The sequence below is a fragment of the Thermobia domestica genome, chromosome 14, assembly GCF_964235325.1.
Source record: "Thermobia domestica chromosome 14, izTheDome1.hap1.1, whole genome shotgun sequence".
Taxonomy (NCBI): Eukaryota; Metazoa; Arthropoda; class Insecta; order Zygentoma; family Lepismatidae; genus Thermobia; species Thermobia domestica.
Genome location: NC_137467.1, coordinates 109,182,589 through 109,254,677, shown reverse-complemented (window position 1 = coordinate 109,254,677; position 72,089 = coordinate 109,182,589).

Sequence of the window (72,089 nt, the reverse complement as noted above, 5' to 3'; positions counted from 1 at the left end):
TAGAGATGAGTACACTTCGTAATCCTCAACTGCTGGTGATTAATCGGGTACATTTTGTGGAGTAGCTTTCTGCTCTTGAGAAGATACCTTTGAGTTGATGGACAGTACACGCAGGCTCTATTCACGTCAGTGAGATTAGTTAGTGTTGAATTTAATATATAAGATTACAGACATTCTTCTTGTATATCATTCCGTCTCAGATATGAAAGGTGTCAGAAAAGTAATACAGTTGGTGCACTAATCTGCTACGGATTGGAAGCGTACCAGAACCATACTCACCGGTGAGAAAACGTTTAGAAGATCGAGAAATTCAAATCCTCCAACAAGATTCTACTGACTGCCATATTGGACACTCTTGTTAAGGTAAAAGTGTCCGATATGGCAGTCTGTAGTGCAAGATGAACCGTGCGAGTCAGAAAGACTTTAAGGTTCTATAGCCTGAAGATTAGTGTGATAGATAGGTAGCGTTATGAATATAGCATCTTGATGAAGTGAGTCAAGGTTGCAAAAGACGCCTCGAATTTCTTCATAAACGTAAGTTTAATTTTCAGGCTAAGCGAAAGTTAATAGCAGTATCTATTACTTTCTTTGGCACCGAGACGAGCAAGTACTCGAACACTATTACTCAGGGAGAAAATTCAGGGCTTCTTTTCCAAGATGTGGAAACCGAGCCTAGGAAGCTTTATATCTTTCAGGTTTAACTGATAATCTCCCAATGTAACCTAAGTACAAAAAAAATTCTGTCAATTGATAATTTTCTTGATGTCTGTGTTCTACACCTGTTCTACAAGGCCTGTATAACTACTTTGTATCCCGAATCAGTGCTTTAAACCGCTAGCTTTATAAATTCATCGGCAGGTCTTCTCTCACAGGCCAAGAGAAGCTGGCCTGGGTCTACAAGGTAATCACGTACCTAAGTACCTAAAAAACTCCTATTGGAGTTCCTGGCGAATAACCTGCATATGAATCCTTCACAACCTTAAGACCATAAGTGTAATATATCTGTTACGGAAAATTGTTAAGCTTCGTGGCCTTCTGACTGAAAAGCCGGTTGGTACAGTCGCAAAGGAACAAGGTGCTGAGCAGTAAGCATTGATTGTCCTTATATCGTTTAAAACCTAGGGCAATAAAATGAAACCAACAGGAATCGACTTGTAGTAGAGCTTTCATTTTTACGCCCTTCTTGGATAAAAATGTACATGGAGTTTTTGCATGTACCACATATCGAATCATCGTTCTATGTTAAGAGTTAAACTTTGCTTCTTTTTAGCAGATTGGAAAGCTAAACGGTAGTAACACAATTTTTAGTGTCCTTGTAGATGGCAGAATCCTTGGAGTCAATCATCTGCTGTAGAACATCTTAACATAAAAAGAATCAAAAAATAAACAATTGTTATAAACGTACAATGAATGGTACTGTAGTACGCGAATGGGATATCTAAAGGAATTGGTTTAGCTCGTTAAATTAGATTTGTCCTCCTACTTTTTTATTTTCTCTTCGGGTACCAAAGCCGCTCGTGTTAAAGGATTCCAAAATATGTAAACTAAACAATAAACCACCTTCATGTTTTATACCTTGTCTTTGTACCTTCTTTTAAAGATACATCATGATCGTCTTCATGTACATTTTGTTAGGTCTATAAGGCGGGGACGTTATTACAAAATAATAATCATAACTGATTGGATCAACAATTAAGCCATAATCAATGACATATTGATTTTCAACAGCTGTTGTTCGCCATCATCTATATCAGATTGTCTTCTGATCTGTCATTTGTACACGAAGTCCCTTAGTAAAATGGAGATAACCTTAAATATTTCATATCTGGTCTTTTATACTGACATGTGGCTCGTTCACAATCCTATCTTGCAGTCACTTGTTATGTACAGGTTAGTAACTTTAGCCGGCTGGAGCTGATGGCAGCTGTGTGAGTCCTGGGATTAGCATATCGTCTTTGATACATACACCTCATTTGATTGGGTTCATGCTTAGACCATTTCGTTACTGGAGTTGGAGGTACTTCCGAATAGAATACTGAACAGCTGCCGTGTTAGTAGGGGGAAAGTGGCCATATTGAACCTTTGTAACTACTCCCTTGTTATACCTGATATGGCTTATACCAGGGAGGACATTTTTTCATCTCCATACAGGCGAATAAGAAATATGTAACCTTTACCATTTTGTCAGGATTGAGTTTTGGTTGGTTGAAAACTCAAACTAACTTGCACAAAATGGTCTTGTTCTTTTTGAAGGATCTTGAAGGCTGCCAAATATTCACTGGTGAGTATAGCTGAGGTTGTGTTACAGCCTTTTGCATCCTGAAAAAAGTGAAAGCAATCTTTTAATGACGCTAAAGTTTCATTAAATTTAATAATTTCGTAGCATCTCCTTTCAGTTCTGCTTGTATGTGGGTATAAGAGAATCAGCAACTGCTCATGAAGTTTTCTACCAAGATCCTTAAAAGATGTGAATCAGAACCATCAACAGCTACAGATTTCCCCTTTGTTGTTTCTTCAATTATTCTTGTCCATATAAAGCTACGTTTACTCCTTCGAAAACTTCTTGCATCATTTGAAGCCGTCTAGTATTGATCTGCATGTTTCTCAAGAACTGTGATTGATTTGTTGTGGCTTCAGTGGCAAATTCAAACTGGATTGTTGCAGATTTTTCCCGAAAGCTCTTTTATGTCTTTTTGCACTTTCCATTTTTAATTTTAATTTATATTGTACTTGTAATTTGTTTGAGAATAGGAAATAGAGACGCGAGACGCGAGTGAATACCTGATTAAATCTTCCGAGTAAGACAGCATTGACACACTAAGAACATGAGTGTATAGCATTAGAGGGAAAGTAGATGTCACAATGAAGATATGTGATTCCATATTCTTATCAAGACAATGCTACCGTGATATAAGATTACTTTTTCATTCAAAAAGATATATGTGGAGTATCATTCATTTGTACGTTTATTACAATTCTTTATTGTTTTTTTCCTTATATGTTAAGAAGTTCAACAGCAGGTGATTGACTCCGAGGATTGTGCCATCTGCAACGACACTTAAAATTGTGTAACTGCCGTTTAGTTTACGTCTCTCTTAAAAAGAAGTTAAGTATAACACGATGTTTGGATATTCCGTACATGTAAAGACTCCCTGTACATTTTTATCCAGACCGGGACGTAAGTATGAAACCTCTACTACACGTCTATCGCACTTGGTTTCGACTTATTGCCCTAGGTTTTATACGACATAAGGATAATCAATGCTTACTGCTCAGCAGCTTGTTCCTTTGGGACTGCACCAACCTACTTTTTTGACAGAAGCCCAAAAAGCTTAACAATTTTCTATAACAGTTATACCAGACTTATGGTCGTAAGATTGTAAACGATTCAAATGCAGGTTATTGGCCGGAAAATCTAATGCAGATCCTTAGGTAATTAGGTACGTGATTACCTTGTAGAACCAGGCCCGCTTCTCTTAGCCTGAGAGACAAGTCCGGCAGATCAATTGCTAATGCTAGCGGTGTAAGTCACTGATTCGCGATACAAAGATGTTATACAGATCTGGTAGAACAGGTGTATAACATATTCAGCAAGAAAGTAATCAATTGACAGATTTTTTTTTTTTACTTAGGGTACATTGGGAGATTTTCAGTTAACTCACCTGAATGATATAAAACTTCCTATGCTTGCTTTGCACATCTTGTACCAGAAGCCCTGAAAATCGCCTTGGGAATTGTGTGCGATAACTTACTCGCCCCGCTGCCCAATAAAAGTAAAAGAGACTGCGATAATTTTCTATTAGCCAGAAAGTTAAACTGGAGTTTTTAAATAATTTCGAGGCATCTTTTGCAAGCTTGACTCATTTCATCAAGGTTTTATATTTATAATTACCGTTTAGTTTTCGAATGTCCTAAAAACAAGCAAAGTTTAACTCTCTTAATGACGAACGAGGTTTCGATATGTGGTACATGCAAAGACCTCATGTACACTTTTATGGAATGAAACCTCTACAATACGTCGATCCTAGTAGGTCTCAACTTATTTCCCTAGGTTTTATAGGCTATAAGGACAATCAAAGCTTACTTCTCAGCACCTTGATCCTTTGCGGCTGTACCAATCTGCTTATAAGACGGAAGGTCACAAAGCTTAACAATATACCGTAACAGTTATATTACACCTGTCGTCGTAAGCTTTTAAAGGATATTGGCCTGAAACTCTAATAGGAGCTCTTTAGGTAATTACGAACGTGATTACATTGTAGACCCAGGCCCGCTTCCCTTGGCATGTGAGACAAGTCCGGCCGATGAATTTGTAAAGCTGATGAACTGATAAACTTATAAGCACTAAAGTCCTGTAGAACTTCTGTTATCGTAACGGTATTTGGGAAAGTAGAATTAATTTTGCTAACGTTGTGTCAGACATTTAGTTAATCCCGAGAAAATTTCGTGCCCTTAATTAAGCACTGTTCGATAATCATATCTCTTGGAACTTTGCTCACGAAAGCCTCTTTTCTTGCGAATTGTGAATGTTCCTTGAGTTGTTAATTTCTGGTATACTCTGATACCGTATTTGCCTCCAGGGCTTCCCTCTGTTGAATATAGTGATGTGCAAATTTTTCATAGAAAAGATGAGCAGCTGCGTGATAAAACGTAAGCGTTAATTTAATTGCCTTCAAATGAAGGTTGTAGTCCCCTGTTTAATCTAGTCCCTTTGGATGAAATGCGATACGATTATGACCTTCTCTATATACTGCAGCCAAAGTTAACGGTTCGGAAAATGCCACCGTGCAGCACCGCAGTAATAATCCTTTTTCCCTTGTGCGATGGTGTCATTATAAGGTATCATTTTAATAATACGATGCATTAATATCAATGTATGTATATTTATTTGTTATAATGTTTCTTTTCAGCTATCATCTTATTTGAAGGGAAAAGAAAATAATGTTCGATATTCGAGACCCATTTCGTAATATCGAAATGCCGTTCGATAAAAGAGGTTCCTTTAAGAAAAAGTGTTCTTTTGTATCGAACATTATTGTAATTTGAAGGGCTATTGGTGATTTAAATATTAATTTAATTAAGTTGTTGATTTCTTTTGCGCTGAATACCGAGTTTTACTCTGAATTGTATGCCATCCACCTTGTATCTGATAGTTCATGGGTTCAAACAGTTATAAAAGTATTTAGATTTACAGTTTTTAGTAATGTTTCGTCAAAGAGAGCCTATCTATCGAGGTCTTACGTGGTGCTGATTGCATTATTTCACACTTCTGACCCGGGATCTTCTTCTCAATGTATAGACTAGTAAGCCAGTTGAAGTTAATCATAAATAATTGTTTACATTTTTGTTGAGTATCCTTAAGTACTGCTCAGGATTTGACAATGGGCAAAATTAACAAACCCAACAAGGAAGGTGTCCTCAAAATCAGAATCAAATATGTCAGAAAATGAAACCATTCCATTATTCGTTATCTGCCTTGACAAGCTGTTCAGCAGGTTAGATCCGGTATGATGTCCCAAAGGCAGACATCGAGATCCTTCCATGTTCTTATCACAACTTTAAACGATAAATTATCTGGGCGTCAGAAGACAGATTGCTCTTGGCCGGAAGCCGTTCCTGAGCCCACAAGAAGAAGAGGGAATTTCTGAATGGGTAATGAACATGGCAAAGAGAGGATTTCCGTTTAAGAAAAGTAATTTACTGGACACTGTTCAGAAAATTGTAGTCTTTTGGAAGAAGCACATCGTTCAAGCATGGAAGACCAGGAAAAATTTGGTTCAGGTGTTTTATGGGAAGACTTCCTTGTCTGTCTCAGAAGAAGGTTGAAACTACTAGCAAGGGCTGGGCTGCTGTTTTGGAAGAGCGAATGCGCGACTGCTTTGCTGAACTTTAGAGCTATCTTGAATCTGATGGATTAAGTGAATAATGGAAGACGCAAGAAGGATCCACAACACAGACTAAATAAACTTTCTGTTCCACGTGGTTTCAGGAAAGTATCTTAATGTGAGAGAAGTACAGCGTCAAATTACAGCAACAGGAAAATGAGACAAAACTGATTTGAAAACAATAGACAACACACTTCAACTCCTCACGTAAAATACGAAGTGATAATATTTGCAGTATGGCGATGGCAGAGGTATTATGTAAACCAAGTGCATTCTTATGCGATGCAATCGATTCAAGCAAATTACAATTGAGAGGTTTCAGGACTTTTAACTGAAAAAAGTGAGATCTTCGTGAAAGCCTATCTAAAATGGTTCTCACACTAAGACAACAATATAGTCCATACTACGAAGAAACAAAAGATCTCAACAAATTTAGTACCCTAAAATTTTTTTCTCTTCTCTACTTATTATAATAATACTATTATAGATTTTGGGTTTAGCGTCATTTCACCAGTGAGGCTATATCAGAAGTAAACCTGAAAATTAACGTAACACCGGAGAAATGAACTCCCACAGGTCTCCAACAACAAAGAAAAAATTATAATAATATGCGGACACATTTAAGTATTAAGACAAAGAAAGGAATTGTCGTAAAATATCTGTCATTTATAATTTTAAAATGATTCAATGATGTAGCAGACTCTTGGTGATCGTTAGTTACAAAAAATATTTAAGAATACAATGAAATAATGGACTTGTAAATTTTCAGATATTTACAACTGAAAAGGAGTCTATTAAGTAGGGCGTTAATAGTTTTCGTAACTGTAACTGAGCTCTTGCTAAACAGTGAGTCCATTTAGTAATGCTAAAGGGATGTTTGGAATGTGAAGCAGCAACTGGCTGATCGTTGGTTTCCTTCATATATGAGTGAGATCAAAGATTGGAATTGTCGCAAACTGTCAGGTATTTACAATTGATTAGTGAGTACATACAGTAGGACGAAAGCAGTAATCGCAGATAAAGAGGACTGTTGGTTATCGTTTGTTTTTGAAATGTTAGACAGAATGAGAGAACGGAACAGATTCAAACTTAGAAATTTACATTCGAGTAAATGAAGTAGGGCGAAAGGTATGTCTTGCAAATATAGCAGACCCTTGACCTTAATTATATACTAAACAGACTTCAATTGTCGTTAATTCTTAGATATTTACATTTGGTTAGTGAGTCCATTCAGTAACATGAAAGGAGTGCTTAGAACATCAAGCAGTTACTTGTTGTTTAATACTTGCCGATGGATATAACAATGAAATGAAAAAAAGAAAAAGAATTACAATAAATTTTCACACATTTACATTTGAAAAGTAAGGTGTTACTTTAGGGTGCACAGTGCTTCATCACGAGCAAAAACCTGGCCGAAACCTATGATTGGTGTACAAAATGCTTCTAAAGTCCCAAATATGCGAGAATTGTGTATTTATAGTACTAAGAATTTACGAACACGTTTATCGTTTGGTTGCACTACCCTTATCTGAAGGAAAGAGTTAGTAGAAAACTTTTGTAAACACTCATAAAGTACTGCGTATTGATATGCATTACGTCAGTATGTTCACACAAACAAAACTGCGCCACAGTCACACTAAAAAAATTTATTACACTCACACACACAAATGAAAAAGAGCAAAGATTTGCTATCAATATTGCTAAATGCAGATGCGATACCTTATTTCGGCTGCTAGACGCCAAGTTGATTTCTTCATATCCAAGCTGCGATGTCTTCAACAACAATAATTCTTCGTGTGACAAGCATCGTCTTTTCTTAACGGTAGCCACGTGCCTAATACTCGAAAGAAAAGAATGAGAAGTAATAAGAAGCATACGCAGCATATTCTGATTTGTAATAATGCAAGAACTTGGGCGAGTGATCCCTAAATATTCGTAACTCTTCATTCCGTGTTTCTTTAGAAAGCTTAAAATTGCATTCTGTATCGCAGCCGATCCATCAACAAGAATTTCATGGACACTAGCAGACATATAGAAACAAAGTTTAAAGAAGAACGAAGAGTTTGTCTGTCTCCACTGCATAACTGTGAAAAGCGTTGGGATCAACAAGCCCAGAGTTAATTACAGATAGTGTTAATTACAGATACCAAAAACGTGTAATCAGTTGTTCAGAAAACTCTGTTACTTGAAAAAGTTTGGTGCGAGTCCGCACTCTAAATAGTTCATTTCTTCGAGAGATTTTACTATTTCATACTGAATAGCCGCACTATTTGAAATGTAAATATGTGATAATTGACAATTGTCTTGAACTAACGATAAGCAAAACTCTGCTCCTACTACCAAGTCTTTTGAACTCCCTAAATAGAGTTACTTTTAAGGTACAAATATCTAACAATGTACGAATATTTCATTCATCCACTTTATTCTTAAAAAACTATCAGCAAGAGTCTGCTTCTGCCGGTGGCCAACAATGACGATCAGCGACTTAGTACCCAAGTGCTGTAGAAACACTCTGGAAGTGTCGGTAGAGTACAACAGATGTAGCAGGGTTAATCAATGTGCCCAGATGCCCAGAAATGCACACATACTAAGTGAAGGTATGTTCAAAGTGTTGGAAATTTAAGCAGTACTGTCCACAACATGAAAGCCACTGGCAATTCACCAATAATATAATTCTACAATTCGGTGCAATATGATTTGCACATTTGCATATCAATGAGGATGCAACAACTGAGGCCAAGATGAAATTGTGCAAAGGGACTCATTAAGAAAGTAAATAAACTCAAGAATGTCAGTGATAAGATCGCATTATAGATATTGAGATGTGCTCAATATGTGTCTTGATATCAACATGTAACAAATGGACAAATGTCATAATATCCAACCACTGCTGAGGCACCGTCCCACATGCGAAAACTCAAGACAGTAGTCAACAAAACAACTGTAACAGTAGTGTTGGAACACTATATATCTGGAAAATAAAACGATATAAGATATAAAAAGAAACGTTTGAAAGCTGTGATGGTTTACAATTGTTCAGTAGCAGTAACAAAAGAAACATATAATCATGTCGGGAGTCTGCACAAGAGCGCTTCCCAGACAAACTGTGTACTCCTCAAGGAAATGAATACAGAGAAAATGAGGCTGCCTTAAAGCCTCAGGGTTACAGCGCCCTCTTTCGCTCGCGTCTTCGCAGTTTCCAATCTTACTGGGAGCCCACGGACTCAGATGACGACCTGGGTAGTTATTATTCTATTTTTCGCACAAAAAACGATGTCCCAGATGAAATGGGACATGTTGACATTTGTCCATTAGCTACATGTCGATATCAACACGTATATTGGCCACATCTCAATATGTATCATGCGATCCCACTAGTGACATCATTTAGTTTACCAAGCTTCTTAGTGAATCCCCTTTTACGATTTCATCTTAGAATCAGTTGTAGCATCCTTATTGCTAGCGTTCACACCTTATTGCATCGGTTTGTGCGAATATTATTAGCGAATTGGCAATGGCTTTCATGTTGTTAAAGCTAATCCTTACATTTCCGACGCTTTGAAGTTAAGTGTACTGTGAATGAGTGCATTTCCAGGCGCTGTTAGTTTAGTGTTTCCACACATGTGAATCACCCTGATTCACCTGTTGTGCTTTACCGACACTCAAAAAGTCCTTCTGAAGCATTTGAGTACAAACTCGCTGCACTTGATACTAAGAACGTCACACTTGGCCATTTTGTATTTGTTGCGCGCAACAACTTAATGCAAACGGATTATTTTTACCCGGTAGACACCCTATCAATTCGTCCATTTAGACCAATATTTATTTTCGAGATTATCTGGGACTCTCTACGTTCCTTTGGAAAACCCCTTGCGCGTGCATGCTAGGATTGCGAAACATGGAAAATTCAATACAGCAGATAAGACTTCAATGAATTATTTAGCCGCCCTATTTACGTTGGATAGTTTCCGAACTATTGGCGCCCGAAAGTCATTTTCCCACGCTCTCGGCACCTTGCATAACGGAAACTATATCCGACAGGCGAAAGTTCATAAGAACATTTTTTCTCTTCTCAGTGGTAGGGCTCAACTACCAAGAGCTGTAACCCTTATTTTGCAACACCCGATGTATGTTGCCAACTAACGATCACAAGGGTATACTTCAGATTTTAAACACACCTTTCGCCATACTCAATACACCCAAATTTCAATTGTAAATATATGACGATTTAGTGCATTTACGTTCTTATATTGTATTGTTAAATATGATGGCTGGTATCGCTCAGCAAGGGTTTGCTTCATTTTTCACACTTTATTTTCGGCATAACGAATGAACTGATCTTTCACTTTTAAATATGAGACAATTTACGACAATTTCGCTTTTTGATATTATTCTTAAATATGTCATAACCAAGGATTACCACGAATCAGCTTCAGCTTACAAACACTCCAAATATCTGACAAATTTTGACAATTGTGTAGTTTTTTCCCTTTTAAGTTTGTCAGTGACTAACTTTCAATAAGACTCTGATTTATTCTCCAAACACTTCATTCATATACTGACCGACATACTAACCAATAGTATATATCTGTAAATTTAAAACAATTCTGTTCTATTATTTTATTCTTAAATATGTAAACTCAGGTGCAGCGAGAATCCTCTTAATCTTTGAAACACTTATTTCGCACTTCTAAATAGACTTTACAAATTTAAATAAATCACGACACGACAATTGCGTACTTTGATTTTAAACTTAAATATGTCAATAATCAACGATCAGCAAGAGATTTCTTTTGCTTGTAAAAATTCCTTTCTAACAATTATAGAATCGAATAACTATTCAATTGAAAATGTCTGATAATTTTCGGCAATTGTATCCTTTCATTTCATTTTTCAAAGTATCGGCAACTTACGTTCAGCGTCATCATTGAGTCAATCTTTTCGCACTACTGAATAGAATCACTTTTCAGTTATAAGAGTTAAAAAGTAACAAATACTTTACTTTTAATTTATTTTTATAAGGTCAATAAGTAATGATCTACGAGAGCCTAATTCATCGTCCGAGCAAACCTTCCAGCCTAATAATTAGAAACACTTTTCAATTGTAAATATCTGACAATTTACGGCAATTGCGTTTATTATATTTCTAGCCATGTCGGAAAAAAGGGTCATCATCGGTTTATTTATTATTCCAAACACTCCTTTCGCCCTACTAAATGGACTAGCTTTGAATCGTAAATATATAATAATTTATCACAATTCCGTGTATTTCATATCATTCTTATCGTCAAGATTGTAATTCAATTTCCACAGTACTCTTTCTCGACTAAAGAGACTCGGTTTTCATTTGTAAAAATCATTGTTTGCATTGTTTCATTCCATTCTTCAACTCCATTGTTTGATTTTATTGTGAGATTGTTCAGTAACTAATTATCATCAAAAATGTGCTTTATATACAAAAAGACACCTATCGCCATAGCAAAAAAACACACGTTTCGATTGTAATTATCTGACAATTTTTTAGTGGTGAGTTCTTTCATTTTATTTTTAAAGAAGTGTGTAACCCACGATCAACACGAGTATAGTTACTTCAGCATTCAAAAAACCCTTTCGCCCTATTAGAATCACTCATCATTGTAACTAACGATCAACAAGAACTTGCTTCATGCTGTAAACACTCCTTTCGCTTTACTGAATTGACACAGTAGCTAATTGTAGATGTAAGACAATTATCAAATTTCTGCTCTATCATTTTAAACTTATATATGTAATTAACTACCGATAAAAGAGAGCATCCTTCCTCTAGCAAACTATCCATTCACCCTGCTAAATACACTCATTTTGAAAGGTAAATATCTCATAAAGTAAGATAAATCCGTTCTCTTTTTTTAAACTTAAATATATCAGTAACTAAGGACCAACAAAAGTCTGCTCCGCATACTACGAATACTCCTTTCGTTGTAGCGCAATTGCAGTAAATCCTCAAATATTTACAACTGAAATTCGAGTGTATTAAGTAATGCGGAAGGAGTGTTTAAAATCTGAAGTATACCCTTCTGATCGTTGGTTGGCAACATACATCTGGTGTTGCAAAATATTGGTTACAGTTCTTGGTAGTTGAGTCCTACCACTGAGTAAAGAAAAAATGTTCTTATGAACTTTCGCCTTTCGCACATAGTTTCCGTTCTGCAAGGTGCCGAAAGCGTGGGAAAATGACTTTGGGGCGCCAATAGTTCGGAAACTGTTCAACGTAAAAAGAGCGGGTAAAAGATTAATTGAAGTCTCATCTGCTGTATTGAATTTTCCTTGTTTCGCAGTCCTAACTTGCACGCGCAATGGGTTCTGGAAAGGAACGTAGAGAGTCCCGGATAATCTCGCAAACGAAAATTGGTCTAAATGGACATGAATTGATAGGGTGTCTACCAGGTAAAAATAATCCGTTAGCATTAAGTTGTTATAGGTAACAAATAAAAAATGACGGACACCTTCAAACTCGTTATGTGTGGTTGCATAATCGCCACGTACGGATGCTGGCCAAGTGTGATTATACCGTTTCTAATCGCTAGTTACTGACATATTTAAGGGCATATGAAAGAGCATTTAAGGGTAATATGAAAGAGCAGTCGCAAATACTGTTATATAATATAGAAGAATGAGTATTAAATAGAACAGGAGGAGCGTTAGGAAGACTTAGCACACTCTTGCTGTTCACTAGTTATCGTTAGTTATTGACAAATTTAAGAATGAAATGAAGTTACTAATTGTCGTAAATTGTCTGTTTTTTACAAGTGAAAGGCGAGTCTAACCATTAGGGCGTAAGAAGTGATTGCAACTTATGTAGACCCTTACTCATCGTTAGTTGACGGCATATATCATGATAAAATGTCATAATGATATTGTCGTAAATATCCAGAGTCGATTCAGTAGGCCGAAAGGAGTATTTCGAAGCTGAAGCAGATTCGATGTGTTCGTTTGTTGAAAACATTGAAGACATCCATAATGTAATATTGAGGAACGAAATATTTAACTGTCTGATATTCACGAGTGAAAAGCTAGACCATTCGATACGACAAAAAAAGTGTTTGGAAAATGAATCTTTCTCTCCCTGAACATTTGCCACGTATAAGAAAGAAATGAAATAATGAAGTTGAAGTAAATTGTTAGATAATCATAATGGAATACTTATTTTACTCAGTGCTAAAAAAAAAACGATACGGAGTTTCATTATCTTTAGTTACTGACATACTTATCTAAAAAGTGAAAGAACGGAATTGTCTTAAATTGTCTGTTATTTACAAGCAAAATTTATTCCATTCACAAGAGGGAAAGGAGAGTTGGAAGATGTAGGAGACTCTTGCTGATCGTTAGTTATAGGCATATTTAAGAAGATAAAGAACGCAATTGTAGTAAAATGTTTAGAATTTACCGTTGAAAAGTTAGTCTAATCTTCAGAGCAAAAGTAATGTTTACAAGCTAACGTTGAATCTTGCTGATCGTTGCTTCAAGACTTACTTAAGAAGAAAATGGAATAACGGAACAATCTTGAATTGGTGGTTATTTACAATTAAAAATGAGCCCGTTGAGTAGGGCGAACGGTGGGTTTTAGTATATAAAGCCTTCTCTTGGGAATATTTAGAATAAAATGAAATTATTAAAAGATTTTACCAATTCAAAACAAGTCTATTCAATAGGGCGAAAGGAGTTTTTTGAGGATCGAGTACACGGTTCTGATCGTCAGTTGCTGACATTTTTAAGAACAAAATGTAATAAATGAATTGTGAAATATTAGATATTTATAATTTAAAAGATATACTATTTATCTTGGTATGAGTTCGGATGATGAAATTTACTGCCATTATCGTTAGTTGCTGAAATATATCAGTATAAAGAGAGAGTACGGAATTGATGCAAATTTTGAAATATTTACAATTGGTAAGCGAAACAGTACTTTAGGCCGAAAGGAGTTTTCGATAACTAATGCAGACCCCTGCTAATCGGTAGTTTTCCACAGATATGAATTAAATGATATAATGGAAATATAAATTCCCAGAAATTTGCAATTAAAATTTGGTTCTGCAGTTCAAAACAAGAGTTTCTATGATAAAACACAGTTTCATTATGTTAGTTGCTGTCATATTTAACTGAAAATATAGAGAGAGGATTTGTCGTATATTCGCTGTCAATTATAATTTAAAAGTGATTCCATTCACAGGGGCAAAAAAAGAATTCGAAATATGTATGGTTAGTTGCTGACATGTTCAAGGATAAAATGGAAGAATGCAATTGTAGTAAATTGTCAGTAAGTTACAACGAAAGGGAGTCTATTCTGTCGAGCGAAAGGGGTGTTAGGAACATGAAATCGGCTCTTGATAATCGTTACTTGGCGATATATATAGAACAATAAGAAAAAATGGATTTGACGTAAATTGTCAAATATTTACTTTTGAAATCGCGTGTATGCAGTAAACCGAAAAGGGTATTTGGAAGCTGGATCCAGGAGTGATTTGAAGCAGCTTGAAACTCTTGCTAATCTGTATTTGCCGTCATTTTTTAAAAGAAAATGTATTTTGAGTGTTGTGGTAATTGGTCAGGTAATTACAATGAAATCGCTTCTATACAGTAGGCAAAAGCAGAGTTTGGAAGATTAACTAGACTCTTGCTTGTTAGTTAATCGTATCAATAAAAAACGAATGAGAAAATGTCAGTATCTTTAGTTAGTGACATATTTTTCACTAGAATGATAGAACTTATTGAGTAAATTATCAGCTATTTACAATTGAAATGTAAGTAATGTTTGGAAGCAGGAGCAGATTCGTTTTGATCGTAGGCGAAAATATATTTAAGTATAAAATTTAACAACGAAATTGTCGTAATTTGTCTGATACTTAGAAGTGAAAAATTAGTCCATTCGGTAGAGCGAAAGTTGTTTGGAAGAATAAAGAAACTTTTGGATATCGTTATAAGCCGACATATTCAAGAAGAAAAAGATATAACAGAATTGTTAGATATTTAAAAATGAAAAGATGTTTGATTGACCAGGGTGAAAAAAGATTTCGGATGATAAAACGGACTTTATTATTCTTAGTTACTGACATATTGAAGTTTAAAGTGAACAAACTGAATTTCGTAAATTGTCTGTAATTTACCATTTAAAATTGTTTGCATTCACAAGGGGGAAAGGAGAGTTGGAAGACGTTTCAAATACTTGCTGATTGTATGTTTCGTATATTAAAACGATAAAGAATGAACAAAATTCTAGGAAATTGTTTTCAAATTTGGAATTACAAAACAGTCTTATGAAGCTGAAGAACACTAGTGGGGGTTGTTGCTTGAAGACATATTTAAGAATACTTCTTAACTTTACGGTCATAGACGTGGGACGTAAAATTTAAGTTAATATTAAGAAAAAAATGATTGGAATTGCCGTAATTTGTAATATATTTACCAATGGTAAATTAATGCATTCAGTAGGGCGAAAGAAGTGTTTGGAAAACTGAGCACTCACTTGTTGATCATTAAATACCGACCGACATTTTTGTGAATGAATTGAAAGTAGAACATTGCTAAATGTAAATAGAAAGGGGTGAAGGGAGCGTTTCAAAGATTAAGCAAACACTTCCCGCTTGTTACTTAATGGCGTATTTAAGTACTAGATGAAAGAACGAAGTTGACAAAAGTCTGATATTTTGATAGGAAAAATGATACAATTCAATAAGGCGAAACGAGTGTCTCCAAGATGAACTAGACTCTTGTTGATCACTTGTTGCTTATTTATTTAAGAATAAAATGAAGGAATGGGTTTTGTAATATCAGATATTTACAAATGAAACGAGTGTTTTCAGTAGGGCCAAAGGAGTGTTTGAAAGGTGAAATAGCCTCTTTCAGACCGATAGTGCCAACTTATTGAGAATACAGTGAAAGGATAGAATTGTAGCAAATTATCAGATATATGCAATTAAAAGTGTGTTCAATCAGTACACCGAAAGAAGTATTAGAAACATTAAGCAGACTAGTGATCAGCAACTAGTGATCAACAAGGGTCTAGTTCATCTTTCAGACAATCGTTTCGCCTTATTCAATTGTATCATTTTTACTATCAAAATATCAGACTTTTGTCAATTTTTTCTATCATCTACTACTTAAATACGCCATTAAGTAACAAGCAGAAAGTGTCTGTTTTATCTTTGAAACGCTCCCTTCACCCCTCTGCATTACATTTATTCACAAATATGTCAGTGCTTAATGATCAACAAGTGAGTGGTTAATCTTCAACTTTTTTCGCCCTACTGAATGCATTAATTTACAAATGGTAAATATATTACAAATTATGACAATTCCAATATTTTTCTTAAATATTAAGTTTTACGTCCCACGGGTATGCCCGTAGAGTAAAGAAGTATTCTCAAATATCTCTTCAAGCAACAACCCCCACTACTGTTCTTTAGCTTCATAAGACTGTTTTGTAATGATGAATAGACTCGCTTATAGTTCTGTATATGTGAAAATTAACGACATTCCGTCTTTTCATTTTATTCTTAAACAGGTTTGAAACAAACGATTAGCATGAGTCTGTCGATTTTCCAATCCCTTCTGTCGCTTCACGGAATAAACTCCCTTAGTAATTCCAAATTTGAAAACAGTTTCCTACAATTGTGTTCATTGTTTATCGTTTTAATATACGAAACAAACAATCAGCAACATCTTCCAAATCTCCCTTCGTCCTTGTTAATGCTAACACTTTTAAATGGTAAATTACAGGCAATTATAGAAATTCAGTTTGTTCACTTTAAACTCCAATATGACAGAACTAAAAATAATAAAGTCCGTTTTATCATGCGAAATCGTTCACCCTGGTGAATCAAACAACTTTTCATTGTTAAATACCTAACAATTTTGTTATATCTTCTTCTTCTTGAATATGTCAACAAATAACGATATCCAAAACTTTCTTTCATCTTCCAAGCACTTGCTGCTGCTTCGATACATTCCTTTCGCCCTAGTGCCTTAGACTCGTGTTGAATAAAATAAATGATATATTACATTTCCATTATTTGATTAAAATCTAAAGTATGTTAGTAACTAACTATTATCAAGAGTTCACCTGATATACTATAACGCACTATTCTGTTATTTAATATACTTCCTTCTCGATTGTAAATATCTGACAATTTACGAGTGTTCATTTCTTTCGTTTGTTTGTTCAATATCTGAGTAGCTGATATACTAATTGCTTCTGTTTCCGTACATTCCTTTTGCCCTATATATCAATCACTTTTCAATTATGAGATCTGACAAATTACAATTCCGTTATTAAATTTTAACCTTAAATAATTCGTTAGCTAACAATCAACAGAGCTGGGTCCAGCTTCCAAATACCCTTTTCGGTCTACTGCATACACGCGATTTCAAAAGTAAATATCTGACAATTTCAAATCCATTTGTTCTTTTTGTTCTACATATATCGCCAAGTAACGATTATCAAGATCTTATTTCATGTTCCTAACACCCCTTTCGCTCGACAGAATAGACTCCCTTTCGTTGTAAGTTACTGACAATTTACTACAATTCCATTTTTCTATTTTATCCTTGAACATGTGAGCAAGTAACCATACATTTTTCCAATCCTTTTTTTGCCCTTGTAAATGGAATCACTTTTAAATTATAATTGACGTTGAATATATGACAAAACCGTTCTTTATCATTTAAGTTAAATGTGAGAGTAACTAACATAATGAAACTGCGTTTTATCATCCTAACTCTTGTTTTGAACTACAGAACCACATTTTAATTGGAAATTCCTAAAAAACAGAACTAAAAGCGAGTCTATTCATCATTACAAAACAGTCTTATGAAGCTAAAGAGCAATATAGGAGGTTGTTGCTTGAAGACATATTTAAGAATACTTCTTTACCTTACGGGCATACCCGTGGGACGTAAAACTTAATATTTAAGAAAAATATGATGATTGGAATTGTGGTAATTTGTAATATATTTATCATTGGTTAATTAATGCATTCAGTAGGGCGAAAAAAGTGGAAGATTAACTACTCACTTGTTGGTCATTAAACACTGAAATATTTGTGAATACATGTAATGCAAAGGGGTGTAGGGAGCTTTTCAAAGATAAAGCAGACACTTCCTGCTTGTTACTTAATGGTGTATTTAAGTACTAGACGAAAGAACGAAGTTGACAACAGTCTGATATTTTGATAGTAAAAATGATACAGCTCAATAAGGCGAAACGAGTGTCTGCAAGATGAACTAGACCCTTGTTGATCACTAGTTGCTGATCACTAGTCTGCTTAATGTTTCTAATACTTCTTTCGGTGTACTGATTGAACACACTTTTAATTGCATATATCTGATAATTTGCTACAATTCTGTCCTTTCACTATATTCTCAATAAGTTGGCACTATCGGTCTGAAAGAGGCTATTTCACCTTTCAAACACTCCTTTGTCCCTACTGAAGAGACTCACGTTTCATTTGTAAATATCTGATATTACAAAACTTCCATTCCTTCATTTTATTCTTAAATAAGTAAGCAACAAGTGATCAACAAAAGTCTAGTTCATCTTGGAGACACTCGTTTCGCCTTATTGAATTGTATCATTTTTCCTATCAAAATATCAGACTCTTGTCAACTTCGTTTTTTCATCTAGTACTTAAATACGCCATTAAGTAACAAGCGGGAAGTGTTTGCTTAATCTTTGAAACGCTCCCTTCACCCCTTTCTATGTACATTTAGCAATGTTCGACTTTCAATTCATTCACAAAAATGTCGGTCGGTATTTAATGATCAACAAGTGAGTGCTCAGTTTTCCAAACACTTCTTTCGCCCTACTGAATGCATTAATTTACCATTGGTAAATATATTACAAATTACGGCAATTCCAATCATTATTTTTTTCTTAAATATTAACTTAAATTTTACGTCCCACGTCTATGACCGTAAAGTTAAGAAGTATTCTTAAATATGTCTTCAAGCAACAACCCCCACTAGTGTTCTTCAGCTTCATAAGACTGTTTTGTAATTCCAAATTTGAAAACAATTTCCTAGAATTTTGTTCATTCTTTATCGTTTTAATATACGAAACATACAATCAGCAAGTATTTGACACATCTTCCAACTCTCCCTTCGCCCTTGTGAATGCAAACAATTTTAAATCGTAAATTACAGACAATTTACGAAATTCAGTTTGTTCACTTTAAACTTCAATATGTCAGTAACTAAGAATAAAAAAGTCCGTTTTATCATCCGAAATCTTTTTTCACCCTGGTCAATCAAACATCTTTTCATTTTCAAATATCTAACAATTCTGTTATATCTTTTTCTTCTTGAATATGTCGGCATATAACGATATCCAAAAGTTTCCTTATTCTTCCAAACACCTTTCGCTCTATCGAATGGACTAATTTTTCACTTCTAAGTATCAGACAATTTACGACAATTTCGTTGCTAAATTTTATACTTAAATATATCTTCACCTAGGATCAAAACGAATCTGCTCCTGCTTCCAAACATTACTTACATTTCAATTGTAAATAGCTGATAATTTACTCAAATCAGTTCTATCATTCTAGTGAAAAATATGTCACTAACTAAAGATACTGACATTTTCTCATTCGTTTTTTATTGATATGATTAACTAGCAAGCAAGAGTCTAGTTAACCTTCAACCTCTGCTTTTGCCTACTGTATAGAAGCGATTTCATTGTAATTACCTGACCAATTACCACAACACTCAAAATACATTTTCTTTTAAAAAATGACGGCAAATACAGATTAGCAAGAGTTTCAAGCTGCTTCAAATCACTCCTGGATCCAGCTTCCAAATACCCTTTTCGGTTTACTGCATACACGCGATTTCAAAAGTAAATATTTGACAATTTACGTCAAATCCATTTTTTCTTATTGTTCTATATATATCGCCAAGTAACGATTATCAAGAGCCGATTTCATGTTCCTAACACCCCTTTCGCTCGACAGAATAGACTCCCTTTCGTTGTAACTTACTGACAATTTACTACAATTGCATTCTTCCATTTTATCCTTGAACATGTCAGCAACTAACCATACATATTTCGAATTCTTTTTTTGCCCTTGTGAATGGAATCACTTTTAAATTATAATTGACAGCGAATATACGACAAATCCGTTCTCTATATTTTCAGGTAAATATGACAGCAACTAACATAATGAAACTGTGTTTTATCATAGAAACTCTTGTTTTGAACTACAGAACCACATTTTAATTGCAAATTTCTGGGAATTTATATTTCCATTATATCATTTAATTCATATCTGTGGAAAACTACCGATTAGCAGGGGTCTGCATTAGTTATCGAAAACTCCTTTCGGCCTAAAGTACTGTTTCGCTTACCAATTGTAAATATTTCAAAATTTGCATCAATTCCGTACTCTCTCTATATACTGATATATTTCAGCAACTAACGATAATGGCAGTAAACTTCATCACCCGAACTCATACCAAGATAAATAGTATATCTTTTATATTATAAATATCTAATATTTCACAATTCATTTATTACATTTTGTTCTTAAAAATGTCAGCAACTGACGATCAGAACCGTGTACTCGATCCTCAAAAAACTCCTTTCCCCCTATTGAATAGACTTGTTTTGAATTGGTAAAATCCTATAATAATTTCATTTTATTCTAAATATTCACAAGAGAAGGCTTTATATACTAAAACCCACCGTTCGCCCTACTCAACGGGCTCATTTTTAATTGTAAATAACCGCCAATTCAAGATTGTTCCGTTATTTCATTTTCTTGTTAAGTAAGTCTTGAAGCAACGATCAGCAAGATTCTACGTTAGCTTGTAAACATTACTTTTGCTCTGAAGATTAGACTAACTTTTCAACGGTAAATTCTAAACATTTTACTACAATTGCGTTCTTTATCTTCTTAAATATGCCTATAACTAACGATCAGCAAGAGTCTCCTACATCTTCCAACTCTCCTTTCCCTCTTGTGAATGGAATAAATTTTGCTTGTAAATAACAGACAATTTAAGACAATTCCGTTCTTTCACTTTTTAGATAAGTATGTCAGTAACTAAAGATAATGAAACTCCGTATCGTTTTTTTAGCACTGAGTAAAATAAGTATTCCATTATGATTATCTAACAATTTACTTCAACTTCATTATTTCATTTCTTTCTTATACATGGCAAACGATCAGGGAGAGAAAGATTCATTTTCCAAACACTTTTTTTTGTCGTATCGAATGGTCTAGCTTTTCACTCGTGAATATCAGACAATTAAATATTTCGTTCCTTAATATTACATTATGGATGTCTTCAATGTCTTCAACAAACGAACACAACGAATCTGCTTTAGCTTCGAAATACTCCTTTCGGCCTACTGAATCGTCTCTGGATATTTACGACAATACCATTATGACATTTTATCAATATATATATCGTCAACTAACGATGAGTAAGGGTCTACGTAAGTTGCAATCACTTCTTACGCCCTAATGGTTAGACTCGCCTTTCACTTGTAAAAAACAGACAATTTACGACAATTAGTAACTTCATTTCATTCTTAAATTTGTCAATAACTAACGATAACTAGTGAACAGGAAGAGTGCGCTAAGTCTTCCTAACGCTCCTCCTGTTCTACTTAATACTCATTCTTCTATATTATATAACAGTATTTGCGACTGCTCTTTCATATTACCCTTAAATGCTCTTTCATATGCCCTTAAATATGTCAGTAACTAGCGATTAGAAACGGTATAATCACACTTGGCCAGCATCCTTACGTGGCGACTGGTAGACACCCTATCAATTGATGTCCATTTAGACCAATTTTCGTTTGCGAGATTATCCGGGACTCTCTACCTTCCTTTCGAGAACCCATTGTGCGTGCAAGTTAGGACTGCGAAACAAGGAAAATTCAATACAGCAGATTAGACATCAATTAATCTTTTACCCGCCCTTTTTACGTTGAATAATTTCCGAACTATTGGCGCCCCAAAGTCATTGTCCCACGCTTTCGGCACCTTGCAGAACGGAAACTATGTGCGAAAGGCGAAAGTTCATAAGAACATTTTTTCTTTACTCAGTGGTAGGACTCAACTACCAAGAACTGTAACCCATATTTTGCAACACCAGACAGGGTGCGAATTGGCGGGGGGGATGCCAGGGATTTCCCCCCTGACAAAAATCTTTCCCCCTCTGGAGAAGAAAAATTTTATCCCTGGCAGGGATAACTTTTCCCCCTCTGGAGTATTTTTGAATGGACATGAAGATAGAAAAAGGGAACAATTCTTACTTTGTGTAGTTAACCTAAATATTGCTTGACTGAAAATTTATACACATCTCAAATGTTTTGTACTTGTTAGTAAAATAATAATAATAATAATAAAAATCAAGTGTGTCCCTATTGGTGTTATGCCGATGTGTGTTTTCCCGTATCTCACTCGAAAGGGGGAGGGACAAGTTGCTGTGACTGAGATCCTTCAACAGTTGGATGCAGACATGTTGCCACATTGAACTATTTCGCGGGTTTCGCTGTGCACTTTAGCCATTCTAAGTAGCCTACGATCTTCATTCGCCAAGAACAAACGACTGAATGTCAAATTGGAAATACAGCCGAGGCCATTCACTTCCTTCCCCAAGTAAAGGGGCCTAAAGGGATGGTTTCCTCCACAAGAGGGCGGCGGGGCAAGGAAACTCGAAGGGGGTGGAAAGGTCACCAAATGTTTGAGTCTGCAGTTACTGGAAAAGAACCCGTGTTACTGGAAAATAACTTTAATCCAATCCGAAATTAAAATTTCGTATTTTTATTCCACCACCGTGTATTATATATATATATATTTGTGTGTGTGTGTAAGGGGAGGACTGGGTGCGCATATGGGTGAAATTCATCCCCCCCTGGGAAAAATTTTCAATTCGCACACTGACACCAGATGTATGTTGCCAACCAACGATCAGAAGGGTATACTTCAGATTTTAAACACTCCTTCCGCATTACTCAATACACTCGAATTTCAGTTGTAAATATTTGAGGATTTACTGCAATTGCGCTACAACGAACGGAGTATTCGGAGTATGCGGAGCAGACTTTTGTTGGTCCTTAGTTACTGATATATTTAAGTTTAAAAAAAAGAGAACGGATTTATCGTACTTTATGAGATATTTACCTTTCAAAATGAGTGTATTTAGCAGGGTGAATGGATAGTTTGCTAGAGGAAGGATGCTCTCTTTTATCAGTAGTTAATTACATATATAAGTTTAAAATGATAGAGCAGAAATTTGATAATTGTCTTACATTTACAATTAGGTACTGTGTCAATTCAGTAAAGCGAAAGGAGTGTTTACAGCATGAAGCAAGTACTTGTTGATCGTTAGTTACAATGATGAGTAATTCTAATAGGGCGAAAGGGTTTTTTGAAAGCTGAAGTAACTATACTCGTGTTGATCGTGGGTTACACACTTCTTTAAAAATAAAATGAAAGAACTCACCACTAAAAAATTGTCAGATAATTACAATCGAAACGTGTGTTCATTTGCTATGACGATAGGTGTCTTTTTGTATATAAAGCACATTTTTGATGATAATTAGTTACTGAACCATCTTATAATAAAATCAAACAATGGAATTGAAGAATGGAATGAAACAATGCAAACAATGATTTTTACAAATGAAAACCAAGTCTATTTAGTCAAGACAGAGTACTGTGGAAACTGAATTACAATCTTGACAATAAGAATGATATGAAATACCCGGAATTGTGATAAATTATTATATATTTACGATTCAAAGCTAGTCCATTTAGTAGGGCGAAAGGAGTGTTTGGAACAATAAATAAACCGATGATGACCCTTTTTTCCGACATGGCTAGAAATATAATAAACGCAATTGTCGTAAATTGTCAGATATTTACAGTTGAAAAGTGTTTCTAATTATTAGGCTGGAAGGTTTGCTCGGACGATGAATTAGGCTCTCGTAGATCATTACTTATTGACCTTATAAAAATAAATTAAAAGTAAAATATTTGTTACTTTTTAACTCTTATAACTGAAAAGTGATTCTATTCAGTAGTGCGAAAAGATTGACTCAATGATGACGCTGAACGTAAGTTGCCGATACTTTGAAAAATGAAATGAAAGGATACAATTGCCGAAAATTATCAGACATTTTCAATTGAATAGTTATTCGATTCTATAATTGTTAGAAAGGAATTTTTACAGGCAAAGGAAATCTCTTGCTGATCGTTGATTATTGACATATTTAAGTTTAAAATCAAAGTACGCAATTGTCGTGTCGTGACTTATTTAAATTTGTAAAGTCTATTTAGAAGTGCGAAATAAGTGTTTCAAAGATTAAGAGGACTCTCGCCGCACCTGAGTTTACATATTTAAGAATAAAATAATAGAACGGAATTGTTTTAAATTTACAGATATATATTATTGGTAAGTATGTCCGTCAGTATATGAATGAAGTGTTTGGAGAATAAATCAGAGTCTTATTGAAAGTTAGTTACTGACAAACTTAAAAGGGAAAAAACTACACAATTGTCAAAATTTGTCAGATATTTGGAGTGTTTGTAAGCTGAAGCTGATTCGTGGTAATCCTTGGTTAGGATATATTTAAGAATAATATCAAAAAGCGAAATTGTCGTAAATTGTCTCATATTTAAAAGTGAAAGATCAGTTCATTCGTTATGCCGAAAATAAAGTGTGGAAAATGAAGCAAACCCTTGCTGAGCGCTACCAGCCTTCATATTTAACAATACAATATAAGAACGCAAATGCACTAAATCGTCATATATTTACAATTGAAATTTGGGTGTATTGAGTATGGCAAAAGGTGTGTTTAAAATCTGAAGTATACCCTTGTGATCGTTAGTTGGCAACATACATCGGGTGTTGCAAAATAAGGGTTACAGCTCTTGGTAGTTGAGCCCTACCACTGAGAAGAGAAAAAATGTTCTTATGAACTTTCGCCTGTCGGATATAGTTTCCGTTATGCAAGGTGCCGAGAGCGTGGGAAAATGACTTTCGGGCGCCAATAGTTCGGAAACTATCCAACGTAAATAGGGCGGCTAAATAATTCATTGAAGTCTTATCTGCTGTATTGAATTTTCCATGTTTCGCAATCCTAGCATGCACGCGCAAGGGGTTTTCCAAAGGAACGTGGAGAGTCCCGTATAATCTCGCAAATAAATATTGGTCTAAATGGACGAATTGATAGGGTGTCTACCGGGTAAAAATAATCCGTTTGCATTAAGTTGTTGCGTGCAACATATACAAAATGGCCAACTGTGACGTTCTTAGTATCAAGTGCAGCGAGTTTGTACTCAAATGCTTCAGAAGGACCTTTTGAGTGTCGGTAAAGCACAACAGGTGAATCAGGGTGATTCACATGTGTGGAAACACTAAACTAACAGCGCCTGGAAATGTTCTCATTCACAGTAAACTTAATTTCAAAGCGTCGGAAATGTAAGGATTAGCTTCAACAACATGAAAGCCATTGCCAATTCGCTAATAATATTCGCACAAACCGATGCAATAAGGTGTGAACGCTAGCAATAAGGATGCTACAACTGATTCTAAGATGAAATCGTAAAAGGGGATTCACTAAGAAGCTAGGTAAACTAAATGATGTCACTAGTGGGATCGCATGATACATATTGAGATGTGGCCAATATATGTGTTGATATCGACATGTAGCTAATGGACAAATGTCAACATGTCCCACTTCATCTGGGACATCGTTTTTTGTGCGAAAAATAGAATAATAACTACCCAGGTCGTCATCTGAGTCCGTGGGCTCCCAGTAAGATTGGAAACTACGAAGACGCGAGCGAAAGAGGGCGCTGTAACCCTGAGGCTTTAAGGCAGCCTCATTTTCTCTGTATTCATTTCCTTGAGGAGTACACAGTTTGTCTGGGAAGCGCTCTTGTGCAGACTCCCGACATGATTATATGTTTCTTTTGTTACTGCTACTGAACAATTGTAAACCATCACAGCTTTCAAACGTTTCTTTTTATATCTTATATCGTTTTATTTTCCAGATATATAGTGTTCCAACACTACTGTTACAGTTGTTTTTTTGACTACTGTCTTGAGTTTTCGCATGTGGGACTGTGCCTCAGCAGTGGTTGGATATTATGACATTTGTCCATTTGTTACATGTTGATATCAAGACACATATTGAGCACATCTCAATATCTATAATGCGATCTTATCACTGACATTCTTGAGTTTATTTACTTTCTTAATGAGTCCCTTTGCACAATTTCAACTTGGCCTCAGTTGTTGCATCCTTATTGATATGCAAATGTGCAAATCATATTGCACCGAATTGTAGAATTACATTATTGGTGAATTGCCAGTGGCTTTCATGTTGTGGACATTACTGCTTAAATTTCCAACACTTTGAACATACCTTCACTTAGTATGTGTGCATTTCTGGGCATCTGGGCACATTGAATGACCCTGCTACATCTGTTGTACTCTACCGACACTTCCAGAGTGTTTCTACAGCACTTGGGTACTAAGTCGCTGATCGTCACTGTTGGCCACCGGCAGAAGCAGACTCTTGCTGATAGTTTTTTAAGAATAAAGTGGATGAATGAAATATTCGTACATTGTTAGATATTTGTACCTTAGAAGTAACTCTATTTAGGGAGTTCAAGAGACTTGGTAGTAGGAGCAGACTTTTGCTTATCGTTAGTTCAAGACAATTGTCAATTATCACATATTTACATTTCAAATAGTGCGGCTATTCAGTATGAAATAGTAAAATCTCTCGAAGAAATGAACTATTTAGAGTGCGGACTCGCACCAAATTTTTCAAGTAACAGAGTTTCCTGAACAACTGATTACACGTTTTTTGTATCTGTAATTAACTCTGGGCTTGTTGATCCCAACGCTTTTCACAGTTATGCAGTGGAGACAGACAAACTCTTCGTTCTTCTTTAAACTTTGTTTCTATATGTCTGCTAGTGTCCATGAAATTCTTGTTGATGGATCGGCTGCGATACAGAATGCAATTTTAAGCTTTCTAAAGAAACACGGAATGAAGAGTTACGAACATTTAGGAATCACTCGTGCAAGTTCTTGCACTATTACAAATCAGAATATGCTGCGCATGCTTCTTATTACTTCTCATTCTTTTCTTTGAAGTATTAGGTACGTGGCTACCGTTAAGAAAAGACGATGCTTGTCACACGAAGAATGACTGTTGTTGAAGACATCACAGCTTGGATATGAAGAAACCAACTTGGCGTCCAGCAGCCGAAATAAGGTATTCCATCTGCATTTAGCAATATTGACAGCAAATCTTTGCTCTTTTTCAATTGTGTGTGTGAGTGTAATAAAATTTTTTAGTGTGACTGTGGCGCAGTTTTGTTTGTGTGAATATACTGACGTAATGCATATCAATACGCAATACTTTATGAGTGTTTACAATCATTTTCTACTAACTCTCTCCTTCAGATAAGGGTAGTGCAACCAAACGATAAACGTGTTCGTAAATTCTTAATACTATAAATACACAATTCTCGCATATTTGGGACTTTAGAAGCATTTTGTACACCAATTATAGGTTTCGGCTAGGTTTTTGCTCGTGATGAAGCACTGTGCACCCTAAAGTAACACCTTACTTTTCAAATGTAAATATGTGAAAATTTATTGTAATTCTTTTTCTTTTTTTCATTTCATTGTTATATCCATCGGCAAGTATTAAACAACAAGTAACTGCTTGATGTTCTAAGCACTCCTTTCATGTTACGAAATGTACTAACTAACCAAATGTAAATATCTAAGAATTAACGACAATTTCAATCTGTTTAGTATATAATTAGGTCAAGGGTCTGCTATATTTGCAAGACAAACCTTTCGCCCTACTTAATTTACTCGAATGTAAATTTCTAAGTTTGAATCTGTTCCGTTCTCTCATTCTGTCTAACATTTCAAAAACAAACGATAACCAACAGTCCTCTTTATCTGCGATTACTGCTTTCGTCCTACTGTATGTACTCACTAATCAATTGTAAATACCTGACAGTTTGCGACAATTCCAATCTTTGATCTCACTCATATATGAAGGAAACCAACGATCAGCCAGTTGCTGCTTCACATTCCAAACATCCCTTTAGCATTACTAAATGGACTCACTGTTTAGCAAGAGCTCAGTTACAGTTACGAAAACTATTAACGCCCTACTTAATAGACTCCTTTTCAGTTGTAAATATCTGAAAATTTACAAGTCCATTATTTCATTGTATTCTTAAATATTTTTTGTAACTAACGATCACCAAGAGTCTGCTACATCATTGAATCATTTTAAAATTATAAATGACAGACATTTCACGACAATTCCTTTCTCTGTCTTAATACTTAAATGTGTCCGCATATTATTATAATTTTTTCTTTGTTGTTGGAGATCTGCGGGAGTTCATTTACCGGTGTTACGATAATTTTCAGGTTTACTTCTGATATAGCCTCACTGGTGAAATGGCGCTAAACCCAAAATCTATTATTAGTATTATTATAATAAGTAGAGAAGAGAAAAAAGTTTTAGTGTTTTAAATTTGTTGAGATCTTTTATTTCTTCGTAGTATGGACTATATTGTTGTCTTGGTGTGAGAACCATTTTAGATAGACTTTCACGAAGATCTCACTTTTTTCAATTAAAAGTCCTGAAACCTCTCAATAGTAATTTGCTTGAATCAATTGCATCGCATAAGAATGCACATGGTTTACATAATACCTTGGCCACCGCCATAGTGCAAATATTATCACTTCGTATTTTACGTGAGGAGTTGAAGTGTGTTGTCTATTGTTTTCAAATCAGTTTTGTCTCATTTTCCTGTTGCTGTAATTTGACGCTGTACTTCTCTCACATTAAGATACTTTCCTGAAACCACGTGGAACAGAAAGTTTATTTAGTCTGTGTTGAGGATCCTTCTTGGGTCTTCCATTATATACTTAATCCCTCAGATTCAAGATAGCTCTAAATTTCAGCAAACCAGTCGCGCATTCTCTCTTCCAAAACAGCAGCCCAGCCCTTGCTACTAGTTTCAACCTTCTTCTGAGACAGACAAGGAAGTCTTCCCATAAAACACCTGAACCAAATTTTTCCTGGTCTTCCATGCTTGAACGATGTGCTTCTTCCTAACGACTGTACAATTTCCTGAACAGTGTCCAGTAAATTACTTTTCTTAAACGGAAATCCTCTCTTTGCCATGTTCATTACCCATTCAGAAATTCCCTCTTCTTCTTGTGGGCTCAGGAACGGCTTCCGGCCAAGAGCAATCTGTCTTCTGACGCCCAGATAATTTATCGTTTAAAGTTGTGATAAGAACATGGAAGAATCTCGATGCCTGCCTTTGGGACATCATACCGGACCTAACCTGCTGAATAGCTTGTCAAGGCAGATAACGAATAATGGAATGGTTTCATTTTCTGACATATTTGATTCTGATTTTGAGGACACCTTCCTTGTTGGGTTTTGTTAATTTTGCCCATTGTCAAATCCTGAGCAGTAATTAAGGGTACTCAACAAAAATGTAAACAATTATTTATGATTAACTTCAACTGGCTTACAAGTCTATACATTGAGAAGAAGATCCCGGGTCAGAAGTGTGAAATAATGCAATCAGCACCACGTAAGACCTCGATTAGATAGGCTCTCTTTGACGAAACATTACTAAAAACTGTAAAGCTAAATATTTTTATAACTGTTTGAACCCATGAACTATCAGATACAAGGTGGATGGCATACAATTCGGAGTAAAACTCGGTATACAGCGCAAAAGAAATCAACAACTTAATTAAATTAATATTTAAATCACCAATAGCCCTTCAAATTACAATAATGTTCGATACAAAAGAACACTTTTCCTTAAAGGAACCTCTTTTATCGAACGGCATTTCGATATTACGAAATGGGTCTCGAATATCGAACATTATTTTCTTTTCCCTTCAAATAAGATGATAGCTGAAAAGAAAGATTATAACAAATAAATATACATATATTGATATTAATGCATCGTATAATTAAAATGATACCTTATAATGACACCATCACACAAGCGAAATAGGATTGTTACTGCGGTGCTGCACGGTGGCATTTTCCGAACCGTTAACTTTGGCTGCAGTATATAGAGAAGGTCATAATCGTATTGCATTTCATCCAGAGGGACTAGATTAAACAGGGGACTACAACCTTCATTTAAAGGCAATCAAATTAACGCTTACGTTTTATCACGCAGGTGGTCATCTTTTCTATGAAAAATTTGCACATCACTATATTCAACAGACGGAAGCCCTGGAGGCAAATACGGTATCAGAGTATACAAGAAATTAACAACTCAAGGAACATTCACAATTCGCAGGAAAAGAGGCTTTCGTGAGCGAAGTTCCAAGAGATCTGATTATTAATAAAGAGCACGAAATTTTCTCGGGATTAACTAAACGTCTGACACAACGTTAGCAAGATTAATCCTTCATTCCCAATTACTATCACGATAACAGAAGTTCTACAGGACTTTTGTGCTTATCAGTTTATCAGTTCATCAGCTTTATAAACTCATCGGCTGGATTGTCTCACAAACCAGGAGAAGCGGGCCTTGGTCTACAATGTAATCACGTTCGTAATTACTTAATGGGCTCCTATTAGAGTTTCAGGACAGTAATCTGCAGGTGTATTCTTTACAAGCTTACAACGAGAGAAGTAGCAGAACTGTTATGGATTATTGTTAAGCTTCGTGACCTTCTGTCTCAAAATCAGCTTGGTACAGTCGCAAAGATTCAAGGTGCTGAGAAGTAAGCTTTGATTGTCCTTATAGCCTATAAAACCTAGGGAAATAAGTTGAGACCTACTAGGATCGACGTTTTGTAGAGGTTTAGTTCTTACGCCCCCTCTGGGATAAAAGTGTACATGAGGTCTTTGCATGTACCGCATATCGAAACATCGTTCGTTATTAAGAGAGTTAAACTTTGCTTCTTTTTAGGAGATTCGAAAACTAAACGGTAATTATAAATATAAAACCTTGATTAAATGAGAAAAGCTTGCAAAAGACGCCTCGATATTTTTTATAAACTACAATTTAACTTTCTGGCTAATAGAAAATATTCGCAGTCTCTTTTACTTTCCTTGGGCAGATGGACGAGCAAGTTATCGGACACTATTCCCAAGAGGGGAATTTCAGGGCTTCTGGTACAAGATGTGGAAAGCATGCATACGAAGCTTTATATCTTTAAAGTGACTTAACTGAAAATCTCCCAATGTATCCTAAGTAAAAAAAAAAATCTGTCAATTGATTACTTTCTTGCTGAATCTGTTATACACCTGTCCTACCATACCTGTATAACATCTCTGTATCGCGAATCAGTGATTTACACCGCTAGCTTTAGCAATTCATCGGCCGGACTTCTCTCACAGGCCGAGAGAAACGGGCCTGGTTCTACAAGGTAATCACGTACCTAATTACCTAAAGATCTCCTATTAGATTTTCCGGCCAATAACCTGCATTTGAATCTTTCACAATCTTACGACCATAAGTCTAATATAACTGTTACTGAAAATTGTTAAGCTTCTTGGGCTTCTGTTTCAAAAGTAGGTTGGGTCAGTCGCAAAGGAACAAGGTGCTGAGCAGTAAGCATTATATATCCTTATGTCGTTTAAAACCTAAAGCAATAAGTCGAAACCAATTGCGTTGGACGTGTAGTAGAGGTTTCATTCTTACGATCCGGTCTGGATAAAAATGTAGGCCTACATGGAGTCTTTGCATATACGGAATATCCAAACATCGTTCTTTATTAAGAGTGTTAAACTTGACTTCTTTTTAGGAGAGTCGTAAACTAAACTTCAATTACACAATTTTAAGTGTCCTTGCAGATGGCAGAATCTTCAGAGTCAATCTCCTGCTGTTGAACATCTTAACATATAAAGAATCAAACAATAAGCAATTGTTATATATGTACAATTTTATGATACTTTAGTACTCGAATGTGATATCTAAATGAATTGGTTTTTGCTCGCTGTGTGTCCTCCTACGGTTTCGTTTTCTCTTCGGGTACCAAAGCAGCTCGTGCTAAAGGATTCCTAAATATATAAACACAACAATAAACCACCTTCATTTTTTATACCTTGTCCTAAACCTTCATTTAAAGTTTGATCAAGTTCGTCTTTATGTCCATTTTTTTAGGTCTATGAGGCGGGGACGATATCACAAAATAATAACAATAACTGATTGGATCAACAATTAACGAGCTGTTAATGACATATTGGTTTTTTACAGCATTTTTTCGTTATGATGTATATCAGATTGTTTTCTGATCTGCCATTTTAGATGAACTCCATTGGCGGAATGCACAAAACCTTGAATACTTCATATCGGCTTTTTTACACTAACATGTGGCTCGTTCACAATCCTATCTTGTAATCCTATTATCACAATCCTATTATCCGGCTGGAGCTGATGGTAGCTGTGTGGATCCACACACCAACCTCTTCGGATTGTTTTCATCCTTAGACCATTTCGCTCATGCAGTTGGAGGTACTTCCGAATTGAATGCTGCACAGATGCTGTGTTAGTAACGAAAAAAGTGGCCGTATTGAAGCTTAGTAACTACTTCCTTGTATATCTGATATGGCTTGTACCACGGAGGACATTTTTCCTTCTCCATACAGGTGAATAGAAAATGTCTAACCTTACCACTTTTTTCAGGATTCACAATTGGTTGATTGAAGACTCTGACTAACTTGCACAATTCCTTTTCTTTTTGAAGGAAATTGAAGGCTGCCAAGTATTCACTCCTGTGTATAGCTGAGGTCGTGTCACAGCACGCTGCATCATGAAAAAAGTGAAGCAATCATTTAATGACGCTAAAGTTTCTTTAAATTTAATAATTTCGTAGCATTTCTTTTCAGTTCTGCTTGTATGTGGCTATAAGAGAATGAACTACTGCTCATGAAGTTTTCTACCAAGATTCTTAAATGATCTGATCACACCCATCAACCGCTACAAATTTCCCCTTTGTAGTTACTTCTATTACTGTTATCCATATACAGCTAGCTATGTTCCTTCGAAAACTGTTTGAATCATTGAAGCCGTCTTGTATTGATCTCAGAGTTTCTCAAGAACTGTGATTGAATTTTCGTGGCTTCAATGGCAGAATTAAATTAGATTCTTGCAGATATTTCTCGAAAGCTCTTTTTTCTCTTTCGGCACTTCCATGCCTCATTGTAAATTATATCCGTAAAATATAAGGCGAAAATAACGCTTAACATAATTTATATACGTACTTAACCCAGATTTAAGTTGTCATTTTAAGTCCACACCATTGCGAGTAGAAGTATTCTTCTTTCTACGTGTGGGTTTTAAAACACAAGACAATAAAGACTCTGCAATAATCACGGCAGTCGAATAGACATTCTTGCGCGTTGAGGGGGGCGCAGTGGCTCAGTGGTAGAGCGTTCACCTCCGGTGCTTGGGGTCCCTGGTTCGATCCCAGCTCGCGCCGTGTGGACTTTGTGGTGGACACACACCGTGCTCGTGGGTTTTCTCGGGGTTCTCCCGTTTCCTCTCACTTTCTTCTTTCCACTATTTCATTCATTTCTCATAATCTCCGTCTCCTTTTACCTAACCGGCATAACCGTGGGACGTAAAACTTAAAGATTTCATTTCATTTCTTGCGCGTTGAGATGAGGAAGGTGGCATTAGCTCAACGTGTCGCTCTGATGATAAACTAATGCCCTCAAAAGTCCTGTAGAACTTCTGTTATCGTAAGAGTATTTGGGGATCAAGGATATTTCTTGCTAACGTTGTGTCTGACGTTGAATTAATCCCCGAGAAAATTTCGTGGCCTTCATTAAGCACTGTTCGATAATCATATCACTTGGAACTTCGCTCAAGAAGGCCTGTTTTTCTGCGAATTGTGAATGTTCCTTTAGTTGTTAATTTCTTGTAATCCTCTGATACCGTATTTGTCTCTAAAGCTTCCACCGGTTGAGTATAGTGATATGCAAATTTTTAATAGAAAAGATGATCCGCTGCGTGAGAAAACGGAAACAATATTTTAATTGCCTTCAAATGAAGGTTCTAATACCCTGTTCATTTTAGTCCCTTTGCATGAATTGCAATACGATTATGACCATGGCGGCTATTAAAATGTTACCGTCTTAGTTTTGAGATTTCCTAATATGGTTTTTGTCATGCATTTTCATTTTATTTTAAATGTTGCATATTGATTTCCTCATCCAGACGTTGTTGAATAAGTTCGCAGATCCTAGATTTTGTCATCTTCCCCGACGGTTGTAAATGTCTTCATAACCACATGTAGAGTTCCCCGAGCAAAGTCTAGAAGTGAGTTCTCAATGATCTTGAGTTGGCATGGCCATTCAGCATTTTCACTAATGTTGTAAAAGTGTACAGGATAACAAAAAGTTCTTCTATACCATTTCCTGACGCAATGTATCAAATGGTGCTTAGAAATTACTTAACACGATACCCTTCTAAAGGTGGTAGAACGTTGGAGCGTTCATTAACTCCTTCAGCTGAGGTAAGATTTGAACACCTTTTCTTGCAGTTATTTACTGTATGCAGAAGTGTAGAATATATAGAATTAGTACTTGATGTTGAAATATTGAAAAAATGCAGAGGGACTATACTGCTTATATCAAAAGGAGAAGTGTGTATCTCACCATTACACAATTGATGTGGCGAAGCTTTCACAAGATGAATAGCTATATAAAGGATGTTCGAGAAAAGGAAATCGAGACGCGAGTGAAGACATCATTAAATGTCTTACAGGAAAAGATGTTGTCAGAATGACGAAATGTGATACGATATTCTTTTCAAGACAATGCTACCGTGATATCATTCAAGAACTTGGATATGGAGAATTTTCATCAAAAGACTTCTGAAATTAATGTCTCTATCTGCTTTATGAAATGTGTGGCTCTTAGTTACTAATCAAAGCATACAGTGAGCTTATATTAAAAGCTAATTGATTAGCCCACAGTTTGGTTGCTTTGTGATGACCACTGTTGGTAGCGAACACAGGACTGACTATACCGTAAATATTTTCCAGCTAACCGTGTAAAAGAATATCTCAAAAGGTTTTAAAATCGATTCTTTATTTGGCTCATCGATCTGATCACCGGTCTGAGTCCCAAAGTAAGGCTCCTTTGGAGGTTAGAATATAATGCGTTCCATAGCAAGTTTTTCTGGATACAATCGGGTAAATATTATTAATGATGGACGGGAACCTAGTGAATCCAACACAACTATGCATGTAAGCTTTAGTGAGCAGCAAGGTCGCTAATTAAATGTATATTTAATAGCCTCGAGTGTTAACCCACGGGAGACTTTCTTTAAATTATATATCCGTAAGAACTCAATTCTTTGGATTCAACAGTTTCTGTCCGGCTAACGAACAAGAACATGGTGAGAGCTTTATGGTTGCTAAGTAGATCTCTTCACCAGGAAGCACTTTCAAGTAGTATTGTAGTTGCATATAAGCGGGAAGTATAGCAATTGCTTGATTATCATTGAATAATTATTACTTATATTTTTACATTTGGTATCACAACTTTTTTTCAATCCCATGCGCTGACCTAAAACAAACCGCTGTTCGTTCCCAAAGCTGAACGTCCGTGATACCCTCGTCATATTAAAGGAAAAGTAAATCCACGGTTTTTTAAATGGTACGCCATTGTATAACGTGAGTTAAGCAGCTCTGAAAGCACTAGTGTTTAGTTTCTAAGACCTAGGTACACTACACAAGATCCTACGGCTTCGGATTCACTGTTGATTCTTTATACTAGCTGTAAGCCAATAGGAATTAAGGAATAGATGTCAATGTCCACTGCTGACTTCTAAATTTCACAGCATAAGCCGTTTAGCCTTAACGGACATTTAGAAATGAAACCCTCGAATTATTGGCGATCCTGTTGCACTCTAAACCAGTAATTAAAAATCGATCATCCCCCTCCATCCTCAAAATTATTTCTTTGCATCACTTATAGAGTCACCGCATGACTCAGAAATCGATTAATATTAATATCTCTTATTAATATCTCTTTTCACACATTGTAGAATGAAGTCAAGTGACATGTCTGTTAATGATCTCATTTTAAATCGATTTCTGACGTAGTGGAAGCATATTACAAAAAGCTTCAAAAGCTCGGAGATGCAGGCACCCTATCGCAAGTAACCCATCACCTTCTCCATCATTTTAACGCGCTTTATCTTGAGTATACCTTATGAGCTCACCGTGATATTTATTCTTTCTCAGCTAAAGACTTCTTGTTCCACACGTCACTGGGTTTAAACTCGAATATTTCGAATTTGCAATTTAAGATCAATATGAGCTGCCGTTCTTTTCCCACTTCAAAGGCACGCTCTCGCCGGTTGTACTGCATGCAAACTGACTCCAATCATTCTAATACAAGTATCATGGCGGATCTCGACATCTACTGTTATTATCTTTTTATCTAAATGCATCCTGAAATCTACAATTAGTAATACCATTATTTTTGCCAAAAACCACAGCCGGCAGCCTTGTAATAAATCTTAAATCTTTAGCCATATGAAAGTAAATTTTCAACAAAATCTAGATTATTACAGCATGTAAGTTGCAATTGAAAAATCCTAATCTCACTACGATTCTCTTAAAATATTACTATGTCTGATTGGTTGTAGTGCATGCAACGTGATTGCATTCGTTTTGATAAGACAACAACACGTATCTCGATATCTCCTCTTAGTAAAATGTTTTCTGAACGTTTCGGTATCTTAGAATTACTATGTTTTCTGTAAACAGTCTGAAGTATAGATCTAAGCACATATTTCTGTATTACGACTTTCTTCTTGCCAATGTTAACGGCTCTACTAAGGAATGTACTCTAGGCAGCTTTTCATGGGATTCCGCTATTTGCAGCGAACAACTAAGCAGAAATCTACAGACGATTTGGTTTTTCTATTTTTGTAAAGGAATTTATTTGGTGATCTAGGAAGGCTCTGGTCAACGCCCATGGATATGCTCGCATACATACCAGGCCAAATGACGGTCTGGTTCAGTGTTAGAGATGAGTACACTTCGTAAGCCTCAAATGCTGGCGATTAATCATGTACATTTTCGGGAGTAACTTTCGGCTCTTGAGAAAACTTTCAGTCGGTAGGAGGACACGCAAGCTCTATTCACGTCAGCGAGATGAGCTAGTGTTGAATTTAATAAATAAGATTACAGAAATACTTCTTGTTGATCATTCCGTCTCAGACATGAAAGGTGTCAAAAAGCTAATACAGTTATTGCACTAATCTGCTACAGAGGGAAGCTTACCAGAACTTTACTCACCGGTTCGAAAACGTTTAGAAGATAGAGAAATTCAAATCATCCAATAAGCTTAATAAGAGTGAGCGATATGGCACTCTGTAGTGCAAGATGAACCGTGCGAGTCAGAAAGACTTTAAAGTTCTTTAGCCTGAAGGTTATGGGGATAGATACGTAGCGTTATCAGTATTGAATCTTGATAAAGTCAGTGAAGGTTCATAAGACGCCTCGAAATTTTTTATAGACGCAAGTTTAGCTTTCAGGCTAATCGAAAGTTAATAGCAGTATCGAGTACTTTCTTTGGGCACCAAGATGACCAAGTACTTGAACACTATTAAAAAGGGAAAAGATTCAGGGCTTCTGCTCCAAGATGTGGAAAGTGAGAAAGGACATAAGCCCGCATATAAGCTGCTCGTGTTAAAGAGTTCCAAAAAAAATAAACCACCATGTTTTCTACCTTGTCTTTATACCTTCATTTAAAGTTACATCAAGGTCATCTTTATGTCCATTTTGTTAGGTCTATAGGGCGGTGACGTAAAAACTAAATAATAATCATAACTGATTGGATCAAGAATTAAGCTGTTGTCAATGAGATGTTGATTTTCTACAGCAGTTGTTCATTATCATCTGTATCACATTGTCTTCCATTCTGCGATTTGTACATGAACTCTCTTGGCAGATACACAAAACCCCGAATACTACATATGGGCTCGTTTACACTAACATGTGGCTCGTTCACAATCCCAATCTTCCAATCACTTTTTTTCTACAGGTAAGTAAGCTTATCCCGCTGGAGCTGATGGTAGCTGTGTGGGTCCTGAAATTCGCATATTCTCTTTCACACACTAACCTCGTTCGATTGGGTTCATGCTTAGACCATTTGACTCCTGAGGTTCGAAGTACTTCCGAATTGAATGCTACACAACTGGTGTGTTAGAAATGGGAAAGGTGGTCATATAGAAGCTTTGTAACTACTTCCTTGTTATATCTGATATGGCTTATACCAGGAGAACAGGACGGTATCAGAGGATTACAAGAAATTAACAGCTCAAAGAACATTCACAATTCGTAGAAAAAGAGGCTTTCTTAAACAAAGGTCCAACTCATATGATTATCCAACAGTGCTTAAAGAAGGCCACGAAATTTTCTGGGGGATTAGCTCAACGTCAGACACAACGTTATCAAGATTATTCCTTCATTCCCTAATACTGTTAGGGTAAAAGAAGTTCTACAGTACATTTGAAGGAAACAGATAATCATTTGAGCGACACGCTGAGTTAATGCCACCTTCCTTGTGTGAAAATAATTTAATGCGCAAGAACATAGATTCGAATGCGGTGAATATTGCAGAGTCTCTGTTGCGTAGTTTTTTAAAACCCACACGTAGAATGAAGAATCCTTCTGCACGCAATGGCGTTGACTAAAAATGGCAAGTCAAATTTGCCTTAAGAACGGCAGCTGGACGAGCAAGTTATCGGACACTATTCCCAAGAGGGGAATTTCAGGGCTTGTGGTACAAGATGTGGAAAGCAAGCATAGGAAGTTTTAAATCTTTCAAGTGACTTAACTGAAAATCTCCCAATGTATCCTAAGTAAAAAAAAATCTGTCAATTGATTACTTTCTTGCTGAATCTGTTATATAACTGTTCTAATAGACGTGTATAATATCTTTGTATCGCGAATCAGTGCTTTACACCGCTAGCTTTAGTAATTCATCGGCCGGACTTCTCTCACAGGCCGGGGAAACGGGCCTCGTTTTAAAAGGTAATCACGTACCTAATTACCCAAAGATCCCCTATTAGATTTTCCGGCCAATAACCTGCATTTGAATCCTTTACAAGCTTACGACCATAAGTCTAATATAACTGTTAAAGAAAATTGTTAAGCTTCCTGGGCTTTTATCTCAAAGGTAGGTTGGTGCATTCGCAAAGGAACAAAGTGCTAAGCAGTAAGCATTATATATCCTTATGTCGTATAAAACCTAGGGCAATAAGTCGAAACCAAGTGCGATGGACGTGTAGTAGAGGTTTCATTCTTACGACCCGGTCTGGATAAAATTGTACATGGAATCTTTGCATATACGAAATATCCAAACATCGTCCGTTATTAAGAGTGTTAAACTTGATTTCTTTTTAGGAGAGTTGAAAACCAAACGGCAGTTACACAATTTTAACTGTCCTGGCAGATGGCAGTCCTCGGAGTCAATCACCTGGTGTTAACATCAATCGAACATTCCCGTCCATCCTCAAATTTTTTCTTTAATCACCGCATCACTTAGAGACCGATTTAATCTTTTATTTATATCTCTTTTCGGACATTGTAAAATACTACTAGAAAATGTCAAGTAACATCTCTGCTAATGTTCTCATTTTAAGGATGTTTCTTTTGTTGTGCATGCAGATTACTCTTAAACTCGAGGGTCCTATCGCAAGTGACTCTCAACTTGTACATCATTTTAACGCGCCTTCTCTTTAATATACCTTATGAGCTCATCGCGATATTAATTCTTTCTCAGCTAAAGACTTCTTGTTACGAATGTCACAGGGTTTAAACTCGAATATTTTGAATTTGCAAGTCCTAAAAACAATATGAGCTGCAGCACTTTTCCCATTTCAAGCCTCACACTCTCGCCGGTTGTAATGCATGCAAACTGATTTCACTCGTTCTAATGCAAGTATCATGGCTGATCCCGACATCTACTGTTATTATATTTTTATCTAAATGCATCCTGATATCTACAATTAGTAATACCATTATTTCTGCAGAAAACCACAGTTGGTAGCCTTGTAGATATGCCATATTCAAGTAATTTAATCTAAAATCTTTTGGCAAATGAAATTAACTTTTCAACAAATTTTAAAGTTTACAGCGTGTAAGTTGCAATTGAAGAATCCTAATCTCACTACGCTCTTAGTAGAATATCTGAATGTTTCTGTTAGTTAGTAATACAATGTTCTCTGAAAACCGTCGGAAGTATAGATCCAAGCACATATCTGTGTGTTTCATCTTACTTCTGTAAAATCTTAAAGGCTCTTAGCTGAACTGTGCAAGGAATGTACTCTAGGCAGTTTGCCATAATATTCCGCTATATGCAGCGATCTTCTATGCAGAATTCTAAGAGTATGCGATATGGGACCCTGTAGTGCAAGATGAACCGTGCAAGTCAGAAAGACTTTAAGGTTCTATAGCCTGGAGGTTAGTGTGAGAGATACATAGCGTTATCAATAAAGAATCTTGATGAAGTGAGTCAAGGTTGCAAAAGACGCCTCGAAATATTTTATAGACGCTGGGTACCGAGACGAGCAAGTGCTCGAGCACTATTACTAAGGGAGAAAATGCAGAGCTTCTGCTCCAATATGTGGAAAGTACGCCTAAGAAATTTGAGTTCATTCAGGTGTTCTTAACTGAAAATCTCCGAATGTAACCTAAGTAAAAAAAAATCCGTCAATTGATAATTGTGTTGATGTCTGTGTTCTACAGCAGTTCTACCAGGCCTGTATAACTACTTTCTATCCCTAGTCAGTGCATTAAACCGCTAGCTTTATAAATTCATCGCCTGGACCTTTCTCACAGGTCAAGAGAAGGGGGCCTGGGTCTACAAGGTAACCACGTTCCTAATTACCTTAAAAACTCCTATTAGAATTTCAGGCCAATAACCTGCATGTGAATCACTTAAAAGCTTACGACCATAAGTGTATTATAACTGTCACGGAATATTGCTAAGCTTCGTGGCCTTCTGTCTGAAAAACAGCTTGGTACAGCCGCAAAGGTTCAATGTGCTGAGCAGTAAGCATTGGTTGTCCTTATGTCGTATAAAACCTAGGGCAATAAGTAGAAACCAATACGGATCGACGTGTAGTAGAGCATTCATTCTTACGATCTCTTGGATAAAAATGTACAGGGAGTCTTTGCATGTACCGCATAGCGAAACATCTTACTTTATTAAGAGGGTTAAACTTTGCTTATATTTAGGAGATTCGAAAACTAAACGGTAGTTACACAATGTTTAGTGTCCTTGCAGATGGCAGAATCCTTGGTGTCAATCATCTGCTGTTGAACATCTTAACATATAAACAATCAAACAATAAACAATTGTTATTAACGTACAATTGAATGTAGTGTAGTACGCTAATGTGATGTCTAACGAATTTGTTTAGTTCGTTAAATTAGATTTGTCCTGCTACGGTTTTGTCTTCTCTTCGGATACCAAAGCAGTTCGTGTTAAAGAATTCCCAAATATGTAAACTAAACAATAAACCACCTTCATGTTTTATACCTTCTTTTAGATTTACATTAAGATTCTCTTTATGTTTATTTTCTTAGTTCAATAAGTCGGGAACGTTATTACAAAACAATAATCATAACTGATTAAATCAACAATTAACCCATTGTCAATGAGCTATATAGCAATAGCTTGATTATCATTGATAAATTAATACTTATGTTTTTAGCACTTGATAGCAACCCCAAGGGCCTACACAAAACAAACCGCTGTTCGTTCTCAAAGCTATACGTCTGTGATACCCTCGTCTTATTAAAGGCAGTATTAAATCCACGTTTTTTAAATGGTACGGCAATGCCTAATGTGAGTTAAGGAACTCTAAAAGCACTACTACTTCGTTTTTGAGACCTAGGTACACAACACAAGATCCTACGGCCTCGGATTCAAAGTTGAATACCTTTACTAGCCAATAGGGATTAAGGAATACATGCCGATGTCCACTGCTGACTTCTAAATTTCACAGCATTGTAAGATCGACATAAGCCCTTCATCCTTACCGGGCACCTCGAAATAGAACCCTGGAATTATTGGCACGCCTTTGCACTCTAAACCACTAATTAAGAAACGAACATCCCCGTCCATCCTCAGAATTATTTCTTAAATCACCGCCTAACTTAGAGATCCATTTAGTATATTATTAATATCTCTTTTCATAATCTGTAGAAAATATTACAATGAAGTCAAGTGACATCTCTGCCAATGTTCTGATTTTAAGACGATTTCTGTCGTTGTGCATTCATATTACAAAAAGCTTCACAAGCTCGGGGATGCCTGTCCTATCGCAAGTGACCCATCAACTTGTCCATCATTTTAACGCGCTTTCTCTTTATTATACTTTATGAGTTCTCCGCGATATTCATTCTTTCTCAGCTAAAGATTTTTTGTTCCGCATCTCACTGGATTTAAACTTGAATATTTCGAATTTGCAAGTCCTAAGGACAATATGAACTGCCGTACTTATCCCATTTGAAACCGCCCGCTCTAGTCGGTTGTACTGGATGCAAACTGATTCCACTCGTTCTAATGCAAGTATCATGGCGGATCTCCACATCTACTGTTATTATCTTTTTATCTAAATGCATTCTGATATCTACAATTAGTAATACCATTATTTCTGCAGTAGACAGCTTGTAGATATGCCATATGAAAGTAATTTTTCAACAGATTTTTGAGTATTACAGCGTGTAAATTGCTATTGAAAAATCCTAATCTCACTACGCTTCTTATCAAATATTACTATGTCTGGTTGGTTGTTGTGCATGCTAGCTGATGCATTCGTTTTGAGAAGAGAACAACACGTATCTCGACGTCTCCTCTTAGCAAAATATCTTAATGTTTTGTAACTTGTTAATACAATTTTCCCTAAAAACAGTCTGAAGTATAGATTTAAGTACTTATCTGTGTGTTTCATCTTTCCTCTTGCAAATTTTAACGGCTCTTACTTGGACTATGCAAGGAATGTACTCTAGGCAGTTTGCCATGATATTCCGCTATATGCAGCGAACATCTATGCAGAATTCGACAGACAATTTGGTGCTTCTATTTTTGTAACGGAATTTGGTTGGTGATCTAGGAGGGCTCTGGTCAACGGACATGGACATGCTCTCATACGTACCAGGCCAAATGACTGTCTGGTTCAGTGTTAGAAATGAGTACACTTCGTAAACCTCAACTGCTGGAGATTAATCGGGTACATTTAGTCGAGTAGCTTTCTCCTCTTGAGAAGGTACCATTGAGTCGATGGACTGTACACGCAAGCTCTATTCAGACAAGAGAAACGAGGTAGTGTTGAATTTAATAAATAAGATTACGGAAATACTTCTTGTTGATTATTCCGTCTCAGACATGAAAGATGTCAAAAAGCTAATACAGTTGGTGCACTAACCTGCTACTGAGGGGAAGCTTATCAGAACTTTACTCAGCGGTGAGAAAACGTTTAAAATATCGACAAATTAAAATCCTCCAATAAACGTATTAAGAGTGTGCGATATAGCACTCTGTGATGCAAGATGAGCCGTACGAGTCAGGTAGACTTTAAGGATCTACTTCATATTGTCTGTTTTACACTTACAAATGGCTCGTTCACAATCCTATGTTGCAATCTATTTTTATCTACAGGTAAGTGAGATCCGGCGGGAGCCCTGTGTGGGTCCTGGAATTCGCATATCCACTTTCACACACCAACCTCATTCGATTTTGTTCATGCTTACACCATTTCGCTCCTGGACTTTAAACTACTTCCGAATTGACTGGTAGTATGGGAAAAAGTGGCCATACTAAAGCTTTGTAAGAGAAGCGGGCTAGGTTCTACACGGTAATCACGCACCTATTTACCTAAGGATCTCCAACTAGATTTTCAGACCAATTACCTGCATGTGAATCCTTTACAAGCTTACGACCATAAGTCTAGTATAACTGTTACAGAAAATTGTTAAGCTTTGCGGGCTTCTATCTGAAAAGTAGGTTGGTACAGTCGCAAAGGAACAAGGTGCTGAGCAGTAAGCATTTATTATACTTATGTCGTATTAAACCTAAGGCAATAAGTTGAAACCAACTGTGATCGACGTGCAGTAGAGCTTTTATTCTCACGACATCGTCTTAGATAAAAAGTACATGGAGTCTTTGTATGTACGGAATATCCAAACTTTGTACTCTATTAAGAGTGTTAAACTTTACTTCCCTTTAGGAGAGTCGAAAACTAAACGCCAGTTACATAATCTTAAGTGTCCTTGCAGATGGCAGAATCCTTGGAGTCAATCATCTGCTGTTGAACATCTTAACATATAATAATCAAACAATAAACAATTGTTATAAACGTACAATTGAATGATACTGTATTACGCTCATGTGATATCAAAATGAATTGGTTTTCGGTCGTTACCTTAATGTGTCCTGCTACGGTTTCATTTTCTCTTCAGGTACCAAAGAAGCTCGTGTTAAAAGATTTCAAAATATGTAAATTAACAATAAACCACGTTCATGTTTTATACATTGTCCTTATATCTTCATTTATATTTTCATCAAGATCGTCTTCATGTCCATTTTGTTAGGTCTATAAGGCGGGGACGTTATTACAAAATATTAATCATAACTGATTGGATCAACAATTAAGCCGTTCTGAATGACATATTGTTTTTTACAGCTCTTGTTCGTCATCATCTATATCAGATTGTCTTCCGTCTGCCATTTGTACATGAAGTCCTTTGGCAGAATGGAGAAAACCTTCAATATTAAAAATCTGCTCTTTTACACTAACATGTGGCTCGTTCACAATCCTATCTTGCAGTCACTTGTTATATGCAGTTTAGTAACCTTAGCCGGCTGGAGCTGATGGTGGGTCCTGGAATTCGCATATCCTCTTTGACACACAAACCTCATTCGATTGGGTTCATGCTTAGACCATTTCGCTCCTGGAGTTGGAGGTACTTCCGAATTGGATACTGAACAGCTGCCGTGTTAGTAGGGGAAAAAAGGGCTATATTGGAGCTTTGTAACTACTTCCTTGTTATACCTGATATGGCTTATACAAGGGAGGACATGTTTCCTTCTCCATACAGGCGAATAAGAAAAGTGTAATCTTGACCATTTTGTCAGGATTGAGTTTTGGTTGGTTGTAGACTCTGACTAACTTTTACAACTTCTTCTTTTTGAAAGACCTTGAAGACTGCCAACTATTCACTGCTGAGTATAACTGAGGTCGTGTCACAGCCTGTTGCATCATGAAAAAAGTGAAAGCAATCTTTTAATGACGCTAAAGTTTCTTTAATATTAATAATTTAGTAGCATTTCCTTTTAGTTGTGCTTGTATTGGCCTCAAAAGAATCAGCAACTGCTCATGAAGTCTTCTAGTAAGTCATTATTCTTAGAAGATCTGAATCAGTCCCATCAACAGCTCCAGATTTACCGTTTGTAATTTCTTCCATTATTCTTGTCCATATCCAAGCTACCTTTACTCCTTCGAAAACTGTTTCTATCATTTGAAGCCGTCTAGTATTGATCTCCATGTTTCTCAAGAACTTTGGTTGAATTGTCGTGGCTTCAATGGCAGATTTAAATTGGATCGTTGCAGATATTTCCCGAAAGCTCTTTTTTGTCTTTGGGCACTTTCCGTGTCTAATTGTAATTTAAATCAATAAAATATAAGGCGAAAATAGCGCTTAACATAATTTATATACCGGTACGTACTTAACGCAGATTTGTCTGGCCATTTTTAGTCCAGACCTTTGCGTGTAGAGGTGCTCTCTTTTCTACGTGTGAGTTTTAAAACTCAGTACAACAGAGACTGCAATAACCAGCGCAGTCGAATTGACATTCTTGCGCATTGAGAAATTTTCACACAAGGAAGGTGGCATTATCTCAACGAGGCGCTCAGATGATATACTCTTTCCTTCAAAGGTACTGTAGAACTTCTTTTATCGTAACAGTATATGGGAATGAAGGATTTTTCTTGCTAACGTTGTTTGTCACGTTGAGTTAATCCCCCAGAGAATTTCGCAGCCTTCATTAAGCACTGTTCGATAATCATATCACTTGGAACTTCGCTCAAGAAGGAATCTTTTTCTGCGAATTGTGAATGTTCCTAGAGTTGTTATTTTTTTGTAATTCTCTGATGCCGTATTTGCTTCCAGGGCTTCCATCTGTTGAGTATAGTGATCTGCAAATATTTCATAGAAGAGATGACCAGCTGAGTGAGAAAACGGAAGCATTAATTTAATTGCCTTCAAATAAAATTTCTAGCCCCCTGTTCAATCTAGTCCCTTTTGAGGAATTGCAATACGATTATGACCTTCTCTATATACTGCAGCCAAAGTTAAGGGTTCGGAAAATGTAACCGTCTTAATTTTGAGATTTCTTAATATGGTTTTCGTCATGCAGTTTCATTTTCTTGTAAATATTGCATAGTGATTTCCTCACCCAGATGTTGTTGAAATATCGCATATCCTAGATTTTTTCATCTCCTCCGATGGTTGTAAATGTCTTTATAACCACATGTAGAGGTCCCCGAGGAAAGTCTAGAAGTGAGTTCACAATGATCTTGAGTAGGCATGGTTTTTCAGAATTTTCACTAAAGTTGTCATAGTGTACAGGATACACCAAAGTTCTTCTATACCATTTCCTGACAGAATGTATCCATTCGTGCCTAGAAATTACTTAACTGCAAACCTCCTAAAGTCGGTACAACTTTAGACCGTTCAGAAATTTCTTCAGCTGAGTTACGATTTGAACATATTTCCTGTATAATGGCTGATCTAATGTCATAACGCATGTGCTTTGGTCACTTTTCTTGCAGTTATTTACAGTATATAGATGAGTAGAAAATTTTGTATTAGTACTTGATGTTAAAATAATGAAGAAATACATATGGATTACACTGCTTATATAAAAAGGGGAGGTGTGTATATCACCAATACACAACCTTTGTGGCGAAGCTTTCACAACATGAATAGCTATGCAAAGGTTTTTTTGAGAATAGGAAATCGAGACGCGAGACGCGAGTGAAGACTTGATTAAAACTTCCGAGTAAGACAGCATTGACACACCAAGAACATTAGTATATAGCATTAGAGGGTAAGTGGATGTCAGTGTGAAGATGAATAATACGATATTCTTATCAAGACAATGCTACCGTGATATAAGATTACTTTTTCATTCAAAAACTTTTATGTGGAGAATTTTCAACAAGGGGCATCTTAAATAAATGACTTTTTCTGCTCTGTGAAAGGTGTGGTACTTAGTTACTAATCAAAGCATACAGTGAGCTTATAATAAAAAATTATTTGATTCGCCCACACTTTGGTTGTTTTGTGATGATGACCAGTGTTACTAAGTTGGTGGCGAACAGAGGATTGATTATACTGTAAATATTTTCCACCTAACCGTGTTAGAGAAGATCTCAGAAGATTAAAAATCGATTCTTTATTTGTTTCACCGATCAGATGACCGGTTTCAGGCCCGAAGCAAGGCTTCTCAAGCAGCTGTCTAATATAACTGTTACGGAATATTGTTAACCTTCGTGACCTTCTGTCTCAAAAGCAGCTTGGTACAGTCGCAAAGGATCAAGGTGCTGAGAAGTAAGCTTTGATTGTCCTTATAGCCTATAAGACCTAGGGCAATAAGTCGAAACCAACTGCGATGGACGTGTAGTAGAGGTTTCATTCTTACGACCCGGTCTGGATAAAAATGTACTCCAATGCGCAAAAAACATTGCGCGTATACTGTATATCACGATTTTTCTCAATTATTTCATTTTCCTTATGTTTATGGGTAAAATTAAGTTATTAGTATATGGAGATAATAGAAAGCAATCCATCTAAGGAGATATTTCCAAAAAATATAATAAAATAATAAAAATATGAGCAAAAAACAAAATTATGTTCGGTTTTGTGTGTACTGGCAATAATGTTTTCGAGGGAATTTTTGGAGTAGCACAGCACGATTGTAGAGGGAATTACAGAATTGGTAACAGAACAGGGGACAGTTGAATCAAGGAAGAGGAAAGTGGAGTAAAATATTGCATTTATTGGCTTAAATCTAGGGTGTAAATTGTCTGCCAAATATAAATTAGCTTCTGTAACCAAGATGTTGAACGGAAATATATAAACAAAGAGAAAAACTGTTGTCTTAAGTTTGGAAGTGACATGCTCTATAGCCATGAGCATTTATTTTTTAAGAAAAAGATAAGCAACAAAAGAAAGTCTGTGTGGTCAAGTGTGTAGAGTGACGGACTAGTAATCCTTATACTGTTTTGACCCCAGATCGAATCTCATCCGATCGTGTTTAATTTTTTTTACGAAACATTATAGAAGTGTATCATTTGTATGTTAATAAAAACTGAAACAATACAATAAAGAAATAACTCTTTGTTTCCTCTGATGACGTATTTATTTAGAATTAGTGTACTATTAGTAATAGCCATTCCTTTCAGTTTATGCTGTTATATAGCTTCTTTTATCATCCTCTTTTCTTAAAAAAAAACAAATTTGTCTCCAATAAAGTATGAAAAATATATATAGACAGAAACAGACATCTTAGTATCAAACGTGATTTATCGTGATGAAATAAACAAGTTTCCCGTTATTAAAAAAGAAAACTCTAGAAAATCATTGAATTTGGTATTTAGGTTTTTAGCATGCTATACATATTCTTTATAAGACCCACATATTATCATACCCACAAATTTAGCTAGTGGATGAAAGATGTTTTGGCACAAATATTTTACAGGTCTAGGAGCATGAAACACCAATACGCCTTGGTCTTGACCTTCGTTTATTTCACATTATTATCCGACATATCATAGCAGGTAAAAAGGAGCATCAATCGGCATGAAAAACTGCAAGTTGTGGTCTTAGTCTGTTTTTGATGCTCCGGACTCGATCGCCTAGCACGCCCGTCTATACCTTGACTCATACGTCTATCATTTAGTGCAGGCACATATCCAGCTTTACTTTTCGGAGGGGGTCCGACACGAAAGCTCGTAAGCACATAATTATAATGTTTCAAAATTATCAATAATAATAATAATAATAATAATAATAATAATAATAATAATAATAATAATAATAATAATAATAATAATAATAATAATAATGCAACAGTTCTGTATTTCTCTTAAACATTTACTTTTCATTTATGGACCGGTCAAACTGCATTCTAACACAAATGAAATCAAAAAAAAAAATTTTTCTAGAGGCATGTAAGGATAACTGTCTGCTACGTATATCACATAACCAAAATAGCAAATGGCAATGAGTGTATCGTTCTAATACAGTAATGTTATAAACAGAACGGAAACGATATTGTAATCCCATTTAAAAGTGTTCTTTAATTCCACCTGGTATCAATGGCATTACGGTATATTCTTACAAGTAACACTTCCCAAGTGTAACACTCCGATTTTGATAAAATTTGACAGGCAGATACTACACATAAAATAAACGAATACATTTTTTTTATTTTCTGCGGAAAAACGGTTTTAGGGGGCAAAAGCCTTCACCCAAAATTTTGAAAGTTAACGCCCGAAAGACAAAAAAAAAGTGGACCAAAGTGAACGAAATTGTGCACAGATATGGCAGACGTAAAATGAAGAAATACGTGTTTTGTATTTTCCTGGAAAAATGGTTAGGTGGGGCTCAGACCCCTCCAAATCTTTGATCATGAAATATCAAAAGTGCTAGTAACAATATGTCTGATGTGTGTAAAGGACGAAGAATTCCAGCGACACTTTGTGTATGGACAATACGCAAAAACTAAACGAATACCTGTTTTTTTTATTTTCTGCGGAAAAATGGTTTTAGGGGACAAAAGCCCCCATCCAATATTTTGAGAGTTGACGCCCGAAAGGCAAGAAGAAGTGAACCGAAATGAATGAAATTGTGCAAAGATATTGCAGACGAAAAATGAGGGAATACGAGTTCCGTATTTTCCTGGAAAAAAAAAACGTTTGGGTGGGACACAGACCCCCCCAAAACTTTGATCGTGAAATATCAAAAGTGCTAATAATAGTATGTCAAAAGTGCTTAAAGGACATGAAGAATTTGAACGACACATTGTGTAGGGACAATACGCAAAAAACAAACGAATACGGGTTTCTTTTCTGCGAAAAAATGGTTTTAGGGGGCAGAATTCTCCACCCAAAATTTTGAAATCGTGCATAGATATTCTAGACGTAAATTGAGGTAATCGTGTTTCGTATTTTCCTGGAAAAAAAGCGGTTGAGTGGCGAACGGACCTTCTAAGCTGTTGATTACGAAATATTAAAAGTGCAAATAAGTATACGTCAGAAGTTCCTAAAGAGTATGGAGAATTGCAACGAAACTTCGTATAGGGACAATTTGCAAAACAATAAATGAAATGCGTTTTAATTTGTACGACAAAACAGTGTTGGGGCCTAGAGCCCCTCCAAAAAAAAGTAAATATTACCGTAAAAGTGCAGGAAGGAATGGACCGAAGCAAATGAAAATGTGTGTAGATATTGTATAGACTGTTTGTAAAATAAGGACTTTCGTGTTTTTAAGATGTCCCTATCAATTTTGGCACATCAACAACAAACAGGAAATTGATCGGCACGTGTTTTTGTTTATGCGGAAAAACATTATAAGGGTTATAGTTGCCTCGTGATATACTACAAAATACGCTAACTGTTTGTGCTTGTTGTTGATCTGCCAAATTTGAAGAAATCTGATGGAGACGCTTGTGAAACACGAGAGGCTTTATTTTTCATATCCAATATCTACAGACAATTTAATTCGCTTCGGTCGTCACCTTCCGACGCTCAACGCCTCGGTCCACTCAACAGATTTTTTTTTCTTTTCAGGAAAATACGAAGCACGTATTCCCTCATCTTACCTCTACAACATTTGTGAACAATTTCATTCAGTTCGGTCCTTTTCTTCTTGCCTTTCTTGCGTCCAATTTCAAAATTCTGGGTGGGACCTTTTGCCCCCTAAAACCGTTTTTTTCGCAGGAAATAAAAAAGCCGTATTTGTTTATTTTTTGCTTATTGTACTAACACAAAGTTTTGTTCCAATTCTTCGTGTAAATTTAGGCACTTCTGGCATACTGTTATTAGCAGTTTTGATATTTCATGATCAAAGGTTTGGAGGGGTCTGTGCCCCACCTAACCGTTTTTCCAGGAAAATACAAAACACGTATTTCCTAATTTTATGTCCGCAATATCTGTTCACAATTTTGTTCACTTTGGTCCACTTGTTTTTGTCTTTCGGGCGTCAACTTTCAAAATTTTGGGTGAGGGTTTTTGCCCTCTAAAACCGTTTTTCAGCAAAAAATAAAGAAGCACTTATTTGTTTATTTTATGTGTGGTATCTACGTGCCAAATTTTATCAAAATCGGAGTGTTACACTTGGGAAGTGTTACTTGTTAGAATTATAACAACAACGCATTGTCCACAGTTTGGACACTGACTCAAAGTAATCTGACATAAAAGAACCTCAAAAGGGAAAAAGTAGGTTTATTAAAAAGTGCTTGAGGTTTGGTAAGGGACAGCTTCCAGGACCTCACGCTGGATACGTCGCTGAGTCAATGCATTGTATTTGTTTCTTGCAAAACATGATAATTAGATGCGTAATATGTAAAATTATATCATAGTTTGGCTTTTAATAGGTCTTTCCTTAATACATCCATATTATCCGGCGTTCTGCCTGCCTGTTTCATGTCGGATAAGCGAAACTCTACTGTATTTTCAAAGATAGCATATACAGAGGGGCGAGAGGTCTGCACGGGCCGGAATTTTTAGAACGGACCCGGCCCGTCCCCTTTAATTTATGATCTATAGGCATTTGCGGATTAAGGGCGGAGCCAATGGAGCCCAGACTTCGGGGCCCCAAGTTCAGGGGGCCCTTTAAAATCCCTCTGTTTAATACTAAAATATAGTAATCAACTTATTATATTATAGGTTTCAGACCGATGCTATTTTTTTCCCGCTCGTTACGCTCGCGGTATCGCTAGATTTAAGTCTTTCTATCAGCAGCATTTACCTGTTAATAATGAATGCAATTATTTAATTGTTAATAATGAATTTAACTAAACTAATTATTCTAAACTTGGAGCACATTCAAATATTACAGCATAGTTCTCGGTAGTTCCATGAGCCTATGAGGCTGTGGAAGGCAGAAAAGAAAATTTATGCACTGGAACTATTCTTAACATAGGGCCCCCTTAAAACAGTCGGTTCTAGGTCCCCAAAAGCCTTAATCCGCCCCTGTTTATAAGCTATATTTCACGAAAAGCTGGTATTTTTTAACAAGTGTGTTCGTCATCAAGTTTTCATAAAGTAGTCCCTTTCTCCTTTAAGTAATTTTAGAGCCCACGGTGTTTCAGTGGTAGAGCGTTCACCTCTGGTGCATGGAGTCCTTGGTTCGATCTATGCTCGCGCCAAGTGAACCTTGTGCTGGTCAAACACTGTGCGTGGGTTTTCTCGAGGTTCTCCCGTTTTATCCCACTTTCTTCACTCGATCATTTCATTCATTTCTTATCATCACTGTCCCCTTTAGCCTATCCGGCATAATCGTGGAACGTAAAACTTAAAGATTTCATTTCAAATCATTTCAATCAAAAAACAGTTGCAGGAAGTATGTAATTTCGAATAAAACAAACTACTATATACAATTCTGAGTATATTATTCTTTTATGAAATTCTCGCGAACCTTATTTCTAAATCGAAGGGTAAGAAGACTAAATTCACTCTCTTATTAGTATAGATCCATTTCAATTGAACCAGTTGGAATAGTTGGAAAAAAATAAAAAAATTAAAAAAACATACCCTATATTCCAGTGTGCCACAATCGGTATAATGCGACACACTGGTGTGTCCAGCAAAGTGAACTGTGTGACGCAAACTTTTTCCTATTATTTGCAATAATATTTGTCGAGCTTCTGTTATTTATTATTATTATTATTATTATTATTATTATTATTATTATTATTATTATTATTATTATTATTATTATTATCAACGATTCTTCCATGGATCAGCTGTCTGTATACGGTTAAGCAATCACAAGTATCACATTGAGGGAATGACTATAATTATTTACTTTAATAGTAATACAAAATCTATTTGCTTGTATATTCTACGTCACATCTTTTGGACGAATAACTGCATCCGTCTAGAAAGCTAGGACTAACAACAAAGGGATCCGAAGTTGTGACCACACACCGCCCCAAATCGTGAGTGCCACAAGTTCCCTTCTACGCCTTAGCACAATAAGGGCTGTTGCGTTCAGGGAGAGAGAGAGATAACTTAATTCCATTGCAGTTATATGCTTATTAAATGTTAACTTATATTTATAAATTATGTAAGTGATCGTATCGTTTTCTGTTTATTATTATTATTATTATTATTATTATTATTATTATTATTATTATTATTATTATTATTAATTCTTATTATTATACATTTCTTATTACGTTGATTGCCATGTGTATTGAATTCCATACACACGGCTCTCCTGTGCAGTAGAGCGTGATTATTTTCCATACGCAAACAATGTAGATATTCCAAGTTTGTTGTGTTCGTTCTATAGCTGTGTATGTAGAAATCAAAATTTAATGTCCATGCCACGTATATGCAAAACCATACACAAAGACATTTATGAACAAAGACATTGAGTTTGAGTTTAACGTCTCGCTCAGCAACGAAGCTATATGTGACGTCGGCCTACTGATTAACGTGGACTCCGAAGCACGTGAGCTCTCGCCGGGAATCGAAGCCGGGTCTTCCACGCCAAAGGCGCGTACGCTAACCGCTTAGCCACTAAGGAGCTCATGAACAGAGACATTTAAAACAAAGGCGAAAACAAAGATGTGTGATGTGATTTTGAGTTTAGCGTCCCTTTCAGCAGCGAGGCTATATGAGACGTGGACCTACTGATTAACGTAGAATCCGAACCACATGAGCTCCCGCCGGACGAAAACAAAGGCCTTTGGAATTGACAATAATCGTTTGGACATTTCAGTCGCACCTACCTAATATTAACAACGTTTCTACGATAATTTCGTAACATTGTATTATTTCTTTTGTTGATTAGCTTGGTTAGGCTTATTTAAACACTTTTTTCTTTGCACCGACGTGTCACATCTCTTGGATGAAAATACACTAGCTCTCACTGGAAATCAAATCCAGAACCAATGCACTTGAACCATTTGACCACAACAAGGCACGTTTAAAAAGAAGTTTCGATTTTGTTCGGAAAATTGTGATTAGGTGTAACATTAAAGAATATATTTAAGAAAGGATACGGAGCAAACGCACTGTACTTTCTCGCTCGAATTTTTTACACTGACTTATGTTAGGCTGTAACTATTATTGAAACATTTATTTGGGAAATTGCGGATAAAATAATGTTTTGGAAAACTTTGCTAGAAGAAACTTCAGGTCCAAAAGTATAGTACCCATTGGTCATATTTTCGTTAGAGATAACTCGATCCATATATTAGAATTATTAAGGATATAATTGTATGTGAACTATAAGCAAAAGCATCTGAGTAATTTCTGAGAAAATTATGAAAAAAGTCACCCCCAAGAATAAATTATCCCTTGTGGATCTTTTCAGGACAAACGAGCTATGCTATATTGTTAGTGTTTTCGTAAAACATTTATTTATGAAATACGAACAAAATCGTCTGAGTCGTTCTTGAGAATATCGCAGGGTAAAACTTACTGTCAAAAGTAATATACCATTTCTAGTTTTTCCGGATGAGGGAATTATACCATATAGCTAGGTTATTTATGTCACATGTATTTATAAAATATGAACAACAAACATCTCCTGAGTGTTTTTTAAGAAGGTCATCGGGAAAAGCTTACCCCCAAAGGTATTACGGTACAGCATAGCGCTGCCCGGTACACACCATCCTCAACCGGCCACCGCAGAGAACTCTCTACTCTTCGCCCTTAAATAATATAGCTTTGCACTATTTTATTTGTGGGTTCAGAAAATTCGTCCCCACGACAATCGTTCAAGGAAAGCTCGATATACCTCACCGTAATGGTCCAGATTCGGACGGAATCACCTGGGTGAAGACCTAAGGTGTGTTATGAAAAATAGATGAGAACATCACCCACTTTCATAGATTACTTACAAGTGACATAACAACCATAATCTTACTTCGTCATGCGATCTAGAAAAAGGGAAAACAAACAAATCTAAACATTAGAGTGCCGTTTATTCAATAGTTAAACATACCTGTAACACATTGATTATTTTGGATATATTGCCCCAATTACGTAGCGAGTTCGTAGAAACGTTTTGAAGTCGTTTACAAGAACAGTTCTAATTCGTCGTGGCGCCTGTTACTGTGATCACATTTTGGTAGACACACTACGAATCCGAAATAATCTTCTTGTAGAGATTGTCCTTTCTTCCAATTTTAAGAGTTTATGTAACAGTCTTTCCTGGCTGACGTAATAACAGCATTATGTTGCAACTACTGTCGAAGAAACTATGTTATTCAGACATTTTCACTTTAGTCGGTAATCATGAGTCCATTACCTTCAAGAGCAACTTGCGAAGTCCTTTGTTTCACTCGTAATCTCGATCACGCCCTCTTGTCGTTATAAAATATTACTTTGGGGCTGATTTACTTTGACAACAACATACATAAAAATCACCAAAACATCCACATCAACAACACTATTTTTACTGATTGTTTACGTGGTTTTACGAATATCGAAGTTTCTTAAAAAAGTATATTAGATCTATATATTTTCAAAATATATTGGGTTCTAGGCTCGACTTTGTTCTAGAATTTTTGTCGAGTCATTCTTTGCACACACACACTTACATCGAAAAACTAACTATTGCCTCTCATTTCTTTCCTTTTCCTCTTCTTCTACCCTGTCTTTTAGCACCACCAGGCGGCAGCACGATCAATGAGAAACATATACCACACAAAGTGTACAAATTCAGATGAACGTCACATAATGCACTAACGCAGAATTTGCGTTTATACGAAAAATATTTTAAGCAAAATTTTGGTGCAGTTACATTGGCGGTCGAAAGGAATGTACGTGCACCATTGAATAATGGTAAACGTTCAGGAACCCTGACTGTAGTTTCGCTTCAATAATCATCACTGTTTCAAAGTCAAGATGAACACTAGTTCACTAGGAATTTTATAAAAACTTTCGTCGAGTTACACTTCATCAGAAAAAAAAGTTTCATTTAACGTAGTAAAACGACAAACGCGTGGGGCATTTATACGCTTACATAAAAGTTTATGGGGCTTTTATATGTAAAGTCTTTTTTTTAAACATTCGGCACTAAGTTAAACATTTATATATGCATGGCTCACAATTGATATACAAATAATTCTCATGATACACCTTTAATATATGAATTACAATATTGCTATATGCGCTCTTATTATTGAAAATAACACAAACATAATACAAATCATGGCATTATTTAGACGTAAAATATTCACATTACTTACTTTACGACATTATGCAAAAAATTATAGAATATGAACAAACAAATATTACGAATTACTCAACTTTTCAACGAATAGATAAAACAAACATTATTTGGATAATATATCTCAATATTCCACAGAAGGAAATGAACAAATTTATTCTACACACATTATACTTAAATTGCATAAATGACGAAGCATACTTGTACTTCTCACGCTATTCTGACAAAGAAGTTACGAAAACAAAATTATTATTCACATATACAAGAATTACACATCATTTAAATATAATAACTACATGAAATAAATTTATTACCACTCTTTTGTACTGTTACAATACGAGTGAGGCCGGATAGAAATAAGTCTGCCACACTTTTACGCTAATAAGCGCCTATCCACTTAAGTCTCACTTCCCCATTATACATTTATAGTTTCATCCCACCCCTTTGGAATGGCAACAAGACCTTCTAGTGAGGTAGGAATATAAAACATCATAGAAAAATGAACCCAAAAGTTAAAAATAAATAAGGTGGGGGAGTTGCCATTCATAATTCAGTACTCGTGTTACAGTACTCCACTGACACACAAAAACTTACTCTCACTCTGATAAAATCAGAGCTTATCATCGTTTACATTTGTAATAATACATGAATGCTAAACAACTCACCTCGTACAATTGGTGGTTTAAGATCTTACAGTTAGTCTTGATAACTTATCGCAAAGCATCAACAAGACAAAACGATAATTTATGTAAACGAGAGTTTTAACTCATATTTCTTTTACATATGGATACTAATAAACAACATTTCATACATATTAGCATTTAGAAAAGAACCATGTCCGTGACTTTTTTTTAACGTTACGTCTGTTTAGCTTAGGATTCAGCAAATGATTTAAAGCTAACATAAGAGTGCGATACCGACAATCTAGCTTATCATTTAAATATTGCAAATACGTGTCACATTTTAATAGCTCTTTCAACAACAACTGAACATTGAACTTATTACTTTCGCTCTTGTTGAAAACAGATAAACTAACTTTCGTTATATTCAAAGAATTCACATTTACTAAAGTTTCTGGTTCACCAGAATCAATTTTCTCACTATTTTCTTTTACAGAATCAAATTCTTTTTCATGTATATGTTTCTTAGCTAATTCTAACCAGATGTTCCTAGTTTTCTGAGTGGGTCTCCACACTCTCATACGATCAATAGAATGTACGCCACAAGATTCTCCAGTTAAAGGATCTACAAGTTCAAAGACTTTATCTGAAATTTTATTCTTACAAAACAGGGTACCTTTGTAAAGCATGAAAATCTTGCGAATCTTTTTGTCTACTGCTGAACTCAAATGTGATTGCAACAAAAATACCAAACCATTTTCTTTTATTTTATATTTTCTTTCTTGGGATGCATTATACTTCTCGTTTCTTTTTCTAACCTTTTCACTTCTGCGATAGTCAGCCATTGTGAGTTTATTTTCCCAATTTACAGGTTCACTTTCATCATAGCTTTCGTTTGTTACAATGCCAAAATGCTTCAACACAAAATAATTTGCTTTCACATTTAAATGAAGACTAGCAGGGCTGACACCTAAACTACTACATACAGAATAATTTAACAAAATGACAATTTGAGGTATGTATCTCTCCCAAGAAGTATGTTCTTCGTTACACAATAATTTGAACAACCTATTCGTCTCCCTATGGATTCTTTCTACAATTGAGCTCTTCGTATGGTAAGGAGTTACATAGTGAATTTTAATACCATACTCTTCCATTTTAGATTTAAATTTTGCCGATACAAAACATCCACCATTGTCCACCAATATGGATTTTGGAATTCCCATGGTTACAAAATAGTAATATTCTAAACATCTTAAAACACATTTGGTCGTTGCGTTTCTGATTGGGAACATTGTGAAATATCTACTAAATACATCCAAAATTGACAATGCAAATTTATTTCCAGTATGAGAAGGTGGATAAGGTCCTAACAGATCAATCGAGACCATGTCTCTTACATTCTTTACAGCTACAGTTTGTAAAGGTCTAGCTGGTGGTGAAGTTTCAACTTTCGTACGTTTACATGCGACACAGTCACGCAAATAATTGCTGATATCTCTACGCATGGATTTCCAATAACAACAATCACTTACAAAACCTAAAACCTTTTCGAAACCGAAATGCCCTTGTTCGTGATAATTTTGAATTACATCATTCACCAGAGAAGGAGGAATCCAAATTTTCCATTGATTAGGAAAATGATAACTGCGATTCAACAAAATTCCATTTTCAATTTTGTAAAATTCACCAATATTTCGATTGTTAACATTAATGTAAGGATCATTGGGATTCTCTAAGTACTTTATGATATTTTCGTACTCTGGGGGGTTCTCTTTGTTTACTGATTAAATCTTGTACAGACAAATGTTTAAAACAAGAAGGCAACACTTCGTACTTATTAACTTCATGCTTTTCAACCTCAGGAAACAGAATAATACGTGACAATGCATCGCTAGCTTGATTATCTCGGCCTTTAATATACACAATTTGTACATCAAATCCCTGAATTTGTAAGCTCCAACGAGCAAGTCTAGAGTTCCACTGTCTCATTTTGTGCAAATATACCAATGAATTATGATCCGTGTAAATTTTTACGTCTTCCATACAACAATTGAGACCAGAGTTTAAGCGCGACTACAATGAAAGACATTCACGTTCTGTTACTGTGTATTTTTTCTCTGCAGGTTTTAACGTTCTATTAACTAACTCTAGGAACCCGGAGGTTCAGTGCCGCGTTCACAAAAGCTCTCCACTGACTTCTATCCTTAGCTAATTGGATCCAGTTTCTACTTTGTATTCCTATCTCTGCGAGATCCATCTTAATATTATCCTCCCATCTGCGCCAAGATTGATCCCAAATCCACTTTTTATTTTTCTTTAGTAAACCAAACAAAGGTTCAGATTTTTGAGCGAAATTTTCAACAAATTTGGCACACCACTGGAACAAACCTAAAACTCTTTGTAATTCTTTCAAATTTCTAGGTCTTGGAAGATCTTTGATACACTGTACATAAGAAGGATTTTTTGTAATGCCTTGCGGACTGATGTCAAACCCTAAAAAACTAAATTTCGTGTTACAAAAAGTACACTTTTGTAGATTTAAAGTCATGCCAGCCTCGAAAACTTTCTGAAATATTTGATCCAAAAATTGTAACTGTTCTTCAAAAGTCATAAAAATTACTGAGACATCATCAATATATGAGACTACCTTTTCATACAAACCTGCCCCAAGGACAGTTTGCAAACACAACATAAAAGCAGCTCCTCCAATTATATAACCAAACGCAACTCGAGTATACTGATACATTTTACCGTTCCCACAAAAGGCTCTGTATTGTTTACTTTCTTCACTTAAACATACTTGTAAATAACTTCCAACAAAATCTAAACAAGAAACGAATTGAATTCCTTGAAATTTGATGAGAAGATCATCGATCTTATTGACTTTTAACTGCTTTAATTTCACAAATTTATTCAATTGAGTTAAATCTACAACAGTACGAAGTTTACTAGTATTTTTCTTAGCTACACATAACAAAGAATGGCAATGCACGGAGATAAACTCTCCACCACGCCACATTCTAGCCATTCAGTTATTTGTTGTTCAATATTTTCTTTATACATAAAGGGTAATGGGTACTGACGTTTTACAATCGGTTGGTCAGTTTCAACTTCGATGGTGTATTCAAATTTATTACATTTACCTGGCAAATCGCTAAAAACCAATCTATGTTTCAATAACAAATCATATAGTTGCTGTTTTTGAACATTAGATAAATTTTCAATTTCAAGAACTTTTGTTCTAATTTCAGTAACAGAAGGAAAGTGACTTTGGGTATTACGAGTAATTTTACTTGAATTACAAATATCCTGATTTACTTTTACATTATTATGAGACTTTTGAATTTCTTCATCCAATTTATGAATTTGTTCCCCATACAAATGATACAAAAAATTTACTTCAGCAGCTTCGTTCAAACGTGCTTGTTTTATTTGCTCTACATTTAACTCATTACTGATAGTATACCTTTCTACATGTTCAAATGCTTTACTGTTTTCTAACAAACTATCCATCCATTCCTGCGTCAGCTGTTTCTTATGAATTTCTAAATTTTGAATTATCGGACACTCTAGCACAGGTTCGACTACATCTTCGTTCTCGCTTTCAGTAACAAAATCAGTGTCAACACAATTCGCATTTTTTAAATGACAACCAACCTTATTAACACTCTCTCTAATAAGTATTTTTACTTTACCTTTATTTTCATTATTCTGAAGGGGGTCACTACCAAAATCCGTGCTCATACTCTTTCATTGGTACCTTACAAGTGTTAGGGTCGTAACCTACAGTAACAGATTTCTCGCCAAAGTCTAATTTCGCATTAGCTAGCGATAAGAAATCTCTGCCTAGCAGACAATTACAATTAAGGTCACTGACAACAATAAATCTAACATCACAAGTTACAGGTCCAATTTCTACACAGAGGGTCACCTCGCCCTTAACAGATTTTGTTCTTTTTCCACTATAATCTACTAGAACAATTTGAGGAGCGGGTTGTAATACAGCGTTTGACACTATGTTAGATATTTTCTTCCACGCATTGTAACTTAACAAGCTAGTCGAAGCACCTGAATCGCACAGAGCATACAGATTTTCGTTCATGATTTTGACAAGAATTTCAGCAGTAGCACATGAATTTACATTAGTTTTACAAAAATCTTTAGTTTCCTTTTCTTCAGATGAGAAAACATCATCCCACTGTACTAAATTTATTAAATTTTTATCAAGCTTTACAAAAACAGTCTGACCATTTGGAAGGAGTGCATTATTTAACTCATTACTACACGTTTGAATTAATTCCCTGCTATGAGCACTATTCAGGCAGGGTGTTTCTAGTTTGGGGGAGGAAATCTATTTTGAAACCCAAAATTGCCTGCAGCGACATTCGTGAAATTCGGTCTCGGTGGCCTAAACCCAGTAGGATTACCAAGATTCGAAGGATTTACAAAGTTTCCATTACTGTAACCGGTCTGAGGTGAATTTCTCGTTTGGGAATTAACATTCGCTGGCCTATTAGTCACACCACTAGTGGCTTCACTTTGGTTTACATTAGCATTGTTATTATCTACATTTGAACCATGCTTACAAAAACACACACTTTCTTCATGCCTATCAGAAGTACTATCATTATTCCACATTTTCTTTTGTTTCTACGAAAGGAATTTTTTCTTTTCCGATTACTTCTGTTGTTTGAATTTTCGTTCGAGTTTACTTGATCTGACTCATCACAGTAATTAACGTTATTCTGATTACTTTTACGCTTACCGTTCTTATTAACAGACACCTGGTTGACTTTCAGAAACTTATGATTATTGCTGTTGTTACGGTTATCAGACCTGGGAATTGCTTCTAATCTTTGTATAACGGATAATACAGAAGACAAATTCATAGTAGACAAAGTTGTTAACTGACGTCGGTAGTAAGGTGGAATCAAATTGAGAATCATACTGATAGCTAACGATTCTTTTATGTCAGGATTAATTTCTTGAATCTTATTACATCTATATGACACGAAATTGTACACACTTCCGTCGACTTTTGCATCATAGGGTTTGTATTGCAATACCATTAATTTGTTAGCACGAACCTGTTCATTCTCAAACTCTAATTTGAACAATGCGGCAAAACGATCGTAAGAAATGAAAAACCACAATTGACAAATTCAGATGAACGTCACATAATGCACTAACGCAGAATTTGCGTTATACGAAAAATATTTGAAGCAAAATTTTGGTGCAGTTACAAAGGTAAACTCTTCTATCTGTAATTTTGACAGTATATCGAGTAATTTTTAAGCAAATCGTCGGGAAAAAATTCACTGTCAAAAATCTCTTTTGGATTTCTCTTTTCGGAACAAGCGAGTTATACCATATTGCAAGATTATTACAGGAAATATTTTACTGAAATTAAAACAAATTTGTCTGTTATTACTGAGAAAATTGACCAAAAAAATTCAACCCTTGAGAAAACCACTTCTTCTGTATGTTATCGGAATAAACGATTTATGCTGTATGTTAGTTTATTAATGAAACATTTCCTTACGAAATATGAACAAAATTGCCTGAGGCGTTAATGGGAAAACTATCGTGGTAAAGCTCACCCTAAGATTAAGCTACTCCTTCGAACAAGTTGTTTGTTTGGTTATTAATGATACGTTTATTTATGAAATATGGTTAAGAAAATTCTGCAAAAAGAACGCATTCCATACAGTAAATTACACCATATATATTTTTTCAGAAAAATTATTCATATGCGGTGGAGATTCGTTAATAAAATATATATTTATAAAAAGTAAATAAGATCGTCACAGCTTTTTTACTTGAGAAAATTGAATTGTTTTAAATTTTAATAATTCAGTAAATTACCCTTACTTTAAATGTCGAAGGACATAAAATTCGAAAGATAGTATGTTATTAAAACGTTATGTCTAGAATTCGGTCCAGATGCGTTGAACAGTACGGTCTCTATTTGAGTGCGTGTAAAAGCGTGACGAACCGAGAGACGAATAGATGGACAGTCATCGAAAAATCATTTTTTCGATAGGTAGGAGCCATGTACTTGAATTCATTGAAATCTGGTATTCGGTTTTTATAACTATAACCACACTTTCTTCTTTCGTCGCTCGAGTGTGAAAACGAATAGGACTACACCGACACGTAATGTGATAATTTGTAATCCCAAAAATTTAATTTGTTATGTTTAATGTGTTGTCACGCTAGAAAAAGAAGCTTATGCATGTTAGATCATTTTATTATCAGTTTTTCATGCTACTGTATAATTCGTCGGAAGCATTCGTGTTATTCACAAAGAGAGCTGTAAAATTTAGTTTTGTTTAAAGAAAACATTCTTGATCTTTTTTTTTTTGCACAGACTTGCATTTGTTGCACTTGTTGATATGAAAGAAAAGGAGAGAGAGACAGAGAGAGAGAGTCAAAACTCTAAAAAGGAACACACACACACAGAAACACTAGAACAGACAACGAGCTATGGCTGTGATTGTGTTCGTCACGCTGTGTGTAAAGCTGCAGGTCGCGCTTGTTTTGTTTTTTACAGGCACACTCGCAGTAAGTTGAAGTTTGAAGTTACTTCTGCTGTGTTAGAAAAAAGGAGAGGGAATGATTAAGCACACCATACCATAAACTAAAAACAATCGCTATTAGTAATAAATAGTAAGCTAATTATGAATAAATACATCAGAAAAACAAAAAGTTATTTCATTATTATATGGTTTCAGTTCTTATTAACATAAAAATTATACACTTTCTAAAATGTTTTGTAAAGGAAAAAATTGAACAGGATCGGATGGGATTCGATCTGGGGTCAAAACAGTAAAAGAATTACTAATCCGTCACTCTACCCACTTGACCACACAGACTTTCTTTTGTTGCGTATCTTTTTCTTAAGAAATAAATGCTCATGGCTATAGAGAATGTCACTTCCAAACTTAAGACAACAGTTTTTCTCTTTGTTTATATATTTCCGTACAACATCTTGCTTACAGAAGCTAATTTATATTTGGGAGACAATTTACACCCTAGATTTAAGCCAATAAATGCAATATTTTACTCCACTTTCCTCTTCCTTGATTCAACTGTCCCCCTGTTCTGTTACCAATTCTGTAATTCCCTCTACAATCGTGCTGTGCTACTCCAAATATTCCCTCGAAAACATTATTGCCAGTATACACAAAACCGAACATAATTTTGTTTTTTGCTTATATTTTTATTATTTTATTATATTTTTTGGAAATATCTCCTTAGATGGATTGCTTTCTATTATCTCTATATACTAATAACTGAATTTTACCCATAAACATAACTAAAATGAAATAATTGCGAAAAATCGTGAGTTACAGTATACGCGCAATTTTTTTGCGCATGGGAGTACATGGAGTCTTTGCATATACGGAATATCCAAACATCGTTCTTTATTAAGAGCAAGGATTAACAAGAATGTCCAGAGAAGCTACCCGCCGTTCGATAGTGGCCCGGTTTAAGACAATTTTTGTCACTCAAATACGATACGAAGATGAAATTATAATGAACCATCCCACATCTTCAGTACATTGTATAAATAAAACAGCACACAGAAGGTAAATTTAAAAAATGAGACTGGGGCCCACTTCAGTAAAAAATATCTACTATTAGGTGCTCTAGAAATGACTTATATTAGTATGGCTTTGTGATTTGTCAATATTGTTCCCTTAATTAATTTGTCATATACGAGACAGCCTCAATGGCGCAGAGATGGTCATCCTCCCTCATTTTGCCCTCATGAGGGCCGCCCTCACCCTCACCTCACCCTCATTTTAGTAGTTGAGGGTGAGGGCGTTGGAGGGTGAGGGCGATAAAGTAATTGAGGGTGAGTGTGAGGGAGGGTGAGTGTGAGGGAGGGTGAGTGGAGGGCGTCAATGGAGGGTGAGTGTGAGGGAGGGTGAGTGGAGGGCGTCAATGGAGGTTGAGTGTGATGGAGGGTGAGTGTGAGGGAGGTGAGGGTTCATAAAATTAATTATCTTGCAATTCTTCATTCCTGGAAAATATGTTAGAAAATGTAATGTAGTTTTTTTTCTTAGAATTAATCGTCGTTCACATAAAATCGTCATATCAATATTCTATCAGTTTCACACGCTTTTCATGCGCGAAGACAAGATGTTTCTCATAGCTTTATTACTTTTCTATATTTATATATTTTCACTTTATAGAAACAAAAATTACGAAATATATAAAAATATCTACTGCAAGTTTTTGGCTACCGAAAATTTCAAATTTTAACGAAAGTAACTCATTAAAAATACTAGAAGTTCTCAGGAAATCATTTTTTTTTTCATATATTCGTTCAGAAGAGAAACTAATAAATATTCATATATTCCTTCATTCTGAAATTGTAACTAATAAAAAGCTTTATTTCTTCTTCTAAGAGAAAAATATATATATAAGAAAAGTACAAAGCTGCAAGCCGCAATAAATAACTTTATATTTAATTATCAAATAAAAAGATATTTCCTGCTTTTGGCAATATACCTACTTTTAGATTTCCAAACTACGCTATGCATATGAAAGGGAAGTCTTATAGAACGGCTCTGTTCGTCTGTGTGTCTGTCTGTCAACAGGTATCACATCAAAATCGGTAAGAGCTATTGACAAGCGGTTTTCAGGAATCGATCCAGCATCCCAATAATAGGTTGCATCTCCTTCAACAACCTCCTACTTAACAGGTACCCTCAAATCACCTTGGCAGTCAATCTGTTAAACCGGAAGTGGTAGAAATCGGAAGTTTCCGGTTTCAAATTAAAGACCACGAGTAAAAAACGGTAATAGCGATCGGCAAACTGTTTTCGGAAATAGGTGGATATGAATGGAACCACCTTAACTCCTGCATTTCTACTAAAACTGGAAGTGGTAGGATCCACTACTACTTCAGGTTTCAATATTTATTTTCATAAACTTAAAAGGGTAAGAGCTATCAAAAAACGGTTTTCGGGAATCAATTCTGCATTGCCAGAATAGGTTCCATCTCTTTCAACAATCTTACTTAAACGGGAAGTGGTAAAAGTCGACCATATCTGGTTTCAACAAACATATTCATAACTCATAAACGAATATAAAACATAGCTAGCGATAAAGAGTTTTCAGAAATTGATGTAAGGTCTTAAGGGGACAAACCACCTGTACTCCTGTATTTCCACTAAAATCGGAAGTGGTATAAATTCACTACTACTTCTGGTTTCAATATTGATATTCCTAGACCTAAAACGGTAAGTGCTATCGACAAGCGGTTTTCGGGAATCGATTCAGCATCCCAAGAATAGGTTCCATCTTTTTCACCAATCTTCGAGTTAAACCAGAAGCTATGTTAACCACTTCTGGTTTCAACAATATTGGTCATAACTCAAAAACGGTAAGAGCTATTGAGAAACGGTTTTCGGGAAACGATTCGTCGTTTCAATAATAGATCCCATCTCCTTCGACAACCTAATATTTAAACCGTAAGTGGTAGAAATCAACTACTTCAGGTTTCTACTATTTCCAGTTCTACTAGTTTGGAAGTTTACCGTAGTTTCATACTGTAGAACGATACTCGCTTGTTCTATCATATAATTCTTGTGTTATCAAATACTAGGTTTATTACGAGGTACTCAGTAATATTTATATATTTTCCCATTACAGTACCTAGAAAGTTGGAAGATTATAATTTGCTGTAATGTCATATTTCTATTCATGGATTCAATCAATATCATGGCTTAATGTGGAGTTAATACTTGATAGTGAATATTTGTTTAGAATGGAAAATTTTCACAAATGGGAAGTTTTAAGCGGAAAATTTTCCACTTCACATCACTAGTTGCAGGGATGGTTTCAGTAGAGTAATTGTTAATATGTACATTTAATGGACGGAACAATGTAAAGGAGATTCTTTCTTCTAGGGTAGAAAATGTTTTATTTGTAGCTGTACTTTATTTGAAGGAGCGCCAAGTGAACTTTGTGGTGGACAAACACCGTATGCGGTGGTTTTCTCGGGGTTCTTCCGTTCCCTCCCACTTTCTTCATTCCTCCATTTGATTCATTTCTCATCATCATCGTCTCTCTTAGCTTCGGAGCATAATCATGGGACGTTAGACTGAATATTTCATTTCATTTTATTTGAAGGAGAACATTTCTACCCAGCGATTATCTGAAGCAGAGATCTTTGGGGTTCGATTCCGTACCGGACATAAGTTCCGCGATAGGGAGAGAAGCTCAATTAAATATAAAACATAATTGTATTTATAATGATTTACATATACAATTATAGTCCTAAATTTACACAATTCAACTTTTTTATTATTATTAAACTAAATATTTCCCTTTGTCTTTCGTGACTGGTGGCTTGTTGGCAGTGGCGTTACTAGGTCTAATTTGGGGTGTCCAAGCCTCCCCAATTTCTTACAAGCCCAGCTAAATTTCACTATGTTACATACTTTTAGAAAAGAGGATACTAAGAAAATCTACCGAATTTGCACCCAAATGCAACAGAAGGTGCACACACACCTTAAAATTCAGCATCTTCACAGAGTAATTGATCGTTGATTATTAATATTCTGTTACTATATGAATAGCCCCTTAAAATATGAACTATTTCACAGGGCACATTTTAAATAGGTGACTTTATAAGGTAACTAATATTTTCTTTTTTTACTGTATTCTAATATTATTACGTGCAAATAGGGATGCGCACGAGACAAGATTAGAGGTTGTCTCGCCTCGAAAATATGTTGTGTAAAGTGATGCCTCGAAAAATGTATCTTTTTCTGTTGGAAGAACCCTGTCTCGTCTCGAATCTTGTCGAGTTATTTTGAGAAACAATAGCTTTAATTTAATAAAGAATAAAACAAACATGACTGTTGCTAAAAATGTGCAAGACTGAAATAGTAACCACAATTCTTTTGCCCCAAATGCTCGCAAATTGTGTTATGTTCTTGATTAAAGATACACCTAAAATACCGAAACAATGGAATTTTGGAGTGTTGGGTACCTTGGCCCCAAAATGGTTTTTCAGTCCCCTTTTTAAAAATCCTAGTTACGCCACTACTTGTTGAATGCAAACAGTCAATGATCGTACAGATCACGCCCATACCCATGGGGCCTGAGCTTCCCTGAAATTATGAGTTTGCTTGAGAATGCATTTCTTAATGAAGAGTAATTTCATTCATTAGTCCTTAAAGTTGCTTGTATCCGAAGTATGTTCCGTCCTTCATTTATAAATATGGTGTTATATAAAGTCATAACTTCAATATCTTCTTTCTGCAACTCTTAAGTTTTTTTCACCAAAAGTTGAATATCAACAAACATTTGGCAACCATTATTTTAGATTTTTTTAATCTATGTTCTCTACCAATTGTAAATCAAACATATTGAAAGAAAGGCACGAAAAGTCAAGCTTTATTTCTAAAGAAATGAAATGAAATAAAATGATATATTTAGTTTAACGTCCCAGGATTATGCGCCAAAGCTAAGGGAGACGGTGATGATGACAAATGAATGAAACTGTGCAATGAAGAAAGCGGGAGGGAACAGGAGGGACCCCACACACCAGAGGTGAACGCTCTACCACTGAGCCAGCGCGGTCCCATTTATTTCTAAAAAAAAAAAAAAAAAAAAAAAAAAAAAAAAGTGGATATTTTGTGCGCATAGACAAGGATGTACGCACGGGGTGGGTCCTTGAGGTCCGGAACCCCCCTCGAAATCCCGACTTTTTTGTCAATTTAGTCTAATTTTAGATACCCCCCCCCCGAAATGCTTTGGACCCCTCCCGAAATAAATTCTTGCGTAAGTCTCTGCGCATAGCACTGAGAGCGGATTAAGGTTTTTGGGACCCTGCAGCCGACTATTTCAAAGGGCCCTATGTTACGAATAATTTCAGCGCATAACTTTTCTATGCTGTCTTCCACAGCCCCATAGACTTATCGAAACACCGAGGAGTATGCTGTAACATTTTAATGTGCTCCAAGTTTACAATAATTAGTTTAATTACATTCATTATTAACAGTTAAATGCCTATATACTTCAGTGTAACACATAAATGCCGAATACGAGCCAAATGGTCAACAGTCCCTGTAAAAACACTAATAGAGTAAAAGGAGAAAAATCATATACAAATAGTAAACCTGTACAAGGTTACACTGTGATCAAAGTTCCGAATTTGAAGGTCTTCTGTGTGAATGATGTTTGAATTTATTTGTTTATTCATCACATCAATCAGTTTATTTATCCACGCCCGGTGGTGCCACGAAAGTCTGATGTTTGCAGGCACGAGCCCAAGCTGGTGGAAGAAGACTTAACTCTAGCGATACCGCAAGCCTTTCGAGCGGGAAAAGAAATTAGCATGGATCTGAAGCCTATACTATAATAAGTTGATTGATGTACTTTAATATTAAAGAGGGGAATTTTAGGGGACCCCCTGAGCCTGGGCTCCATTAGCTCCGCCTTTAATCCGCTCCTGATTGCAATCCAGGTTACTTAAGTTGTCACAATACCTATAGGCCTATTCACTGGGTCTATTAAAAGCAATTGTGTCTGAGTTGTTTGATTCAACAACTAATTATTATTATTATTATTATTATGATTAATATTATTATTATTATTATTATTATTATTATTATTATTATTATTATTATTATTATTATTATTATTATTATTATTATTATTATTATTATATACATGCTACAAAATAGATTTACTGCTATACTGACACAGACTAAAGCTAGTTTTAAACAACGAACTTGGCTTAACAACAGAGTCACGTTCAATTTTTCCCATTTTCTGTACTACTCTCATCCATTATCTTTGTTAGCCCAAACACCTCGGATGGGAAAGGGAAAGTACAATGTAAAGAACCTTTACCTCTGTATGTCTAATGGAATTCGTCATCAGTGTATTTTTAGTTTAGTTCTTTCTTTCAATGCCACCGGAATGAATCACCAGGTCTTCCTGTCAGCAAAGAAAGAATGTTCATCGTATTAATGTTAGATTAATACTACGATAACGTTACTTTCAAGTTCTTCTTTCTAGATCTCAAAGGTCCATACTCCACCAGATGGAACAATACGTTATACTGCGTGCTCATTTCTGGTATGAAGATAAAAATAGTTTTTTTTTTCAGAACTTTGAAGGCTATGACAAAGACTGCGAGCAAAACAATGCCCGCCTTGAATCTTAATCCAGTGTCTATTGTGACTGTCTACGAAAATAAAACTTGCCCTTCACTAGAAAAAAAAATAATAATGTTTATATGGAATATGAGACTATGACTGCCTGCAGCAGAGAGCAAGAGGGGACAGTTCACCCCACCCTTGTATTTTTGAAATAGGTTTGGTTCTTTGAAATATACCTAAAAAATATTCGATTTGTTATTTCCACATACTACCCAGCTTAATATACAATGTGTCAAAAAATCAGCCTACTAAGTTTGGAACGTTATTTCTTATATCAAATGAAAAAAAAAAAGTTTTGATGAACATACTGTGGGTCAAAAAATCTCTTTTTTCAAATTTATAATCCGCCAAAAATGAGGAAAATCACGTTTTAAAAACACTCTAGCACAAAAGTTATGGAGTCTATCGCACGTGATTCGACGGATTTCGCAGGAACTCGTATGCGCTAGTAATAATTATTTGTGTGGAACAGTCTTCTGGTATCCACGAAAAGAGTACCCAATTAGTATTTAAAAGTGTATCCTCGTACACTAAGTTACTTTTTACAAATCGTTACGTTGATATCAGGGGATTGTGAAACGTGGGTATTTAGATAAGAGGGAATACTAGGTATTGCCTAATTTTTTCAACCGCTTGCGAAAAAGTCCCATTATTTTTAAGCTAGGGCGTTTTAATTCTTTTTCGGCTTATAATACTGAAAGAACTTGTTTTAAGACCTATATGCATTAAAACGTTTTACTTTGATTTGATATAAACACTCATCTCCCGAAGTTTCAGTTGATTTTTGACACCCTGTATTAATACTAGGCTTGATTACAAATTTAAAATAACACTGGCACATGAATTCACAGATATATATATATATATATATATATATATATATATATATATGGAAACCTCATAGATGATATAGTAATTAATGTGAAATATGTAAGCATCTTGTAAATCCATCTTTGATGCTCTCAAGTCGAAATTAATTTGACAAAATTACAGATGTACATGAAAAATTAGTGTTAGAGCTGAGGGGAGTTGAGGAAGAAAATAACACATTTCTTGAAAATTGCCTGAGGTCAGGGGCGTATGCTGTGTTGGACACTCGTTTTCCCCTCCACGAAATCTCGACTTTTCTGTAAGTTTGGCCTAATTTTAGGAGTAGTTCTGCAAATTTTAATACAATCTGTCCTCATACTGAATTTAGGACACCACCAAAAAACCACGGAGCGAAAAAAACGAAAGGATTTTTTGGTGTAAAAAAAGTAATGAAATTGGTAGGTGGAAAGGTGAAAAAAAGCACCATTAATAACACAGTTTCACAAGGGTCATATTTTTGTAATAATTCACTACTCTGAATTCAAATTCGAAATTAGAATTTCGCTACCAGGCATAGTTTTTCAGTAATACAGGGTGTCCCATAAGTACAAGACACTGCTAAGTATTAAGAATATTGACGGCATATACGGTATGTATACATGGGCGGCGGTAATTTTGTCACCGGAAAGTTCGTCAGGGTAATTTCGTCACCGGTAATTTTGTCACCAAAATATTACCATATAGGTAATTTCGTCACCGAAAATTTTGTCATGATAATTTCATCACCAGTGTCTTTTAGAATATAATACAAGTACAATGAATGAATAGAAACCGTTTTTGAAATTGCTTTCTTTAATCTTCAACTGAAGCAAATCGAAATATAATAATAATAATAATAATAATAATAATAATAATAATAATAATAATAATAATAATAATAATAATAATAATAATAATAATAATAGTAATTATTATTATTATTATTATTATTATTATTATTATTATTATTATTATTATTATTATTATTATTATTATTAAAT